At 32.1% G+C, this 72089-nt stretch overlaps 4 protein-coding genes across 4 annotated transcripts; all 4 read right to left on the bottom strand.

The window, feature by feature from the left end:
* Positions 1-3059: 3059 nt before the first annotated feature.
* LOC129220922 (protein GVQW3-like) lies at positions 3060-3689 on the bottom strand. The gene has a single exon (XM_054855357.1). It carries the CDS (start codon positions 3687-3689, stop codon positions 3060-3062), a length of 630 nt encoding a protein of 209 aa, XP_054711332.1.
* A 14526-nt stretch (positions 3690-18215) lies between these two features.
* On the bottom strand, positions 18216-24489 carry LOC129220921 (uncharacterized). The gene is made up of 2 exons (XM_054855356.1): positions 24460-24489; positions 18216-18875 (listed from the first exon to the last, which is right to left on the bottom strand). Exons 1-2 carry the CDS (start codon positions 24487-24489, stop codon positions 18216-18218), a joined length of 690 nt encoding a protein of 229 aa, XP_054711331.1.
* Positions 24490-39389: 14900 nt separating this feature from the next.
* Positions 39390-45818, bottom strand: LOC129221301 (shematrin-like protein 1). The gene is made up of 3 exons (XM_054855761.1): positions 45713-45818; positions 43064-43846; positions 39390-39673 (listed from the first exon to the last, which is right to left on the bottom strand). Exons 1-2 carry the CDS (start codon positions 45719-45721, stop codon positions 43091-43093), a joined length of 765 nt encoding a protein of 254 aa, XP_054711736.1. The 5' UTR covers positions 45722-45818; the 3' UTR covers positions 39390-39673; positions 43064-43090.
* A 19507-nt stretch (positions 45819-65325) lies between these two features.
* On the bottom strand, positions 65326-71565 carry LOC129220920 (glycine-rich protein-like). Its single transcript, XM_054855354.1, has 2 exons — positions 71554-71565; positions 65326-65646 (listed from the first exon to the last, which is right to left on the bottom strand). Exons 1-2 carry the CDS (start codon positions 71563-71565, stop codon positions 65326-65328), a joined length of 333 nt encoding a protein of 110 aa, XP_054711329.1.
* Between the last annotated feature and the right edge of the window lie 524 nt (positions 71566-72089).

The following is a 72089-nucleotide window of genomic DNA, read 5'->3' as shown; positions in this document are numbered from 1 at the left end:
GATCGCGATAATATCAATGATAGTTAACACTGAAAAAGTGTTTAATGAAAGAATAAATTAACAAAGATTAATAAATAAATGCATTTAAGTATTATAAAACTTATACATTATTAATCTAATTTATAACACTCAAAGGCATTTAGCAGTGGCAATTTTAAATGTTTCGCTTTTTTTTTTTTATTTGTTGGATAAAAAAAATTACAATCACTTTAGCCGTAATTCTTTTAACTTTCTCTTGATAGTTTGCTCATTTTCTGTTATTAAGCTGCACAAATTGCTCTTACTAAGCAAATTTAGACATTTTTTATCATTTTACCATGTCTGGTCAAAAACTTTCATTCTGCCATGGGATGGTAAAGGGAAGTATCCGCAAATTGTTTATTTTTCATATTTTTGCATTTTATCATAAATTGTACCTTAGCTTTATTGTAAAAACTTGTTCATTTGGTTTCCGCTGAAAATAAAGCACGAAAAAACGTCAAATTACAACAATTCTCTATAATTAGAATTGAATCCAAAACATTTTTGTTCAAATATCTCAAAAACTCATTTGTGCAGATACTGCTCTTTACCTTCCCTCGGCAACATAGTAAATGTGTCCAAAATTTAACGACAGTTCACTGTTTTTTATCAACTGGTCAAAATAAAAAGAGCCAGTTACATTTCTTGGGTATCTATAGGGTACATTGATGTGTGACACTTTCTTGAACTTATCACCTATCCCAATGTGGTAAAACTATGCGATCATTATCTAGAGTTTTTAGTTTGTTAAAAAATAATCAACCTAGTTAACTTAACTGCACCAAGATAAAACTTTGAATTATGCTCTTAACTGTTTAATTTTCTTTTGGAATTATTAGTTCGTTTAGATATTCTATCTTCCTGTGGTACGGATGCTTGACCTCTTCGGATGTTTCTAGTGCGACTTTTCTTCGGCTTTGGATCATCATCAAAATCGACTTTACCTACTTTATCCCTAGCAGGTTGCACATCCAAATATTCAGTTCTTTTAGCAGAATCGTCATAGCTTACGAGACTTGATCCATGCCTTGGGGCATAAACATCAGGCTCATCGGAATATATGCTGTCTGAAAATCCTCCTACCGGTATGTTCGACAATGGTGGAAGCAAACTGTAAGTTCCTTGAAATTCTGAAGGATCAGCTGCAAAACTTCCATATTCACCCGTGTTAGAATATGGAAGATTTAGGTTGGTTAATGTGGGAGAGTTCCCATCATAAATGCCACTACCAGTATTGTAACTGTCAAGAATTAAAGGTTGAGGATTAATATTATTGAGAGGTGGATATCCAGAATTTGAACTGCTTCCAGCTTTATAACTATCAAGAACTAAGGGCTGAGGATTTATATTATTTATAGGTGGATATCCAGAGTTTAAACTGCTTCCAGTTTTATAGCTGTCAAGAATTACAGGTTGAGGATTTATATTATTCAGAGGTGGATATCCAGAACTCAAAGTGCTTCCAGTTTTATAGCTGTCAAGCATTACTGGTTGCGGATTTATATTACTTAGAGGTGGATATCCTGAGCTTGAACTGCTTTGAATCGATGTGGGGACATTGTATATATTTTGGGGTGAAACAATTGGACTATATGCTGGTAGAGTGTTATATCGTAAGCCATATAAAGACTGTCCTGGATAGATGCTATTCTTTGTGTATGCGCCGAATGAGTTGATTCCGTTTTTTACTACAGGCACTGGCGGAGATTGAACAAAATAGGAAAAGTGATAACCTGGTGTAAGAGATATACTCTGGAATAATGCTGGGTGCTTTGCCGAAGTAGTATACAAAGATGATGGAAAGAAACTCGACGGCCCAGCATTCAGTGGATATAATGACTGTTGTACTCCTGAGGCTTTGTTTTCGGAGGAATATCCTTTGCCGTATGAATAACCATTACCATAAGAATATCCATTACTGTAATCAGAAAGCTGAGAATTGAATTTTCTGTAGCCACTAGGAAAGGCAAAATTAGTAAACCCTGTTCCTAATCCACCTGATGATAATGGTGACAGATAGTTAGGAAAATATGGGTATAGTCCTTTCGACGAAGAGAAATATGATTTTGGTGTAAATTTTGGAAAATATCTTCCGTAACTGAATCCGTATAAACCATATCCTATACCATTTAGAGAACTTCTCAATTTGGCAAGGTCAAAGGATTTTTTGGCGAAGTATCTTGCTCTGTCAAAATTCCTGTAAGCATCATACGAGAGATTATTATATCGAAGACCTCCGTACAAAAAGGGTAAGTAGTCAGTAGAATCCAAATATCCAGCGTGTGTGAATGTAGCACATAAGAGTAGAAATACCTGAAAGGACAGAAAGTTGAAATGAATATTTAAATTTATTAACAAAAAAGTGCGTTTTATACTTTTAACATAAATTTTCATACAATGAAAATTGAGATGGGATTCTGTGATTTAATACATATACACAGTGCGTCCAATAGAAAAGGTGACTGATTTTAAATAAGGTACAAGACATAAGTTTTTTCTAGTTTACAAGATGATTTATTCAAAATATACACCTTGGGAGTCAATACAATGCTGGAAGCGATCGTGAAATTTTTTGAAGCACTCTTCATACCCATCTTTTGGAATTGCCCCCAATTTCGCCGTCGTAGCTGCCTGAATATCTGAAACTGTGACAAAATGTTTGCCTTTCATTGCCAACTTCAATTTGGGGAACAACCAGAAATCCACTGGAGCCAAATCAGGGGAATGAGGAGGGTGATCAAGCACCACAATACTTTTTTGGGCCAAGAAGTTACGTACCATCAAGATTTTGTGTGCTGGCACATTGTCATGCAAAAAAGACCATGTCCCTTGGTTTTGGTATTCAGGTCTAACTCAATGAATTCTCGCCCATAAACGCTTCAAAACACTCAAGTAGTAAGCAATTCTCCTTCTGGCATGAATTTTTTATGGATGATACCCTTTGAATCAAAGAAAACTGTGAGGAGAGTCTTGATTCGGCTTTTTTCCATGCGCACTTTTTTTGGTTTGGCAACTTCTGGACTCTTCCACTCCGCGCTCTAACGTTTTGTGAGTGGTTCATACTTGAAACACCAGGTTTCATCACCAGTTACAATGTTTGCCATGAAGTTTGGATCCCTTGTGGCCGCTTGTTGCATGTCTCTGCAGTGTTCCACTCTGCAATGTTTTTGGTCGTCAGTCAATGTGTGCGGTACAAAGCGAGCACAGACTTTCCTTTTTCCTAAATTGTCAGTTAAAATGAGATGGACAGGGGATTTAGGTATGCAAGTAACCTCTTCGATGAGTCGAGTAGTGACACAACGATCATTTTGTAAGATTTCGGTCACTTTTTCAATGTACTCATCATTTCGAACTGTTACTGAATGACCTGGTCTTGGATCATCTTCTAAGCTGTCTCTACCATCACGAAATCTTGCATACCACTTAAAAACATTCTTACGACTCAGTACTTCACTACCATAAACAGTTTTCATCAATTCAAATGTTTCTGGGGCACTTTTACCCAATTTAAAACAGAATTTAATGTTAGCGTGCTGCTCCTTTTTTTTTTCTACCGAGGCCAAGCGACTTCTTCTAGACTTTGCGTTATCACGTTTCAAACGATGTTGCCAACGCTTTGAAATTAATCCAGATAATAATTGAAAAGTACGTGCATTTAATGCAATCATTCTTATATAGATAGCGCTAATAGTTCCGCAAATATTAAATCAGTCACCTTTTCTATTGGACGCACTGTGTATATATGAATGATTAGCGTAAACGAAATATCTTCATTATTAAAGGTTTTTTTTTTCTAAAATTTTAAATTCAGAGAAATATGAGAAAGTAAGTTACGACGTACTGTCGATCCGCGATAACTTGAAGTCCGATAGCTAAAATATATTCCTATAATTCGAATTTATTTTTATTTGGCCCTGATACTTTTGTCTTCAACTTTATGTTATATAATTTCCAAATCTCGACGCTTAATTCCTTAAACTCGAAGTTTTTTTTTTTTTAAGATGACTTGAATTTGACTGATAGCTGAAAGAAGAGAAGAAGTTTGAGAGTAAATACGTGAAGTTTCTGTCACCCTCTCTTGTAATTCCTGCACAGTTGAATCCAAAATCCAAAAGAACACTTGTTGAAGCAGTGTGGAATAAAGAAGTATAATATCCATTATTTCTCATGATATATTGTTTGCTCTTAGTGCGTATATGAAGCGTTAGGAAGGAGCTTTTTCCAAAAATATAACGTCTTCAATGAAACTTACAGAAAGACTGATCATTAAAGAGTTGGAAATGATTGTTAAAGAATTTGAAGAAGCAGAATGCGAGCAATTTGATTTTATAAAATTTGATTGAATTATCAAGGTTTGCCAGATAATTGATATCAACCAATTATCTTTTGCTGATTATTCGGTTATCCATGATCGGCTACTACTGTTAATAAATGCATCCCTAGTTTACAGAATTTAAATAAAATTTTTAAGCATAATTTTGGCGTAAAATTTTGAAAATGGAGAAAAATAAATCATCTCTAAATGTAACAAACAAACTATAAACTAATTCTGAAAATTCGAAATTTTGGTAGTAAAATCATTATCATTATAATTAATCATCCACCAATCAATCGGTATCAAACGATTATATTTTTCCGATTAATCGATAATCAGTAATAATCAGTCAATTTGCTTATTGGTGCTTTCCTAATATATATCTGCATATATTCTCCCATTCTGCGCAATCTTCTTCCCGATCTTTCTCCGATTAATCGATAATCGGTAATAATCAGCCAATTTGCTTATTGGTGCATCCCTAATATATATCTACATATATTCTCCCATTCTGCGCAACCTTCTTCCCGATCTTTTCCCGATTAATCGATAATCGGTAATAATCAACCAATTTGCTTATTAGTGCATCTCTAATATATATCTACATATATTCTCCCATTCTGCGCAATCTTCTTCCCGATCTTTCTCCGATTAATCGATAATCGGTAATAATCAGCCAATTTGCTTATTAGTGCATCCCTAATATATATCTACATATATTCTCCCATTCTGCGCAACCTTCTTCCCGATCTTTTCCCGATTAATCGATAATCGGTAATAATCAACCAATTTGCTTATTAGTGCATCTCTAATATATATCTACATATATTCTCGCATTCGCACGAAAAAACGTTTTCTGCGCAATCTTCTCCATAGTGACATAGAAATCATCCTCCTCATTTTGTTTTCAGAATCCCTTCCTTTTAGCTAAACGGGGCGGCATCAAATAATGCAATCGCTAAACGTTTCTATTAGATCCTTTCAATTCCAGGCTAATTTATCATCCCTGCCCATAAAACACAGTCCTCCTTTGTTTCTCCAAGTCTATGTTAATGAGCCCTCAGTACAATGCTCTTCCTTTTTTGACAGGTTGACCTCTTTCGGCGGAAGTGATTACACACAACCATTTTTGTTCACCTTTACGATAAACACGGCATATTAAGCAATTTCTTCTTGTGACACATTTACCGTAAACTATGAAAGGTATTTTGGACTTCCCAGGTCTGTTTAAAAAACCTTGAATTTTTCTTCATACGGTACTTAAATATCTTAACAATAAATTGTTGTAAAATAAGGAGGGAGAAGATGTGCTAAAGCATTACGCTTGCAAACGTCAAAGGAAAAGTTCTTTTTAAAAAATAAAATATAAAAGTGAATTAGATCGTTGAAGTAACGCAAGTCTGGTAATGATAATTCTTCTATCGTTTGGGTCGTAACAATTCTTACATACATACAAACTACCATATTAGGATTATCAACATCTGAAAAAACTAAAAGTTCTGGGGTTGCCCCTCTCCCTTGTTGCGTTACTTGTATGTTACGACAAGTTTTCAGTTTCCTGCTGTTTTGCTTACTTTTGTCCTTTAGTCATTTTGATTATTTGCTAAAAATGTAGCTTTTACATTTAAAAAAAACAATAAATTATTTACAAATGATATGCAACACATCGCCTCACTTTCTCGAGTAACACTTTTCAGCTGCATTTTAAGATTCTTTAAAAAAACACATTGTAATATTTATATACAACGCTTAACTATGATTCCACTTAAATGTAAAATGTAAAGAAAATATAATCAAATAATCTAAAGAATACTCACATACACTGACAAATAAAGAAAGGTTGTAACAAAAGAGTGAAAAATATAAATAACCAAAAACTAATTGAGAAAAGAAGAACTTTCGCACAAAATTATTTACTTTTTTTTAAAGAATTGCAAGTTAAGAAAACTTATATTTATGTAATTTAAAATTTAAAAGCAGCAAATAACAAAACGAAAGCATGGTAATTAAAATGATGGAGAAATAAAATGAATTTCAAAAAAAAAGAACGGAGGTGAAACATATACTGTAAAAATATCACTATGAGAAATAACATTCAATTAAAATAAATTAAATAATTAAACTTTGAAAATAAGATTTTGAGTTTGGAAACGTGATCGCCACTAACTTGTAAGGGAGAAAGAAAAGGTTTTTTTTTTAAAATCTGAAACATCAACAGCACTAAAAAAAAAAAAATGCTTAGCACCAAAACGATGGCAGAGATTTTAAGTAAATGGCACAGATTTTGAATTTGTTTTGTTTTCTGTTTCAGGAAAATTAAAAAAAATCAATGTGAGTAGAAATGCAGTTTTTTATATACTTAAGGTTCGTGAAACTTAAACTTGAACTCGTTGAATCATAATGAACTGAATTCAAAGTGCTAGAAAACTTTAACCATTTTCGACATAAATGAGTATTGATACGCAAAATCACGAAAATTTTTAATCTATTTTTTAAATTATTGTTATTAGTTTATACTTTCCACAAGATTAGGAAGTACGGGCAAGCAGTTTTTTTTTTTTGCCTCTTAATATTGTGTGTGTGTGTGTGTGTGTGTGTTTTTTTTTTTTTTTTTTTTTTTTTTCATCGAGAAATATTTTTATTTTCTGTTTCATTTAGTTAAAATGGAGTTCGTTATCAAAATGTGTGGAAAACGTTTTTACTTTATTTGATTTATATACTCATTCAAAGTCAAAATTTTGTTTTGTGAGTATTTTTGTAACAATTCAATTTGTATTAGGTATTTCGCTTTTTTATGCCGACTTACATATCGATAAAAAAAAAAAAAAAAACAATGAATTAAAAATATTCCTGTAAAAAATAGTACTCATAATTTATTAAATCATGATGTTTAACAGATTGAGAGAATGAATTTTTCGTATCGTTTTTATTTCAGTTTACTCGTTTTATTTTCACATAAATCGTGTTTTATTCTCAGAAAATGTTTCAGCATTTGATCAGATATATTTGAAACATTTCAGAGCCTTAGATAATGGCGAGAAATAGCAGTTCCATTTGACATACGGAATGTATTATTAATTAATAAAGTACGCTAATGTTTACATATTAAACATGAATTTTGGCAACAAAAAATTGAATTTGGACACTTTCGTGACGTACTGATGCATAACGAAATAGATTTGGAAAAAGGAGAATGTGCCCCCGTTTTTTAATTAAAATTTTGATTTTCAATATGAACTGCTTTTATGAAAAAAAAAAAAAAAAAAAAACAGACGTTTCAGTAAATGTTGATAAAAGATGAAGGTTACTTCTAATATATTTGAACACGCAAGAAGTCTAGTGTACTTTGAAATTTAAAAAAGAATTTATATGATAATGACTGAACATCAGCCAATTTTTAAAGTAAATTCTGATTTAGCTTTTTGGATCTTTCCTGAACTGAAAGTCCAAGATGAAATTTTGAGCATCAAGAATTAAGTGATACTGCATTCACCAACTAGACTGTTTATATTTAGTTTCGAATTACTAAGAATTTCAAGCTACTCCTTATTGTTAAATTTTAGCTTTATGCTAATATTTTATTTTATAGTCAAATAAAATTATTCAGTTTTTGCAATTGCTTAGTAATAAAATCCGGAAGGCTCCATTTTGAAAATTAAGCATTTAAACGTTATGGCCCAACCCCTTATGAAATATAAATGAATGAGAAATTTTGTGCTTTGACTAATTCCTTTTTAAAGTTTTTTAAAAAAGTTTCCTAAAATTGTGAGCATGCTTAGGGAAACTATTTAGGCTAATTGATTTAAATAAACATCGTAATAATAGGTTCATTTCCATGACAAATAAGGCTGCGTTTGTTTCGTTTTCAGTTTCTCTGTTTTGATTCAACTCCATTCGCCCAGAACCAAGATCCTTATTGCGATTTGATGCGTTTTCTATCGTTCGAGCCGAAAGCAAACACAATGCTTCTTTATTATAATTTCCAACATTTAATAAAACCTTATGGGAAAAAATAACTAAATTGAAATTTTTAAAGCTATTGATTTGGAAAACTTTGGGTCTCTTATTGAATATTTTATGATACGGAAGATGAGGGAAAATGATAAAAATTGTTGTAGTCACAAGAGGTTGAACTTTGCTAATTGCCGAAGACCCCTAGTCAAAACTAAAATCCATCGTGAAATAGGCAAATTTTAAAAAAATCTTTCAAATGTTCCTCACTTCGTATTAGTACAATTTGGTATTTTATTCGTTAATGCTAAGCCTAAAGACAAACTTTTTTTTTTTTTGGCTCATGAATTATTTTCTCTTTCTGCGAGACGAAAAAAAAAAATATCGGTAATAGTTTAGGTTTTCTATTTCGAAAATGTTAAACTAACACTATCAGATAAGAAGCTTTGAATTACGCCCTAAGACGAACGTAGGCCAAAAGTGTTTGAAGTGTTGAAAACCAAGTTCAAAATGAGCAAATCAACAACTCTTCTCTCGTCAGTTATAGGTTGAAAACCTCAATAATTTTATCAATAAGAATGTGTTTTTCAAACGGGATATTTAGTGAAGGTTCAGTGAGTAATAATCAAAACCTTTCTGAGCGAAAAAAAATTATTGGAATTCAATTTAAACGTTTTATTTATTTATTTATTTAACATTATTTTTTAGTTTTATTTTGAAAAACACCTAATCAATAAGTGTTCGGTACAAAGTAATTAAGTCTTGTTAATAAATCATTGAATTCTAATTATTCTTTTGAAGGAAGAGATGATGATGAAATAGCAGACGATTTTTTTTTTCGTATCGATCTTTTTACTTCTCGGTATTGAAGTTTTGATAACAAACATTGCTCAATGCTGCAAATTTGTAATTCAAATATCATTCTTATTTTTACAGTATGTACTAAAGTAACTTGTTCTCTGCACTTGCATGAATCATTCACATTATTTATTTAAGAAATCAAGCAGGTTGCTTAATGATCTCAATTTATTCTAAACCGGCGTAAGGAGTAAACTATTATCGTTGTAATTGGTCAAACCAGTCACATGACTAAAAACAAAATAATCTTTTACAAGCACATTTCTCTTTAAATTGAAGTTTTTATCAAAACAATGTACTTACTATAATCTTCATATCGATAGATGCTAGCTGATGGTGCTTGCTGATTTTCTTATCTACAACATCTTTCGAGAGGAGAAAAAAGTAAAATATTCGAAATCTTCTTTTGCATCAAAATGAACCAGAACAAGGGTTACAAGCGGTTTTTAATTAAAGCAATCTAAGCCGCTAATCAGAGCTTGCTGTCCACCAAACCGAAATCTGGATAATGAATTCTCTTGTCTCACGAAGTTTTGGATTTTAGGGGTGTTTACCTCACACACCGGGACCACTTGAGGAGAATTTGCGACACAAGCGTAGAAGCATCACGTGGAAAAAAATAAGAAAAAGCGGTGGACATTTTTTCAGGTCGACTGCTCTTAACATAAGTCGAATACTTCCGGTTGTAAAACATGAATGCATAAAGAGGGAGCAATATTTTTACTAATGCTCACTGACTTTTCAGTGCTTTGACTGGATTAAGGAAATATTTCGTAATAAAATAATTAAGTGGACGCTAATTTAACTGCTGTGTGTTCGCTGGAGCGAATTATGTTAACGCCTTATAATTATCTAAGAATTAGTAGGATTTAAATCCGATGGATTTTTGATGAGAAGTGTACTGCGACAATTCTCAGCTTATGTGTTTAGGGTTTACGGATAAATATTTAATTAATTGAATTCAATTTAAGTTATGATTATTCTTACTGGCAATTTTAAGTACCTAAAATTGAAACTTACCTTCAGTTGGAAATTGATTCCTAAATTTTTGACTGACTTCCACGAAATAAATTCACAAGGACTATACTCACATAAAATATTACCATTAAAATTAAAAAAAAATTGACAGAAATTGCACTAAAATTAGCAATGCATTAAAAAAATCACAGAGTTAAAAGATAAACACTACTTGTTGTTTCCAGAAAAAATAACTAAAAAATCTTCAGTTGATGAAATATAATAAATTGGACCAAATAAAAAACAGCTCACTAAATATTTCACACAAATTTTTAAGAAAAAGAGAGAAATTATAATAAATGATGATGATAAAACTAACAGAAAAAACAACAATGGGAATTAAAGTTAATGAAAGTAACCAATGCTATGTGAGAAAAGAAGATATAACTAAATGTAAATAAACTGGTGTTAAATCCGGACTGTCGTAAAATGTCCATGCACTTCACTGCAAATTTAGTCATTATTAGAATACTTGTGCTGTGTCTGACCTATTTTGAAGTTTGAATTGAGTACATGAAAATCGCAGTGTTATGTTAATTTTACGCACACTTTCACAATCCTTGGTAATTGATCAATTTAAAATTGTTTAATTTAAATTTCTGAGTTAAAAATATTCGTTAAAATATTTTTATACCATTTGACCTTGAACATTCTGACATGTTTCAAAAAATTTGTGTCTAGCCATTTTATTTGACTATCGTTTATCCGAAAAGTGACATTTCGAGTGTTAGTTTTGCTGTAAAGCACGTTTATGTCTCATGTTAAAACGTATTAAACGAATAAAAGAAAAAAAAATAATTTGAATTCTGACATTTTAAATTTAAATTGTGTTTTTCGCAATCACGATTTGCGACAGGACCCTACTCATTGGGATTATAACGACTCCTGTCTCCACAAGCCTGCTCCTCCTTTTAAGTGGGGACGTGTGTATATGTGTATGTGTGTAGGCATGCGGTGTAGATGCGTGTGCGTGTAGGCGTGTTTTGCAGATGCATGTGTTGTGTTTGTAGGCGAGTGGTGTAGATGCGTGTGTTTTGTATGTAGGTGAGTGATGGAGATGCATATGTTGCGTGTGTAGGCGAGTAGGGTAGATGCGCGTGTTGTGTGTGTAGACGTGTGGTGTAGAAGCGTGTGTTGTGTCTGTAGGCGTGTGGTGTAGATGCATGTGTTGTGTGTGTGTGTGTGTGCAGGTGTGTAGGACATGGACGCCACCGCACAGGAGGAACGGATTCCGGTAGACTGCTGCTAGGGGAGGCCCAGAATCAGATCAGCTGCATCTGCTGGGACTTTTGGGCTGTGGTGCTGCAGAGGCCCTGGTCCAATATAAAAAAGGAACCGGAACGTCAAGGACGGTCAAATGGAAACAATTCGCAATCGTGATTGCTCAAAAAGTGGTTTAAAATGCTTTAGTTCACTATTTTAAAATTTATTAGCAAAAGTTATTGTACATTTAACAAGTGAAAATTAAAGTTTGTTTTAATGGAAAAGCTTGTTCTGTATTCGAATCAAAATGTACCAAATTACTTATTAGCTTACTTGAGTAGAAAAAGAAATTCATCCTCAAACCTTTGAAAGCAATTGCGCAAAAAAGTATTCGCTTGAGTTTCAATCTAAATAATTAATTTCCGTGGATTATTTTCTTTATTTTTTTAAGAAATCAAGAAGCTTGCTTATTGATCTCAATTTAACCTTAGACGGCGGACGTAAGGAGTAAACTATTGTCTTTGTGATTGGTTTAATCAATCATATCACTAAGAATTAATTAATCTTTTAGTCACATGACTCTTTTTCATTGAATTTAATATCTAATGCACAAGTAATCCTGCAACTTTGTTGTTTGCGTTAAAACTCTTTGGAAATTTAACTCTCTGTTTTTAACATATGAGAAATTCTCTGAAGAATTTCACTGTCTTTCAAACTTTAACTTCAGAATAATTCTTCAGTATGTTTTTCACACTGCTATAGCAATGCAAACATTGGTCTATAAAATCTTTTCACCATTATGATATCCAAAAATACATGTTAAATGAAAACATTTGCAGAATTTCAACCTATTGGCACTTCCAAATCAAGAGAATTTCTCGATTTAATTTCTGTAGTTATTTTAAAATGAAATTGCACGTTTATAACAAAAGCACCATTTTATTCAAATATCATTTACAATAGTGTCTTTCTTTTTCTAAAAATATGTTTCATTTTCTAAAAATATGTTTCATGCGAGGAAAGAAGTTGGCGTCATAGTAATAGCAACTGCTGCAGAAAATATTCAAAGGCCCATGCCAATCCATGAAATAGTAAGTGTTTTAATCCGAGAATTAATAAATGAACTGAAAATAATTACTAAAATTTATGCATGATCATAACTTTAAGACAATTCTTAATTGCAAAAACTTCAATTTGTCAAAACGAATTTATGCTTTTATTTATTACTAGCTGCATTGCCTGGCGTTGCATGGTCTACCTCGAAAATAAAAGTTGTGTCAAGTGACGCATGCTCAACAATCATGCTTCAATAAAAGAAAAAAAATATAGCGAAAAATTTCCCTTCAACGTGTTTAAAAGAGAAATTTAACGGCACAAAATTTAGAAATCTTTGGATTTTTTAAAAATTCCAGAAATTAGTTATTGTTATTAATAGGCGTAAACGTTCCATTTAACGGATTTCAAGTGCCCGCCCGATCATCTACCTTCGGACTAACTTGCAAACACAAAAGAATTGTTGTTTCGATGAAAAAATTTAGGCATTGTCATAAATTTGCCTAAATGTTCAAACAATAGATTGCAATAATTAAGTTTAGCTGAAATGTGTTTACGCCAGCTAAACAACGCCTGCTGAAACAAAGAAGTTGTCACCGCGGAAACACAAAACGGCTCATTCTTCTAAAAGTTTTACGAATAATTAGAACTGGCACTGCCATTATTTGATATTTTTTTCAAGATTTTTTACTTCATGTTATCTTAATTACTTTCACATGTTCATTTCCCTTACGTAATAATTTTATTAAAAAAAGGCCATCTCCCTTTAAAAAAAATCTTTCTCAAATTCTTACCGGTAAGCGGGTCAAAAAAGGTTGAAATACGCTACTTCTCTCTTATCTTCTCTAATGTATAAAATTATGATTTTTCAGGAAGCAAAGCTTCCAAAAAAAATTTCCTTAAAATTTGAAAAACTTTGAAATATCGAAAAACAATCGTTTTTTGTTTTGCTGCAAAAAATATTTCTTCGAAACAAGATTGAACTCTTCAAATACAGACCAACACAGTGCGTGACAGAATTACTAATTTCACCCAGCTACTTAATTCCGCTAGTGAATAACCTTGCTTTCACTTTCACGTTAAGTGGACCATGACATTTGGACTTTTCCGAAACTAAAAATGAAATTAATTTTGTTTTGCCTTTCAGATATTAATTTAGAGTTAGGAAAGATGTTGATACCGTTTCTTTATTAGTAGCGTACTCGAAAAAGACTTTACTGCGTAATCATCAGATGATTTTTCTTTAAATATTCCAATGACAAGTTTTTGAATCCCATCGACAAGCTTTTAAATAACGGAATTAATCATCAGGTATTTTTTCTTTAAATATTCCGATGAGAAGTTTTTTGAAATCCATCGACAATTTTAAATAATGTAATTTACGCACAACAAAGATGTTTACTTTATTGTATAATCATCAGATGTTTTTTCTTTATATTTTCAAGTGACAAGTTTTTGAATTCCATCGACAAGTTTTTAAAAAACGTAATTTACACTCAACAAAAACAATTATTTTATTCCATAATCATCAGGTTTTTTTCTTTAAATTTTCCAATGACAAGTTTTTAAATCCCGTCGACAAGTTTTTACAATAAGTAATTTTTAACAAAAATCAGCACATTTTAGAAGATAAATTTTTCGATGTTGAATAGCTTAACTCAGAGCAGTTTTAAAGTTTCCACTTATAAAAGATTTCTTTACATTATATACTTTTCTGGATATAGTTCTCTGTAATTTTTACGTTTGTATGCAGGCGAATATATCTTTAAATAAAAATTAAAAAGATAATTAAAAAGCAAAATGCATGAAAATTAAGTTCGAGGTTTTTAAAATATCGTCAATTTTCGATTGAATTTGTAAGTTCCTTTATAAAAAAACTCTTCAACATTGATAGGAAGAAAAATATTGTTCATCAATACATGAATGCTCTGATGTGAAAGCACTTTATTTCAAAGATGAATTATTCTGGAGATAACGCATAGATTCACAATTTGAAAAATTACAAGAGTTTTTAATACGTTATTCATTCTTGTCGTATTGACCATTAAAAAGCTATTAGCTTAAACATGATAAATTTTTTCATAGATTTAATGTCTAGGCAAAATGCTAAACTAATTTCAAGATATATTACTATTTTTCTGCCGTTAAATTTCAGCACTTTACAGTTTTATTTTTCTGTATTGGCAATGATTACATTTGACGTTCTGATATTTTGAAAGTGGAAGTTAAGGATTGGACGCAGTAAGTTAGAGGTATGATGTGGAATACTTCACTAACGAATTTGGATTTGCATCTAACTATTAATTCAAAGTAAATTACAAATTTCACAGAAACTTTCTTAAACGTTTTTGTTCAAATATACATTAATTTTACACACTGTTTGAAAATCTTTGGTTTTTGATCGTCATGTAAGAACTTTAAGTGTAGTAATGTCCAAAAGTTCAAAGTTATTTAATAACGTATTAATGGTATGAAAGGAAATTGAAAGCAATGAAGAACTTTTACTATGTACATACTGTATCCAAATGTTCCTTACGTCAGGATATCCACACACATTTATTAAAAAATATATATACAGTTGGCCTACTATTTATCAACTTTCAAGAGACCACAAAAAATCGTCCTTAAATAGAATACTTCTAAACGTACAGTGGAGCATCCGGGACAGTGAAAAGTCGTCTTTAAATAGAAAAAGTCTTTAAATAGAGCGTCGTTAAGCAGAGAATCAACTATATTATAAACTGTTACATAGGCTAAAAATTCGTAAAAAAATATTATTTTGCTTAGAAATCATTTAAAACTAGATAATTCTATTTAAAACATTCTAACTTCATTACTGTCGTGTAAAAGTCATCATTGATTAGAGTTTTGAAACGTTATTCTCAAGTAAATAAAATAGCAGATGATAAGTTACTGAGAACTAATCCCTCTTGTGGTGTAAAATTTTAAGTTATTTTCTCCTCTACTTTAAACTTTTCACATTTAAGTGTTTTTAAGGTAAATCACAGACTTGAGATTAAGCTCAAAGTGTTAATGTACTAGTTTTGTCTTTGTTTAAATCAAAAACAAAGTACTTATTTTCCAATTTATGTTTATACTTTTAGAGTCACAAAATGACAACGTACAGAAAAGAAATAAAGTTTTTGAATAGTGGCTTTTTTTCCGGTCTGAATAGGATAAGCAAGGTGAATGATTACCTTTTTTTTTCATATGTTATTTTCGGCAAAATGTACTGCAAGATGATTTATCAGTCATAAAAATATATGAACTAGAATATAATATAATGAAACAAAAATATTTAGTGGAAATAATCTGTGTGGCAAGAGTTTTAAAAAAGAGATACTTAGTTTAGTAAAAACTTTTTTTTAATAAAATTGGTTTACATTTTTCATGCATATAAATACATTAAAATAAATATATGAATTTATTTTTACAAGCGTTTTCCACCATGCGTCTTCTCCTCTTCCTCATGATGTTGTCGATCTAAAAAGTAAAAAAAATTCTTATCGAAAAGTTTTATTTTGAGAAAAAAAAGAGAAAAATTCACTGAGGAAAACCTATGAGAATTAATGAATAACTTGGCGACAAAAATACTGGCGATCTATCGCCAAGTGTTCGAGAAGTTATAACACCACTTGAGTTTGCGTCGAAATTAACAATGATTTCCCTCCGAAAAGGTGTGAATCACCCCCTTTGCAACATCCGAATGCAACCAAAAAGGGAGGTGCACAACTAGACCCAACTAGGAGTCTACGTACCAAATTTCAACTTTCTAGAATTTACCGTTCATGAGTTAGACGACATACATCCACACATACGCACATACATACGTACATACAGACGTCACGAGAAAATTCGTTGTAATTAACTCGGGGATCGTCATTATGGATATTTCGCGTGTCTATACGTTCTTAGGCACTTATCCACGTGTAGTCGAGTCGGGAAAAAAAACTCAATATTCATTCGGGGGTGAGTAAAATGAAAATTAAGGTCGATTTTTGAGTGAAATTTTTTTCGCGAATACAGTACTTCCTTTTTTGTAAAAGGAAATCAAAAGGGCGAAAATTAATGTAAAGCATATTATGCGATAGAAAAGTATTTTCAAATATTCTGTTCCAACACTGTACGACAAATACTGGCGGTACAGTTAATAATGGCAAATATATGCTGCTTCTCATATGGGCATTATGCAATTGTATATTTTTGCTTCTTTGACGTCAACGCAAATAAATGCGTAAATACAGTTTTTTTTAAATAAATCATTCTGCTGAATTTTTCAGCAGTTTTCAGTTTAGATAATTTTGAGTTGCTATTTTAATGCCATTGTCCGGAATAATTATTCAAATTTTTTAACTTATAAATATGTTTAAAGCAGTGAAAGTGTACTAGAAAAGAGTTTTACTGCAGATTGTAGAAAAAGTTTGACTAAGATGGATAATGAAAAAAAAAAAAAACCTGCAGTGCTATACGAACTTGATTGTTTCAAATACGGCTCACTAACACAGGCAGAAATTGAAAGAGTATTTCCATCTTAATAAGTGATATTAGGTAATAAAAAATAATGTCTAAAAGGGGAAAACCTTAAAGAATATATTGTAGTTCATCGCAATAAAAATACTTAGTGTGCATACTATTTTTACTCGACATTTTATTTTAAATATATAAGTTTATGACCTCAACAATAATAATAAAAAAAGGCTAAAGTAGGAGGGTTGGATTTTTAACAGTGGCAACAATTTTTTTTACACATGATACAAAATGGTGAAGAATTGCTTCAAGTTTTACAGTCCTTCAATATAGTCACTTAGCATTGTGCATACGCCGTTTCCAGCGTCTATCTTTTTTTATTCAGAGGTGACAACTGCTTTCTAGGTGATGAAAATATTAGTGCATACTTATTAGTGCATATTGTTTAATACTTAGTGCTTACGTTGGGTATTTTAGTGCGTATTTTAGTGATTTCTCAGTGAAAGTAATTTGGGCTTTAGCTATATGCATAACTTATCCCCCCCCCCCATCTCCTCTCTTAAATAGACCGAGATCAAGAGTTTTCTTTTAATTAAGGTCATTGAAGGGTGTGTTTTTTAAGTTTAATGTTGGTAACACCACCAAACGAGTATGTGATGTGTATAATAAAATTTTCACGTCTATTCCTTCAAAATCAAGTGATGCAAAAATGTGATAAATCAATGGTAACTATTTCATAATACTTAAATACAAAGGTTCCTCTTTTATACAAGTAATGCCTAGATATTTCAACAAGAAGAAATAGAATAGACATAACTCTTAATAAGCGTAATTTGCAATGCGTCGAGCCAAGCTTCATCTTAAATATTGTCTTTAACCAAATGAGTGCTGTTAAAATATTTTAAACATAAAATATCTCGTGTTTAAACGCCGATGAAAATAGTTTAAAAACATATAATTCACAAACTGGCAAATATTACACTTAGCTATAGTAATTATGCGTGTAATTTTATTTTCAACAGCAGAAGGACCGAATTTTAAACATAAATAAAAAAACATTAAACCATTTGAGCGCATATGAGTATATTCATATGTATGGAATACATAGCATGATAAAAAGTTTAATTAATCAGAAAAACACTTAAAGCTGCTAAGGCTCTTACTTATTATCAATGAAAAAAAAATTTTTTGAAATTATCTCTCGATATCGACAGTCATAGATTTTCTCTAAATTTATTGAAGTTCTAAAATGAATATTGCTTAAAATGAATAATGTCATAAGTGCACTTACATGTATGAAGCAAAAGATGACTTAGACCTAGTTAATCAATCAGAATGGCTTGAAAAAACCAAAGACTTTATCGAATTCAGTTTTCTTCTCCACTTCCACACCAATGGCTTTTAAAGATGCCTCAAATATCTTCTCCAGTCCAATTCCTTTAAACAATCCAAGAGAAATGCCTTCCTGGAAAGCAACTTCTCTCCCAATAAGACCAAGCTCCTTGGCGATTTTGAATCTCCTTTCCAATTCTCTAGCGATCCACAGTCCATAATACCCATACTTCTTGTACAACTCAAACGCAAGAGCTTGTTCAAAAGTCAGCTTCTTTTCGACACCAAAGTACTTCTCATGAAGAAGCCACCAGGGGAAGGTTTTCTCGACCCAGGCTTTCTCGATGCCAATTCCAAGTCCGACACCTTTTTCGACACCAAGTCCGACCCCTTTTTCGAATTCGAACTCTCGGCCGAGTCCAATGCCGACGTCTACGCCTTTGTCAAAAGCGAATTCTTTCTCCAACCATGGCCAAGATTTGTCGAATGAAAGCTTCTTTGCTATTTCTAGTCCCTTTTCGAGATCAGTTTCTTTGGCTATCGCTTCCGGTAAAGGTGGAACGCCAATTCCAAATGGTGGAATAGATTTTTCTAACTCGAACTCAAAAGGAATGGCTAAGGTATAGCCAGCTGTGGCTAAGAGTAGCAGTAAAGATACCTGAAACCAAAGAAAACATTTTTTGAATGCCGTTCATATCAATTTTCACACTAAATATTTTAAAACTTTAATAGCTTAAACTACACAAAAATCCTACTAAATGCCAAAAAATGATGAAATTTTTGAATTTCGTTTTCTATTTTCTTGAATTATTCATAATCCCAGGTAAAGAATTTATTGAAATGACATCAATATACATTTTACATTTATAATTTTAATCTTTACATAATACAGTATTTATTGAAAATTTTTTTTTATTTTTTTTAACAAGAGTTAAGTTATTGATAATCATTCTCGAATTCGTCTTTGACTTTATATTCCAGAATTATATTTATTTACTATTCTAATTGATGCTTCTGTCTTGTCTATAAAGTGCAATATTGATATGACTACAAGCGTAGATAAATATTCTATTATCTGTTCACAAGTGTTATTTTTATGTTTTGATGAAATATTTTAATGAATAATTAATTAATTAATCAAAATTAGTTTATTCTCCACTTAGAGTTAAAAATAATCCAATGTTTCAATCATTTTCAATGAAAAACAAATTTTTTCTTGATGGGTCAAACATTGATTTTTATTCAGACAGTGTAGTTAAAATGTCTTCAATCACTAAGCTATCATTATTTTTAAATAATTGAATTTCTCTGCACATCAATCAATACGTTATATATGTTTAGGAAATGGTTTTTAAAATCGACCGCAATCCTGTAATAAAGCAAGTAAGTACGATTAAACATACATTTTAGTTTCAATATTTATTTATTTTATTTTGACTACCATTTAAATTCTAAAGGGGGAAAATCAACAATGATAATATTTTCTCAGAACTGATCATAATGAATTTTCTTAGCTTTTTCTAACACCAAAAAACTTTTAATTTTAGAACTAAAAATGGAATGAGCCCCATAAGTATAAAATGGTAAAGCAAACTAATAAATTAATGCAAAAACAATGGATTTAATTCTAAAATTCATTCGCATTTTTAGAGAAAATCCATATTTTACTGAAGTTTTTGTTGTCTAGATAAGGTGTCTTATTGAGCGTAATAGAGAAATTTTCAAACTCTAGTTGAAAACGAGAAAAAGCGAAATGATTCCCCATATAGAAAAGTGTTTGAAACTCAGGAGGAAGTTTCGGATATAGATAACGATTATGTTCAAGAAATATTTTTTAACAAACGGTCGGGTATAATCCTTCCTTAAAACAAACTTTTTTTCGAGTTGGTTTTGAAGCATTTTTCATTTTTTAACCTGATAAAGCAATAATGCCAGCTTTAATGTTTTATCTTCTTCACTGTTCCAGATTTTTGACTTTAAATTTAATTCATGATTGTTTTAAGTAAGTTCTTTCGAAGAGAAAGAACTGAAACAAACTCCACCCCCTCCCTTTCTCTCAAAAAAATTTAATATTGATTTTTTAAAATCCTTTAGTTAACAAAAAAGACAAAAAAAAAAAAAACTTTTTTCTTATTTATTATGCTATTTTGAAATTCTGTTTATAACTTACATTTTCAAATTGAACAAAAAAATATCTTAAAAATACGCTTTCACTAATTCAATGTGTTACTGTTAACTTTTCATAAATTTCAACTCAACTAAATTATTCGTAACTTCACAAATTACCGGTTCTAATTCGAATGGAGTTACTAAAATTAAAGCATGCTACTTTCCACTATAAAAGCAATATTTATATTAGGGCAATGCCTTAGTAAAAACCAATTTCAATACTATGTGTCAATACAATTAGTAACTAAGAAAAAAACAATTAAGCGTTTAAAACGAAAGTTTTATTCAAATTTTCGTATTAGGAATTCATCCAATCATTATAAAAAAAACAAACAAGTCATTCCGTAAGACAATTAGCTAGACATTTTTCAAAATATTTAATACCATATTTTATGTAGCAGAAAATAATTGAAAGATATAAAAACTACCAAAACCAACATTGAGAGGAACTTACCATGTTTTTTCTTCTTGGGACAATCCAAGTATGATTCCATATTTCGCGTAGCCACTATATATATACAGGATTAATCACCACGTGACGTTTAAAAGTCTTTTTTTAAAAATAACTAAAAAAGAGCGAAAAACAACTTCGGACACCAAAATATCATACAAATTCCACTTAGGGATGGCGAAATAATGTGCAATTTTGGTTTTTCTGTATTCACAACATTGTTTACCATTACTTTTACGGTTGAATGCTTCCCTCCTGACTCAAAGTATCGAGTCCTTTAAAGGTCGTTTTAAGGGCAATTCTACTAAATTAAACATAGTAGGTCAGAGAACTGGACCTGCAATATTTAGTCATGTCTTTCATTTTTTGAGTCAATGTCACCCAATCAACCACCTCATTAAAAAGTATTTTCGATGCCAAAGTTTTCTGGAGCTGAACGAACTTTAGGAACGTGTAACGGATTTTGATCGATGTCAACGGCGCGAAAAACCTGGAAAGTTCTAAAATAGTACTTGTGATATTCAGGTATCCCTTCTACTTCTAAGTTAAAGATATTTTTTAAACTATTTTTTTTTTACTTTTCATCACCGCACCTTACTTCTTAGCGTGTAGCTTTAAGTTAAAAAAAAAAAAAAAAACATATCCGTTTTAATGCCGTTTCCGTTTGTGTTTTTATACCTGGGTAATTTCTATGGGTAACTAACTGACATTTTCGAATCAAAACCATAAACATTTTGCCACATTCCACGCAAAATAACATTATTTTCAAAATCTTTTCTACTTGTTTATTGCTTTTTAAAGCTGAATTTGAAGTTGTGATTGAATTCTTAAAATAACTTTTGGTTGATTTAAAAAAAATAATAATAATTGAAATAATGGTAACTGATTGAAATTGCCCATCTATGAACAACATTAAACTTTCAAGGAAGTAATAAGTTTAAATAAATTCAATCAGTATTCTTCAAAGTTTCAAAATACTAGTGAAAAACTCATAAATTTTCCTTAAACCAGTAAGGACCTTTACAGGACAAATATATACCCTAAGAAAGTGTAGTCCCTAAAAGATGACACACTTTTTCATGTCACAGTTTTATGATACATCCTACTCCCCACTGAAAGTGAGGTATAACTTGTGGATGATCCCTAAAATCAAAATTAGTTTTAAATTATCGAAAACAAATGAATATTTTTTTCACGCTATTGAGATATCAGAATTTTAATATTATATATATATATATATATATATATATATATATATATATATATATATATATATATATATATATATATATATATATATATATATATATATTCTACCACAAGGATCCTCCTCAGTCCTCTTAGTCTCAGAATGTTTAAAAAAAAAGAAAAACTTTAAGTGTAAACCTGAACTCCAAAGGTAAAGTGTCGTCACTAGCAAAGACTGAAGTTTCAGTATTTCGATGAAAACGATGTTTTGGCATGATTTTACTTTCATAAACATGATTTTGCAAAAGCTTTGAGTTCAAAAGAATTATGCATTTCTCAGAAGTAGCTTTTATATTTTTATTTAGTTAGTTAATTTGTTTTTAGTAGCAAGTTATAATAGTGTGTCACTGGAAGAGCGGATTGCTATTAGTGGGTAGTTTTTTCTGAAGTAGAAATAATGTTATCCTTCGAACCAAAATGCATAGGGATATAGAAATTTACATTCCAGGCATCCAGGCTATTAAAAATAATTATTGATTAATTTTAAGAAAAGCAATACTTTTTTAATTACTAAACGAAATCGTATAAATCTAATTAGTAAAATTATAATTATAGTGTAATTTTAATTTTCAGAAATTTTTGAATTGAGGCGCAAAAGGATGTAAGTGGACATTTTTCAAGTTTTGAGTAAAACGCGTTTAAAGATAACATCCTAGGTAGGCTTTCATTGAAATTGTTTTCTAAATCATGCTGTGCAGCAGCTACTACCCAGGGCTACTAGTACCATCTCTTGCCCCAAGACAGAGGAGAGGTTCACCTACCATGTGCCCTGGTTGTCTCCAAATTTTTAATTTTTCCACTTACATCCCTTTGCTTCTCACTGCCTCAATTGAGATTTAAATATTCTATTAGTGTTCATACTAATTTTTAAAATACTTTCTAAAAGTATTTTATTTATTCGTGTCAAAATACCGCTCTTGACAAGGGTTAGGTTCGTCCGGTCTAAGAGCATCATGCAGGGCGTGCTGCGCAATGGTTAATACATACGTTGCGTAATAGTCCGATTGTTAAAATTGAAAATTTAAGTTTTAACTATCTATTTAACTACTCATCTTAAGTTGTAACTGTTTTAGTTGTCCACGTCACACCTATCTTGCTATACGTGGTCTTCATGTGAGGCTTGTTACATCTCAGTTAACAGGTCAGGTGCATCAAGTATAATTGGTCGGCATCTTTTCTGTTAGACTGCATTGCACCAGCTCCATATCGTAGTATGACTCTAAAGCTGCACCCCTCCCCCTTTTCGACCTAAAAAGTGAGCTACTACTTCTCGTCGTCATGGTAATCTGAAAAAATCAAACGAATATCACCTACGGTCAAGTCAGGATAATAAAAAGTGTGTAGTTATTCAAAAAAATTTTTTAATGAATTTTAACCTCTTGAATTTTAATCATGTTTTTATTAATCACAAGTTGCGATAGGACCCTACTTGTTGGGTTTCTTGTTTCTACAAATGGCCCCTGTCCTCCGGAGTCGATTTTACTTATACCCGACCTTCTCAACTTTACACAATCTTCTTTAGACAAAAACAGCATCCAACACTCAACAAAACTTCGGGAGCATGTCCCTCCTCCTGGACGGTGTTTTTTTATTATTATTATTATTAGTAGTACACTAAAGGAAGGCATTTAAATTTGAGGTAAAAAGTATTGGCATATATGTTGCATTTACTGTTTACAAAATCATATTTCCCAGTAATATTTATGTACCCCAGAGCCAGACTACACTCTAAAAAAATTCCGAATTTCCAGGTTTACACCTATTTCCTGTGAAAATTAAGTGTATTTGTCAAAAAGTTTCCTGAATTACTTCAAGTTGCATGAATGCAGATTATAAAGAGCGATTACGGCGATCCATATTGACAAAGCTCCCGATGAATGCAAATAAGTTTTGGAACTTGTAAATGTGCCTTAACGCCAGCCCTAGTTGCAATAATGCTTTTGGAGCTCTCTTGGCAAATCAGAAAGGCGCCAAGCTACTACTTAAGTTTTCCCTGAAGGTTCCATAAAAATGGCGGGCTTTAACCGGAGATATATCTTTATTATTCAGAAGGTTACTGACTTTTAACGGAAAACCTTCCTGGTTTTTGCTAGTTATGTTACTGGCAGAAATTGGGCACATCAGCTGCTCATTATTTTCCAGGAACGTTTCTGAATCGTTTTTACAGTATAGCGTAAGTTCGAAAATTGCGATTTTCCGTTTATTAGTGCATTGTGTGAAGAATCCTATTCCGCATCGAGCCATGTGAACGTAATTCTAAAAAAGAAAATCCTTTGTGCTTATTATCAGTGTTAAAAGAGGCACGTCTCATCCTTTGCATGCGCCAGACAAATAGTTTTCCTCTCTCCTGTAAAGTAGTGATTATGTGACTTACTTTGTTCTGGCTCTGAGGTGCAGATTTCATGGTTAAAAAGACTAAACCAGCGACCAATTGGAGTTCGATTGTTTACTTTTCCGGAAAAGTTTACTGCAGAACTTTCTCTGCACTGTAACCAATTCAAATGACAGTATTAGTAACCTTAAAATTAGAAAAAATATATCAGTATGTATTTGGCATACATGTTGTGTGTATTTCCATAAACATTGTTTTCTTCCTCTTTTGAACTTAACTCACATTAATTGTGTTTTTCCATATACCCCAAGAAAAACAATGAATCGACGTTCTGTTATACGAAAAAAAATTCCAGTATGCTGTGGAAAAACACATCATACAGTCGCATACTGTAGAAGTCATCATTTAAGAATGCTTCACGTCAGCACGTTGTAAATAAATTAAATATACGTTGATGATTTCGATCCTTTTCTTTTTTTTGTTCAAAAACTAAGAAATTAATATTTTTATGAAGATACTACTATGTTCAGTAAGTTACCGCCCTATAGCCAGGGCACACACTACTTCACATACTACTATGTGTTCAAACAGTGCATATCAGCTAACGCTGAAGGTCGAAGGCTGAATTTCACAAACAACACATTTGTGAAGCATTTTTATTTTTATCGCAAAAATCTGTGACGAACTTCAAGTAAATATTTGTTTTGATATTTATACATAAAGGGCTACTTCTGTCCGGATGTCCGATGTAAACTTCAAAACTACTGGACGGATTTTAACCATTTTTTCACCATAGATAGCTACATTATCAGGAAACAACTTAGGCTATAATTTATTGCTAAAAAACTTAGTTTAAAAACGTCGTGATCGAAAACAGTAAATGTCATGTAATTTCCACATTAAATGATTAAAGATTAAACCCATTCTTTTGAAAATTCGTTGCCTGACAACAGCAATATTAAAAGTAATCATTATGTAAATTTTGAATCAAAGCTTCTCCGCAGCAAACATGAGTCTAAAGTCATTTAAACATTTGGAAACTCTACTTTTTGCACACTTAGGGATACATAGTAGAGAGCATTTTTTTCTTTGTGTGTGTGTGTGTGTACTATTTAACTAAATAAAGCGCACAGTCTTTTTAGTGATCTTTGTTTTTGTTAGATATATTTTGGAAATTCTTCAAATTTTTATATGCTTTCGTTTCTAAATGAATACTCGTTCGTTCTTTATACTTATTGCTGTTTTTCTTTTATGGGTAAGGAAGAAGCTCAATTTTTAATCACGTCAGAGCGATGTGCTTTGAGTTCTTTCAGTTAAAACAGAAAACCAAAGAAAGTAGCGATTGTTTCTCACAATTATTACTGACCCAGGCAATGCCGGGTATTTTTGCTAGTAGTCTCATATAGCCAAAAATAAATCAAGAAAATTTAATGAATGTGCAAAACTTAAAGCATGGTTTATCTGCATATTACTCAACTGCTTAACGCTTCTCCATGGTTATGCAATATAACTTCAAAAAGAAATCATTATTAAATTCAGTGATTTAAACCTTTAACGACGCTGTAAAAAGTTCAGCAGTTTTCACTTAAATTTCAGCATTAAACAACAGGTAACTTTAAGTGAATATAAATAAATTCGAAAATAGAAACACACCACTCTAATGTTGCTAACACTGTTAGATAATATTACATCATAATGACTTTAAACACGTATGATTACTAGTTTCACTATTCCATTTCCAATTACACTCTGCAGTGACTCCGAACATTGAATTGCTAAGTTCAACATTGAGTAAGCTAAGCGAAATCTGCAAGAACTCGCAAATTTTCTCGTTTATTATCGTAATTTCTTTAATGTATACACGGCGCACGCATAAAATGCTCGATTTCATTTCTTGTTCAGTTTCTACAATGGTTTTCTGCCTCGAAATATCAAGCGTAGATGACGCAAGATCATAAACGATGTGTAGAAAACAGTTCTGCGCCGGATAAAAAAAGAAAAGAAAAAAAGTAGACCAAAGTAGGACTTCAAATAGCCTATTCCAGTAAGATAGAAATCTTGATTACTTTGCCCTTATTTTGCTCGCGTCTGATTTCACGGTCAATATACTTGTTACTTTCGCTTTTTGAGTTTCAACATGCATTTTCGGACATGATGATCTCACGCAAAAAATTAATGCTCGGAAGTAACCAATCTTTTTTTATTTGTAAAATTACTGATTTTTTTTAAAGATACTATTTCGGAATTATCTTTATTAAATTCCATTAAAAGTTCTCTTTACTACTTAAATATACCTTTTTAAAAAAATTATTGCGTTCTTTTTACTTTTATTTTTATTTATTTGTTTACAAAACTACTAATTTTTAAAATGATGCTGTTTTAGAACTATCGTTATTAAAATCAATTAAAAATAACTTTTTGTAACTATAGGTAGATGAAAAAAGAAAAAAAGAAGATATTTAAAACAAAAGTAAAATAAAACAGCATGTACCTTCTTCACTACTTAATCATTACTTTAAAAAAAAGGATTTTCTTTTGCTTTATTTTTTATTTGTAAAACCAATTGATTTTAAAATGATGCTGTTTCAGAACTATCATTATTAAAATATATTAAGAATAATTCCGCTTAATTATAGGTGGGGGGAAAAATAAAGAGAAGACATAAAAAGAGAAAGATAATTATACATGTACATTCCCTTTCACTATTAATTTATTTTTTAAATATATAGCTTTTTTTCTCTTCTTTCTTTATTTGTAAAATTATTGATTATTAAAATGATTCTATTTTGGAATTATCTACATTAAAATCTACCAGGAATACTTTCTCGTAATTATAGGTCACTGAAAAGAGAAAAGCGAAGAGATTAAAAAAAAAAAAGAAGAAATTTAAACAATATGCGCTGTATGTTTCACTACTCTGTTATAACTTCTTGAAAAAGTTTTTTTTTTTTTCAATTATTTTATTATTTTTGATATATATTCAAATGAAGGTGAAAACTATTGAAAACTTAATCTTATGATCTCGTAACTTAAACAATTTTTATCGCAAGGTTTTGTTAAGTTGAAAAAAAAAAACATGTACTATAGTTGAGTAAAAACTAACAATTCAGCCCATTGAAACTTACCGCTAATTTTATGAAATACAGATTTTAAAATGATTTCTAAGTGCAAACAAGGCTATTAGTCAAGATTTTAAATATATTATTTCTCTGGAACAAAATATCGCATGCGTGTATTTTCTTGGAAATTGGTTTGAATTTAGTTTTTTTCACAACTAAAAACATTTTCCTATAATTAATGAAACTATAGGACATATGTTCCATGGTAACTGTGATAGTAATGTAGCATTCATATTGGGAAAAATTACTTTATGTCACCATTGTTTTCGTTTTTGTATTAATAATATCGATGTTTCCATTTCGAAAAACTTCGTTTTGTTCTAAAGCAGTCAAGCGACTACTTATCACACATTTAAAATAAGTTGCCATACATTGAATCACACTGATAACCCCTTAAAATTACATTAGAAGGAAATTATAAAAAATTAAATGACACACTAAAGATTCAATTACAGTAGCGCAACATTTGCTTTCTACGGACTTATACGCAAATAGTTTGATATATTTTGCAATAAAAAAAATCATTTTAATTCTATCTTTCCAAAGACGTGTACGAACTATGTAAAATCAAACATTATGATACATAAAATATAATGCAACTTAATAATGATATCAGAGCATATTTTAAATTTATAAAATTAATAATAATTTTAAATTTATATTTATATCACTAAAATAAAGATTAAAGTACCATATGTATAAATAGAATACTATTAGAAAATTCACCAATTGTGAAGTTTCTTTGCGTCACGGTAAAAATAAACAACATAAAAAATGGGAAAGTCACAAAATGTAAGTTTAACCTGTTTTAATACTTCAATATAGTTAAGAATAAATTTTTGATATCCACATAAGAATTGCAATAATGTTTCTTATAACTTAACATCCTTTCACAGCACTTAACTTTCCTTTGAGATCAGGGTTCACTCCAACATCAACACAATCATCGCTAGCTTGCACGGTCTGGACAATACCACTGCAACCGTAATGTTCATACAGATGAACACAATGGTTGTAACAGACAGTAACAGCTTCTGTTTTATCGTTAAACTGTTCAGGAACATCTGCGCACATGCCGCCATCAACAAGTCCACTCATCAAAAGACCATCAGTTTCACCATCTTCGAATTCTTCCCAGAGGATGTATTTATTGTGACCTTTGAAAAGAGCTCGGATTTTGGTACCATCGTTGCCTTTTGCCGGATCTACGTAGATACCATCATGGTTGACAGTATACTGATGTACTTCATTTATTTCCCTTGGACACATGTGTGGTAGTTGTTCATTGTAGACGTCAAATCTGGCAATTTGGTGCTTGTATTCTAATGTGCACCAGAATTTGGATTCGCCGCTTTTTCTTGGACGGAAAGTGAATGTGAAGGCTTTGCCTACTTGGATGGCAACCATCTTAGGAGCATCATGGAGAGATCGGCACCATAATCGAATCTCGTCTTGGGCATGGTTCCTGACGACCACCATTTTTTCGCAACCGTACGCTGTGAAGTCTTCGATTTCTTCACTGATACGCTGTTCGTCTACATTCGATTGAATCAATCGAAATCGATCGCGAAGAGGTCTCGGAGCCTCCTGTGTAGCATTCCAAGCATCATCAGCTATGACGGTGCCAACGAAGAATAAAACCAGCAGTGATCGAACAGCTTCCATCTCAGCTCTAAAGACCCTTAATGTTGCTAAAGGAAATAAAATGAACACTATAACTGTTATATTGATTTTTTATCTTCTGTTATGGTAAAAGAACAGGTGGCTAACGTGTATTTGTGAAAGGTAACCAGATGACGTTTCTTCGGGTACTTTGAATAGATAACATTCCCAACGCAAAGCATTAACTCTTCATTTCTACTCTTGCTAGTTTGATAAGAAATACATGATATCAGCAGCGACTGTGTAAAAACCTGATAAACTAGTCTGATCTTCTGATATTTTATTTTTTACCTTCGTTTTTTTTTTTTTTTTTTTTTTTTTTTTTTTGTAAATAATGACATTAAATGTTAAGCTATAAACATGGCTTCCAAATATAGTAATCATTTTCGATTGCTACACTTTAATGTCTCTACTTCCGATCTAATAATCGTACTTTCTTCAGAGGAAATTTATCACGAAGAAGTTTTAAAGAAAAATATTTACAAAAGAGATGAATATGAATAATTTTTTTAAGAATTCTATTTGAAACTTCAACTATAGCATAAGGTTCCCAACCTTTTTTACTTTGCGAACCCCTTTCAAAATTCGTACGAGTTTGGCGAACCCCTTATGCACTAAGTAATAAGTTACAACCCCGCTCCCTTTCCCCATACACCCACAATAGTTGAAAAATATAGAAGTACAAACATTGCTACAAGCTAAAATGATAGCTGAAAGAAAACTTCAGAACAAATTCAACAGACCAAATTCAGTAATAAATTTTTAAGTTTCTGCCCACTTTGAACTAATTTGTAATGGGATGGTTGTGGATCAAAGAATTTCAAAGTTTGGCTCAAATGTCTTCGTCTTACATTAGAATGGCATTTAATTTACTTCTGCATTTATCTCTACATGCTGAAATTCTATTTTCCCATGGAAATTTTGTCCATAAAGTGCAATAAAATTTGAAATGTCTTTTTCTGTCACAACAATGCATTTACTCGTAACGCTAAATCAATCATTTAAAAAGGAACTTTTAAATGAAAAATTAAAAAGGAACTTTTAGAATAGCTTTTAGAGAAAATGTCTCAGATTAACAAAATGATATTTTTTCTTCCACTAAAATTAGAAAGTTCTCAAAATTTACATCTTCGTGGAAATGACTGCAAGTCTAGTTGTTTGATAAGGATATACTGTGCACAGTAATCACTTGAGTGCTGAAGAATTTTCTTTTTCTTCTGCTAAAATTGCGGAATAAAATGCTTAGTTATTTGTCATTTTAGTTTATTTTTGAAAAATTATAGAAACGTCTGCAATTAACACTAATCTATATACATAAATGGCTACTTCTGTATGTAAGAATGTCCGGGGTAAACTTCAAAACTACTGCACCGATTTTTACCATTTTTTCACCACAGATAGCTATATTATCAGAAAGCAATATAGGCTATAATTTATTTCTAAAAAACTTAATTTAAAAAAGTTGTGATGGAAAACAGTGAATTTCATGTAATTTTCCCATTGAATGAATAAATATAAAACCCATTGTGTTACAAAAATTCGTTGCCTTACAACAGCAATATTAATAGTAGTCATAATGAAAATTTTGAATCAAGGCTTCTCCGGAGCAAACATGAATTTAAAGTAAATATTTAGAAACTCTGCTTTTTGCACACTTAGGTAAACATAGTAGAGAGCTTTGTTTGTGTGTGTTTGTGTATATGTGCGTGTACTATTTAATTAAATAAATAAAGAGAACGGTTTTTTTGGTGATTTTTGTTTTTGTTACTTCATATTTTAGAAATTCTTCAAATTTTTATATGTATAAAATGTCGTGCTTTCGTTTCTAACCGAAAACTATTTCGTTCTTTATACTTATTGCTATTTGACTTTTATGGGTAAGGAAGAAGCTTGATTTTCAATCACGTCAAAGCGATGTGTTTTGTGTTCTTTCAGTTAAAACAGAAAACGAATGAAATTAGCGATTGTTTCTCACAATTATTGCTGACCAAGGCAATGCCGGGTATTTTTGGTAGTTATTACATAAACGGTAAATTTTACCCACAAAAACATATTTATGCTCATTTTTCTGCCCAAATTTCAGGAGTTCCTTTTTTTTTTACATAGAGCGCAAATTTTCACTTTTTAAATCCGTAAATTTTTTTTTTACTATGTACTTCACTATGGCAACAAATAGCATTAACTGTGTCACTCGCATTTTCAGCGAAGCTCAAGAGAAGTGCAATTGCTCTTCGTCACACTCAAATGGTAAACAAATTAAACAGAAAATTAAGTCCAAGATGTTTGAAGCTCTGTCATATGCTCCATATAATGTTTCGATCAAGTTCAACCGAATTTTCGATTGTACAAGAGACAAATAAATAAAACGCTTGAACTTGAGACTTCATCTCAAACAAACATGTTAAATTTCCGCCATTACAGTATTACTTTCGCGAACCCCCTTGGTATCTCATGAGCCCCCGGGGGCTCGTCAACCCCCTGTTGGGAAACGATGAGCTATAATCTTCAGCGACTTTTGCAAAATTCATACCTTTTCATTCTAAATAAAGAAAGAAAGAAACAAGATAAATAGAAAACATAAAACATTGAATGATTTAACCGCGTGGATTTTTTTTTAAATAAATAAGTTACTAAGATAATGCTGCCGTAGTAAACTATTTTCTTTACTACGGCATAAGAAAGAGAAAAAAAAATATGGGTAACCTTATGAGAAATTTCGTTCAACAAGAATATGTTTTTTGTGTTATTAACGGTGAATCATTTGATCGCAACACGACTCATAATCCAGCAGTAACGCGATCTGGTTCGGAACCAGGCAATGCCATATTATAATCACACCACTGCTTTGAGAGACAGAGAGTTCTAGTTGTGAAAAGAAATTTTCCGGTTTTCTCCTATTCGATACACAAGTGCCAGACAGCCAACTAAAACATATCCAAGCATCTTTTCCTCTTAAGATTCTCTAAACCAAAAAATGCTTCAAATAATTCATCATTTGCAAAATAGCTCACTGAAGCTTCTGACTCATTCGAACAAATGTCGAAACGATTAGTTGATTATTTAGATTCTCCTGAAGATTTGTAGAACGTTTTGTTTGCCGTGCACGAGAAACTATCTTCAACGTTTGAAGCAAGTAATTTTTAAGAAGTAAATTTTTATTTTCTTCTGAGTCTGATATGACAATTATTTTTTGTAACGATTAGAAAGTAAACCAATATCTCGTAGTATAAATAATAAGATTACAATGCATTACGCTTACATATGTTGAAAATATTGCACAAAAATGTTCTTTATAGTATTATTTTTCATATATTCAGTTGAAAATTTTATGTTTGAAGCACTTTTGTCGTAATTCAATATTTCACAATGTTCATTCAAGGTTTTTTTTCATACGATATTTTGACTATTGTGCGTTAACATGTTAAAACGCAGTGCTTGAATATTGCAACTTTTCTTCATAAAAACCCTTGAAATTTGAAAATATTTAAAGCATAATGTCTTAACGTTATAATTCCAGATAAAATATTTGACAATTAAATAATTAGTTCTCTTATTAAGTGAAAACTATATGTGTTGTGATCAATTATCGGTGTTTTAACTGGTGTAAAGAGTTATTTGAAATAATTTATAGCCGAAGGTTAGTGGTAACAAAAATTACACGAACAATGTCGGAACGAGGAAAAGTAAGCTAGTTTAGTTTTCCGTGACTTTCCTATTTATATTATATTTCAAAACTATTTCATACTTTCACACCATTCAACTATAACTTTTAACACCGTCAGTCATCAAAAGTTGCTGCTTTTGAACAGAATGGAGTAGAATAAATTTTACATAGGCAAAACCGTTGTCAACGTGATACGAATATTGATACAATTACCCTTTCTTATATATAAAACAAAAACACATTTAACTAAAACGATAAAGGTTAATTGGAAGAAAAAATTTAGTGGAAATAATAAAAATAATTTGTGAGACAAAAATTATCAGGAAAATTACCTTGTAAAACTGTCTAGAAATCAATCTATCTCTAAACTGGGAGACACGTTTTAAATTTTTCTAACCATTCAGGACTTGAATGCATAGCACTTTACTTATTTTTTTGAAAATTCTTTTCTTTGGTATTTTTATTACTATTATTCCAGGAATGTGCTCTTGACGTAAAATATGTGCAAAAAAGTTTTGTTTTTTATTTCGTTATTTCAATGCTGCGATTTTTTTTTTTTTTTTTTTTTTTAACATTAAAAAAAGAGCAAAAAAATATTAACGACCACGTGTGAAATTCAAATCTTTTTAAGACAAGGAAAAGAAAAACGAAAAGTGGGAAGAAACTGGGTAGTTTTCATACTATTACTAACTATAAAGTTAATTATAACCGCGTTTTATTTGTCTGATCCATTAACTTATTTCAAACGTTGAGATCTTAAAATTATAAAACAGTGAGACAGACAAAACTATTAAAAACAATGATTTTTTAACAATAGTATTAATGAAAATCACTTCAATCAAATGTAATCACTTCAATTAAATAAAGAAAATCCCAAGCTACGAATTAGTATGAACCCCAAACCCAACATAATATACCATACTTAAAATACAATACTTACTTATAGAATCAAAACAATAAACAAGAAATTTTTAGGAGTTTTACTGATTCCGTGGGAATTTCTCACTTCAACACAAATGTTGTTGAAGTAAAGGAATCGTGGAATGAGCACGAAAATGTGACAATGCCTGTGTGATGCAAATGATAAGAAAAGATAAAGAACATGTGTTACTCTTTATTAAATATCGTTCAAAAAAGGTGGAAAAAAAACCCCGTTATTATGTTCAGTCCAGTTCCGTAACAACTACGTTAAAATTTTACTATACACACAGATACGTAAGTAAGCAGTAAGTTCTTCCCAAACAAAACGAGCCTACTTTTTGCGCACCAACTTCCGTTTTCTAACATCAGCATTCTGTTTTCACAAGTAGAACAATTTTATGAAAGCATCTTTTACATAAAATAAAAGCAATTAGTCAGTATAAAATTCATTTTTTCATATTTTTAGTCGTTTTATTTCAATACTAGTGGTAACCGCACGGCTTTGCCCGTAATACAAAAATTAAAAGGTCTTTTGGTTCGCCTGTGTATTTACAAATAATGTATGGTGAATTTTCTCGCCAATTGGCTTGTAACCATGTTACGGTTCCACGTTATGATAATTTCGAATCTCGCCAATTCGCTTGTGCCCATGTTACGGTTCCACGTTATGATAATTTCGTAATTTACTCGTCCATCTTATGATATTTTTGTTCTTAAAATTGGAATAGAAAAAGAACCACATCGAATTTTTGAAAAATCGCTTCGAGGTGCACACCCCCATGCTACAAACTAACTTTGTGCCAAATTTCATGAAAATCGGCCGAACGGTCTAGGCGCTATGCGAGTCACAGACATCCAGACATCCTCTGGACAGGGAGACTTTCAGCTTTATTATTAGTAAAAAAAAACCTACTGTTACGAGCTTTAAGATTGTTTGTGATGTGCTATTAAGTTAAAACAAATAAAAAGATCAATTTACTTGCAGAACGTTTCTTACAAATCTCGAATTCAACATGGAAGCATCCTCGTACTTTTTAAGTGTACCGAGAAAAACGGCTAATTATCCAAGTATAAAAATTACAAAGCAATTTGGAAATCTCTCTTGAAAGAAACTTCAAAAAACATTCTTGACTGTAAGTGCACTCTGACACAAATCTACGCAAACGGCTCATCCATCTAGTAATATTTTAACTATGTATCTAGTCAAGAAAAAATTACCTCTGAAAATTAAATCATATCATAATACAAGCAATATTCAAAGATCGATACTCATATTGTAATATTTTGTTGTAAGTCGAAAATTATTTTTGGCAATATTAAATGATAAAGTTCTTGTAATTATCATTTGAAATATTAATTCTGGCCTTCTAATATTCGGTGCAGTATTTATTTAGTTAATATTAAGCTTATTTGTATTTTAAATTTTTTATACAATTAGACAAGTATATGTGGAGCAAAGTGGATGGGACAAAGTGAAATGGTTTTGTTTAATCATTCAATCATTTATTAAATCCTTTACGTATTTTTTATTAATGACTTTATCAACATACCTTAATTTAATAACTCACTTATATTCTTATTCTTTCACCCTTTTACTCACTGATTTATATGTTCTCATATATTAAGGAATTTATTTAATTACTCCTTTAGTCTTTCATTATCTTTTCATTTAATTATTCAATATTTTTTTACTGATTCATTCGATAAAAAATTTTTGTAATCAAATAGAAAATATTTTATTAGAAATGTATTTCATTTTACGCTTTGCCCCATGAAATAAAGTGACAATTTTCCACTTTTTTTGAAATCAAAAATTTACAGTCGAAAATAAAAAAAATACTTCAATATATGCAAGTTTTATTTCAAAAACAACGTTCTTTGTTCATGTACTGTAATTTTCAAAACAAATTTTCAATTTAAGATAAATAAATACCTTTGTGCTGAACAGTAAAATAACGTAAAGTAACAACGGCTAAAAAGCGCAAATTCGCAGATTACTGCAGAGATATGTTTCGGCGTTTCAGGGAACGCCTCCTTCAATACAAAACGTTCATCCATAAGCTTTATACGTTTTTGCATTGAAAAAGGCGTTCCCTGAAACGCCGAAACATATGTCTGCAGCAATCTGCGAATTTTTGCTTTTTAGACGTTGCTACTTTACGTTACTTTAAATTTCGAATGTTTATTTCGAAAAAGCGCAGTCATCTTAGCTATTTCGCTTTGCTCCACATTCCCCTAATATTTGCAGTAAAAGCTATTTATTTGTGCAGGAGTTATTTTTTTTAATCAAAATCTGAATGCTAAATTTGCAAGTTCAATAAAACAGTAATTATGTGAAAACTGAGAAAATAATCTAATGATAATGTAGATTTGTTTCAAAAATAAAATTTCTCTCGAAAAGGTTTTTTATAAAATCCATCCTCACATAAGGATGCACCGGTAAGCAAATTGACCGACTACCAATTAATTGGCTGACGATGATAATGATAACGATTTTTTAGTACTACAAATTATCCATCAGAGTTGTGTGTGCATATTTTGATTTTTCAGGTTTATTAATAGCCTAATTTACTCTGCCGTAAGCAAGTAAACGGCAATATCTGCATAAATAAGTTTTCGAGATATTTGAAAAATTGCGTTTTAAGTTTAATACTAACAATAGAGAAATATTGGAATTTCGCGCTTTTATGTATTTATGTTTTTTTTTCTTTTCAACGGAAACCAAATAAGTAAACTTGTACAGTAAATATAACGTACAACAGATGACAAAAATGTAAAATAATTGAAAATGAAAATTTGCGATTATTGCTTTTTACCTGCTCACTGCAGTATTTTTCTCTATTTTCAATGAACTTTAAAAAAATAATATTTTAAAAATTCTATGAGTCAATTTTTCCATTATTTTTGAGAAAATCACATTCTGTTAGATATACATGAATAGTACAATAACACTGGGGAACAATTTGTAAAACAATTTCTGTTGAGTTAGGTTTTTGAGCTGTTTTATAGTTAATTAGGCATGCTGGTTTCAAAACTGTAGTTAGTTTTATTCTACCACGTCAAGTTTTTTCTCTACACCTTATGAGAATGTGACTACTCCCCGCGGAATCGAGCATGAATCATTGGCTGGCTGGCACTAACCTTCTCCGATTGGCGCCGGGTAAATGACGCATGGGAGCACAGCGACAGGTTTATACTGGTCTGGGGTTGTTCAATTACGCCTGAGATACTGTAGTGAGAGGTTGTATGTTACTCTGAAATAGTGGATCACATTCCAACGTGGAGTTTGAGTTCTTGTTTATATACTGTTCTTGTTCTTGTTTTTGAGCGTTTAGTTTTCATTTATACATCAACTGAAACTTTTCCTTATGGCTAGTTCACGTCGTAAGTGCTTAAACAGCCCCGATTCGTTTTGTTATATATGTGGCAGTTTTACCATTCCCAGTCAAAGGACAAACATCAGTACATTTGTCAGGCAAGTCTATTATGCCTATTTTAAAGTGAAAATTGGAGATCAAGACAAATCATGGGCTCCACACAAAGTGTGTAAGCAGTGTGTTGAGAGTTTACGGATGTGGACAAAGGGAACACGTGGTAAATTTCCATTTGGTATCCCTATGATTTGGCGAGAGCCCAGAGATCATTCAAGTGATTGTTACTTTTGTATAGTGAAAACGTCAGGATATAATAAGAAAAACAAATGTAAAATAGAGTATCCTAGTTTACCATCAGCTATACGCCCAGTGCCTCATTCAGCTGAAATCCCAGTGCCAGTTTTCAATGAATTACCCTGTTTGGAAATACAGGAATACGAGTCTGATGAAGATCGAAGTGACCCCAACGATAAAGATTCTGAAATTGAATGTGATTCCGTTCGTAAGGGATTTGAGCAACATGAGTTGAATGATTTGGTACGAGATTTGGGATTATCCAAAAAAGCTGCAGAGCTCTTAGCATCAAGACTGCAGGAGAAAAACTTGCTTGAAAAGGGAGCTAAGGTATCATATTTTCGATCAAGAGAAAGCGCGTTTCTGCAGTACTTTCGAAGTGATGATGGATTTGTGTATTGCGATAACGTACATGGTTTAATGGAAGAGTTGGGAATTTCAGCCTATAACGCAACTGAATGGCGACTGTTTATCGATAGCTCAAAGCGGAGCTTGAAGTGTGTTCTTCTTCACAATGGAAATTTATTTGGTTCAGTCCCGATAGGCCATTCAGTTCATTTGAGGGAAGAATACGAAGACATAAAGAGAGTCATTGATTTGTTGCAATATCAAATGCACCAATGGATCATTTGCGTTGACCTTAAAATGGTCTGCTTTCTTCTTGGCCAGCAACGCGGATATACTAAGTATCCCTGCTTTTTGTGTATGTGGGACAGCAGAGCTCGTGAGAAACATTGGATGCAGACGAACTGGCCGCCAAGATCTGACCTGAAACCTGGTGATCCAAACATTCTACATCATCCACTTGTCGACAGAAAGAAAATTATATTTCCACCTCTGCATATAAAATTGGGTCTCATGAAGCAATTCGTAAAAGCTTTACCAATTGAAGGAGACTGTTTCAAATATCTCATTTCAGCATTTCCTAGCCTGTCATTTGAAAAGATAAAGGCCGGTGTTTTTGATGGTCCACAGATTCGGCAGCTTGTGAAAGATGAAACGTTCATAGGAACAATGTCAGAAATTCAAAAGAATGCTTGGTTGGCATTCAAAAACATTGTTAAAGATTTTCTTGGAAATACACGAGCCCAGAATTACGCCGAAATTGTCCAGCAACTCTTGGAGAGCTTCAAAATGCTTGGTTGCCACATGAGCATCAAATTGCATTTTTTACATAGCCATCTTGCTAACTTCCCGAAAAATCTTGGTGCAGTCAGTGATGAACAGAGCGAGCGATTCCACCAAGATTTGAAGGTCATGGAGACACGATATCAAGGTAGATGGGATGTACATATGATGGCTGACTATTGTTGGAGCATCAAGCGAGAATGTCCACAGATTAAACACTCCAGAAAAAGCTATAAGCGAAAATTTTTACCTTAATATGTATAAATACACAATTTTACTTGCGGTAACTATTATAGCCTTTGTATGAATAAAATTGTTGATTGTAAACAGTGCATTTGACAAGTTTTTACTTTTATTTTCCTTTATATGCACAATTTGTATGACTTTTGAAGGTATCCTGTAGGTTGAAAACATGACGTGATAGACAAAAACTGCGAATATTTTTGGACCCAGAGGCCAAAAGTTAGTTGATATCAAGTCACAGATTTAAGACAACGAAATTGCTGTTCCCCAGTGTAATTAATTCGCAACCCGTGATCAGTGGACACTTTTGATTTAATAGCTATTTCTCGGTACTAGTAGTCTAATATTACTTTAAAAATATTAAAATTTATGAGTATTATTTCTGTATGTAATATTAAGTATGAATGAAAAATCTTGGAAAGAAAACATAAAGAATGTTTCAAAAAGTATATAAAATCATTCTTTTAAAACCTGGTTGTAGTCCTTAATACAAAAAGCTTTAATTTGTCAGAAACAAATTCAATTTTAGAATGATGATTTCGTTTTGTTGAGTAAAAACAAGTGAAGTGTCAGCAAAAAAGCTTTTATTTTTTGCATTTTATTATAAAAAGGATTCTTCAAAATCAGAAAGTATAAAAACCAAAATATGAGCGCAAAATTTCAAATTTGCTTCAGAAGCGTAACATATTCTCCAATCACATAATATCTTTGATACTCTAACCAACATTTGCCTTAAAATACCTCGGTATTTAAGCAAAGCTATTCAAAGATACAAATACTTTAATTTTCATGCAGTTTCTCTTTCTAGTTCGTCCTTAACTTTACAGGACAAAACATGATTTCTTCTGCACCTATAAAAAAAGAAATTTCTATAATAGTGAGGAAAATAAGATTTTGTGAAAATCTACAGTACATCTAAAGCAATGTACGTTGTTAATTATTATTAAGATTTGTTGTTTCTTAGTTGATTTTTTTTTCTCGGATAGATAATGCTTTCGTTAACGCTGTACTGCCCACCGTGACTCTGAGATCATATGGCTGAGCAATATGGCTGCTTTACATTTAGGTTGTTGGTGCCGGGACAAGTTAATATTTCAGTCACACAGTAACAAATCTATTTTGAAAATATTAAAAAAAAAATTAAAAATAAAAATACCTTATACATGTTAAATAAATTGCTCTTTGACATTCTGTGCGTAGAAATATTTTATTTCAACAGAAAATAGAAATTTGGCTTAGTAGAGGGCTAGGTATAAATTTGTGACATATTATCCTAAATTGCAATAAGCATGCGAAAACTATATTATCTTCATATGAGGCAGTGAGGAGTAAAGGGATGTAAGTGGTAAAATTAAAAATTTGGAGATAACCAGTACAAATGGTAGGGGAACCTCTTCTCTGTCTAGGGGCCAGAGATAGTACTAGTAGCCCTGGTAAGTGCTGCTGTACAGCATGATTTAGAAAAAAAATCAATGAAAGTCTATCTAGGATGTTATCTTTAAACGCGTTTTACTCAAAACTTGAAAATGTCCACTTGCATCCCTTTGCTTTTCACTACCTCATATGTAATCTGCTGTTATCTTTATGTTATTTTATTTGCCATTTTATAACGTGACGCTATGTAAACCAAAGAGAGAAATTCAGCAAATGAAGGATGGGTACAGCAATATTTGTACAGCAATATTTCATACATAAAGAAAAAAATGGATTTGTGTTCAACATTTTCTCGAACTTTACTCTTTTATGTTTTTTTATTGAAATAACTAAAACCAGATACATTGCCAATATTCAAGCTCAATAAAGTTTTTTTGATATTGAGGGGTACATGAAAGCAATTTTGGCAGATTGCTTAGTTAAGTAAGAAGTTCGTCATACAATCGATCTGCAATCATACATAAAATTACCTTCAAAGACCGAAGGGACAAATTGGTAGAAACTTTCAAAGAACAACAAGGAAAACAAAAGAAAAAACTGGTATATCAAAAAAAAAAAAAAGTTTTAAAGCCTGCTACTTCTCCTCGATTCAAGCTTTGTCCGGTTGTTTTGACAATCGAGGGGTTAAAACAAGAAATTGATTTTGACAGATGTTTTAGTGAAGTAAGAAGTTCGTCATACGATCGAATTACAATCACACATAAATGTATCTTCAAAGACCGTAAAGGCAAATTGACTTCTTCGAAGAACAATAAAGAAAACAAAAGAAAAAAACAACGATATATTAAAAAAGCATTAAAACATAAAGAAAACTCCATTAAAAGTGATGCATTGACGTTTTACTGCAGGATACTTAAAACTTTTAATGCTAAGTCATTTAAGAAGTTTTATACAATTATAAATTAAAAGGACATAACTCATAAGTGAATGAATGATACCGAAAGGCATTTTGAAATTATTTTACTGAATTAGCATATAAGTCTGAATAGTTCTGCCAGATAGTTTTGTTGAGCTAAGTGTTCTCTCTCTCTCTCTTTGCACCCTCTAAGTTTATGAATTGCAAATTCATCACTTCTTTTTAAATTCAGCTTTATTAAAACTAGATATCAATGGCAAAAATAGTTCACTTTTTGGATGAATTTAATAGATTATTTTAACTTGCTTTGAAGCTCGTTGTTGCAGCTGGGTTAACCACTGTAATAAAAGTACTTGTGTAGGATCAGCTCACGCCATGCACCAAGAAAATGATGCTCATCGATTTGCTTGCATAAAATTTATAAAGTATAATTTTTAAATCTTTTGGAGAAATTATGAAAAAAAATTTCTTTTGAAACCACCACCTTGTTTATGACACACTAAAAGTTATTTTAAATAGTTATAGTTCTGATTGACTAGCAGACAAATTAAGAGCATTTTTTAGAAAAGCTGTTTTGATTTTACGCGCCGAGTGATATATTGTTAATTTAAGGTACTGTAAGGTATTGTCAATTAAGGCGTTAGTCGTAAATAATTAATTAATTTATAAAATAAATTCATTCCTTTTGGCGTTCCGTATCAAATCCAGTTCGATCCATGATTTTAATTCCCCCCCCCCTCCTAACCTTATAGATATTGGTCGGTACTATTCAGATTCAAAATAATTTGGAGGGAATTGAACTTATTCCGGTTGAATACAGATGCCAAAAACCAAAAGCTGGTTTGGTGTAAAGTTGTTTGTATCAAAACCAACTCAACTCATGCTTTTATTGAAGGACACTGTAAAGACGTAAGGTATTGGATCACTGTACCTTAATTTAATAGCATTTGAAACAAAAATGAGAAAGCGAATATCAATTTACTTAAAATCCAGCTCAATTCATATTTGGTTTATCCATTAATTATTAAATAATACTGATAATTTGAAAACAAAAATAAATGAAGTCGTGCACAGAATATTTTTAAAGGGAAAAATTATTTTTTGGAAATATTGAGCAGGGGAAAGCGTGAAACATTTTTTTTTTGTCTCCTGAAAAAATAATTTACAAAACGGAATTGAGCTTATATTAATACTAAACGTTTCATTCAACGAATTACATTTCTGCTTTTAATGATTGGTTTTTATTTTTTGAAAGTACCAACAGTTATCTGTATGACTCTAACTGGGTAAAATAAATTTAAAGTTAAAACAGGCTTTTTGAGAATAGCTGTCGATTTTTCTTTTCAAATTTAAAAAGTTGTAACAATTTTTTAAATAACATCACATATGTATTTTCGGCTTAGCGTGTACCACACGTTTGAGTGATTAAGAATGAGACCGAAAAGTAAGAAAAGGATCCTTTGAAACTAACACAGCTAAGTCACAAGGTTTAATGTATAATTTTTTTTTAGAAACAAAACATCTTTTGCACCATATGTAAGTAATTTGTTTCAAACAATTTTTCTTTCAATTAATGTTCAGAAATTTATAAGAAATAGTTTCTTAATAATTTTTAGGTTAACTTAGCAGACTACTTCTTTATTGAGTAAAAACGACACCAACGTGTATAAAGTACAAATAACGTAATAATATAGAGTTAAAATAGAGTTATAAAATAGAGTTTTTAACTCTATTTTATTATTTTATTACTTTATATGTACTTTATACACGTTGTTGTCGTTTTTACTCATTCCATAGTACAAAGTTTTCGACTGCTTTTTTTACAATTTACTTCTTTATTGCTATGATTTTCATTTTATGATTGTTTAAGAAAGTTAAGTTATATTACTTCCTAACACAAAATGTGTTTTGAACAAGTAAAAATACATATATTAATGTATTGAAAACATACCTTTTTTTAAAGCTGTCCTCATTATGCTTAATAAAGGGGCATTCGTGGGGAAACATATTTCAGTGTACCATCTTTAGCTTGTGTGGTTGCTGGAGTTTTGTAGGGATAGGGTCCCGTCAGGGGTACTGGTGCAGCAGCAAATGGAGCAACCGCTGGGTATGGAGCTGGAACGCCAGTGAGTGCTCCTGGTACTGCTCCTGGTAAGGCTAGTGGTGGCACAGATCCTGGTAAAGCATATGGTCCTGCTGCTGGTACTGGTCCTGGTAGAGCACCTGGATTTCTCAAATTTGCTGGTGCAGGATACCCAAGACCTCCATAACGGTACCCACCGTATGCAGGAAGACCGTATCCAAGTCCGGAGTACATAGCGGGTGCTTTGTTGTACAAAGAATTACCGTATCCCCAATTACCAGCATATGGAGCTCCATAGCCTAAGCCTGCGTACGCTGCAGAACCACCGTAGCCATAAGCATTGTACGGGCTGGCTCCATATCGACCAAAAGCATAACCGAAAGGATTTGCAAGACCGATTCCACTTAGGTAAGCCGCATAGTTAGCATTTATTGGTGAAAAGAGTGGCTGTTCTGGCAGTCCGTAGGCAGGAACTCCTTTTGGAGGTATTCCACCAGATTTAGTAGGTTCATTAGGTCCATATACCGGGGCTCCAAAGCTCTCAAAAGCTACCACCTCCTCTTCAGCTTGTCTCTCGTTATCCAGCTCTGAATTTCCATTTTCATTAGCTTTAGCAACTGCAGCTAACAGTAGAATGCTTAAAAATAATTCCTGAAACAAAGACAATCAATTTTTAAGCACGATTCTTAAAGGTGAAAGAGTCAGCTTTATAAACAGGAAAGGAGATTAAAAAATAAAGAGCGAGTGGGAAAAAAAGAGGAACTCAAACTCACTGCAAGATTAAAATTTTAATATCATTGCGAGAGTAAAATGACTCTTAAAGAATTAGTAAAAAGTTGAAAAAAGATATTATAAAAGTAAAATAGAATACACCTTGATGAGTAATACTATTAAGCAAAAAGATTCTCCAATGACGCTATATTTGAAACGAAACGGAAAAGTTGATATAAGGTAAAGTAGTGACATTTAAAGAAAAGGAGCATAATTCCAAAAAGGATTGTAAATTCAAGTATAGTAAGTATTATTATCAGAAGCTGTCCGAAGAATAAAAGCTTTTTCTTCTGCAATTTCGCATTTACTTTTGCTTCATTAGTAAATAGTCTCACAGAATCATGAAAATGTTATTTGTAATGTAACTTTTTAAAGGGCGCTGTAGTAAGAAAGGAAGTAAGAATATGTAAAAAATGAAATTCTTCAAAAAAGAAAAAAAACCGAGATTGTTATTTTTTTACTAATTTAAGTTGCAAAAAGGTTACGAAGGAGAAGGGATAAAGAGCGTTTAGTCATAGAAATGCGGACAGTCACAATTCTTTCAAATAGGATCGTCAAGTTACAGCACAGTTTAGCTCTGCATATCTAAATCAGTCTTAAAGTGAGGCTTTGAACCAGAAAGAAATGTTTTTTCTTTCTGATTAAAAAAAAATCTATTAGTATTGATATTATTTGCTTATGTTATTAAAACACGCTGAAATTTCCATTGATAATCGAAATTTAGTTTTTAATGAAAACATCTTACTTATCGGACACCCCGGAAACACGAATCTGCATTTCCCAGCAAATTTGTTGTTGCAATTTTATCTTTAACTTTTTGTACAAAGGTACTTCTTTATTCCCTGATATTATCTATGCTTATTCGGAATTTGAGCCCAGACCTTTGGCGTGAAAGCTTTCGGATTTACCAACTATACCATTAGGATACACTTACATATGTGTAGGTAAATATCATTAAAAAAAAACCGCTAAGTTGGAAAAATAAGATAGAAAAATATAGGAAGCTAGAAGACTTAGATTAAATTGAAATTTTTAACAGCTTAACTTCAAGTTGCCTCCAGTTGTTTCAATAACGAGGCAGCTTTTGGCATTTTTAGTGAAAAAATATTTTTTTCTTTTTGACCGATTATTTACACCAATTTGAATGTCCGTCGCAAGGCAGATACACTTTTAAAACATTTTCCCTGATCAATGGGAAATTTCTTATTGTTTTTTTTTTTTTTTTTTTTTTTTTTTTTTTTGCACTTGCTTCAAAGTTATAATCCATTTGCTTTAAAAAATAATAATTCCTAGTTTAATCAATGTTAAATAAAACTAACTTTTCAAAAATCTCCTTTAAATTTATTATTCGGTCGCTTCTAACATAAAAAAAGAGAGTGAGAGAATAAATTTAAAATACGCACCAATCTTTTCGAATAACCTCCAAAAGAGCGTATTAGGTGCCCTCCTTCCTGATAAAACCCCAGAGAGTGAATGTATCAAGATTTTTTTTAAAGTCTCACACTTATATGATTTAAACATACCTGGAACTAGCAGAAATTCATATGAAAGGTATTCTCAGAGATTTTATCTTCTTCACACAAATCACGGGAATGTCTATTTTTAAGAACAATAGGTGGAAATTTTTGCAAACTGGTTCAACTCTCGGCATTTTAAAAATCATATTAAAGTTAAACCCAATTTATAGTACTTGGAATTGCATTAAAACATTTAACAATTTAGAAATTACTTCAAATATTCACTTACCCAAGACATTGTTTTTCCAATAAAGATGCACTAAGAAAGCAAGAATCCACACTAAGCAAAAATTGTGAACAGGAAAGATAGTGCCAAGAAAGTGAACAAGATTCCCTTTATATATCCTACAGGAAATTTAACACCGTGAAAGGAATAAAATTCACATATTCTTCTGTAATTCATGCAGTCATTTAAGGTGCTTTCGATGACAAAAAATAAAAAATTACAGAAAAAAGGAGATTTTTATTCCATGCAATTATATACGCATCTCCAAGTGGGTGATGTGTCCTTCATAAAATAACTACATCGAATGTTTTACGTCCTAACGGATTTATGTTTTGCTAGCTGTCACACTCGGGGTCATTGATAAGTTGGCAAAAGTTAACAATGGAAGCTTAAGGCGGGAATTGATAAGAATCCTCATTGGCTCGTAGTCTTAGTTTTATGGTCTTATACTTCAAGATTTCAGTCATACCAACTTTTAACATTTTGTAGATATTTGTGATGGGATATCCTGTCTTTTATTATCATTATCCCCTTTTACTATCAATATCTCAAAAATATCAATGAAAATGTGCCATGCAGTGAGATTTTTTCGTCTTTTGGTTTTATTGGCATTTTCTCCCCTTGCTACAAGTTCTTTTGCTATTTCGTTTAGTGTTTCAGAATTTTTTATCTTATTTTAAGAGCTTGGTATCTGTTTTCGATGTTCTTCTGATGAAGCATCTGTGTCACTATCGGTAACACAGGTGTAACTTCACCTTTGCTGTGGATTTATTAGGTTTTGATCTACGATACGAAATAAATTTTCTTCTATAGAGCTTTGGAAATTATGAGGCTTCAGTAAGTTCAGATGTTCCCCCAATAATTGCCAAATAGCTTGAAATGATCTGAACTAAATATGAGTAGGTTGTCTACGATTGTCAGCCATTCATCGGTAATCTGGCAATTTTTTTTAACTTTAGAAGAATTTACATAAAAATGAATATACTCATGAAGAAGTAGGCTTACCATAATTTGTTTTGAAGCACTGTTTGTGATAGTATTTGTGATATGATTTGTACTGTAATAACTTTATTTTATGTATGCTATAGGTACTTCCTGTGTTGTCCAGCGTGCATATAGTCTACCTAGAAAATAAAAGTTGTATCCCGGATTAAATTAAGGGGGTCCGGAACACAAAAATCGTCAAATTTTGCTTTTTTTTTCATTGAAAAAAACTTTTTTTTTCTGCTCAAAAGGACGTTTGAATCACGTTTCTATCTTAATTAGAACGAAAGATGTAATAATTTTTGTTACATGCATTTAACTAATATACTTAACTTTAAAACTTAAATGCGTTTTTCTCCATGATGCAATTTTTCCCGATTTTTTGCATTCAAACTCTTGTAAGTCAAGAACTGATAAAGCTAAAGTAATGAAATTTGGAGCATATCTTTTTCAAACAGTTTTCTTTAATATTTATTCGGCAAATTTGAAAAAATAGTTTTCTGCAAGAAGTATAATTTTTTTGAAAAATATCTTAGAATTTTTCAAAATTTTTTTTCAAATATTTTCTATTTTTTATTGAATTAATATTCTTTAAAATACAGAATAAAAATTAAAGCTCAGATATTTGTGCATAATTTTTTTTTAAAAGTTTGAAAATTGACCAAGAATATTTTGAGTTTTAGCGATTTAAAGCAACCCCATTAAAACCATTTTTTAGATAACTTAAATTTAAATAAAATTTAAAAAAAAACTAATATTTTTGTCATGATTTTGCTTGTTAATTAGATGGTGAATCGTTGCAAAAAATTTCAAAACTCTAAACTGTTTAATAAAATTTGTTTTCAAAATGTGTCCCGGACCCTCTTAAAGCACCAAAAATAGTGTACAATGTCCCATCAAGGTGCAGAAAAGAACAATTTCATGATTAAAAATTTAAATTTAGTCCTATTTGGATTTCTCCAAAAATGCAGCCATTGTTACTAATTGGCGTAAGTATTCCGTTTCATACGGGCAGTTTTCGCCCTCCATCGAAAGGAGAGTAACCTCAATGTGAATTCCCAAACATGAAAAGATTTCTGTGGCGAATTTGGGAAAGCTCTGACGTAAACTCGGATCTAGGGTTTAAAATTCCCTAATCCCGATCCTGAACCCCGCGGGATCCCGCGTGATATTTAGCGGGATTAATCTCACGGGATTGAGAGCCAAATCCGGCGGGAATTTTAATCCCGCAATCTTTTTCCCATGTAAACGTTTTCAACTTTGTCGCTCATAAAATGACTATGTTTACAAGCATCATCTGAAGTTTGAAGAACTTTCCTCTTATATCTGCAAGAAGAGCAAGAGAAACTTTGTGTCTCATATGATGAACGGTGGATTTACCATTTAAGAACATAATAAAAATTTAATTTATTTTTCTGAGATTGAATTGGTATTCTCATTCGGGAGGATTTAGTTTTTATACGTTCAGCAATTGAGAAAATGAATATAATTTAAAAACATTTTCGAAACCATCACTAAAATTTAAATTCCAGAAAATTACGCTTTAGAAAAAATGGAGACATTATAAAACCCGCTGGTGTAGCCTCAATGAAATATTGGAAAACTTTTGTAAGCTTAAGGAATGCACTCAAAACCTTTAACGTAAATTGGATAATATTTTCCTACAAAGAAGAAAGCAATGTAAAACTTGCCATTATTTATATATATTCGGCACGACTCTAAAAGAGGCGACAGAACTTTGAATGAAACATAGGATGACTCGCATGACAGTGCAGTAAGTTAAGCTGCTCAAATTTTTGAATGTTTCTTTAAAGTGAGAGGTAAGCGAAATTATCCAAAATCTTTTACTGAGCCTAGGACTTGGTGAAACCAAGTAGCACTCACCCCTAGCAGTAATGAACCAAATTCACTGATTCAATGACCAACGTTTACGAAACAACAATGATATTCTTAATGTAAGATAAACTAGACACAGAAAAACATACATAGACATCGTTTTTATCCGACATTTTCTTGGGGAAAAAAACAAGCGTAAGAGCAGAAAAATCTATTTCAGAAGATGATGAAGATAGGGATCTTTTATAAAAGTGGAGCCACAGTGGAGTCAGAGAACGTTTTCTCGTCAAGCGCATTATTTTTTGAGCAAAAATACTTTCTCATCCTGGACTAGCGATATTTTGTTAAGGTGCATTGAACCTATTTAGGGCACACTTTTGCGTACCAAACAATAATTATTAATTAAAATTTGATTTTGTAGTGCTCTTCAATTGGTGTATGGAATTCAAAAAAACTAATTATTCAATTAACAAAAGCAGTCTTCCTAAACAGCACAACTTTTTCTATTTTTAGAAGAATAAAGACAATCCGGCGGATCCCGGGATCCCACGAGACTAGCTCCTTACAATCCCGAAATCCCGCGGGATTGAAATCGGCGCGGGATTGGGAACCCTACTCGTGACTAGTGTAAGAAATATACACACAAGCATACAGCCTTTTTTATATGTGTAGAAACCGAATTTCAGTCATGGCTGAAAGCACACTTACACTTTCAACCGCACACTCTTGTTTTCAAAATTCCAAATTACAATCACAAAAAAAAATGGGACTGTAAAACTGCACTAGAGTTAAAACTTACTGCCGTTACAAAATATGAAGGTAATAAGGATTAGAAGTTATTTTCCAAAATTAGCATCAAGATACCTCACGTTCCCTTACATGCTCAATTAGGTAATAAATACAACTTACAAGTAACCCTACAGAAGTGTAAATCAAAGATTGGAATAAAACTTTGCACATCGATAGAACACTTAAAAATATTGAACACGTATTTCTTTTTATCGGCAACAAACACTTTTAACGAGGTGAAATTTACCCCTAAATATTGAATAGTTGGGATATAGAGGGAGCAATATATTCTTTTGTTTTAAATTTTAATTACAAAAATTCAAATAGCGATTAAAAATTTGAAAAAAACTAAACAAACTAAAGTTGACATGTTTCAGGATTTTTTTGGAAAGTACTACTTATGAGGGTAAACCATCCCTCGCAATCAGGGGCATGCACAAGAATTTCGGGGCCGTTACAAATGACTTTTACGGGTCCCTCTCCGTATTATTTACCCCTACGTGCCTACATATATTTCACCTCTCGTTTTAAAAGTCAAGTACCCCCTTCAGGCTCGGGCCCGGACCAACAGGTGTCTCTTTTGCCCCTCCCCCATGCACGCCCCTGCTCGCAATCTTACCTCATCTCGGGGCTAGTAGCCTATGAGCAATTTCATGTGAGATAAATCACCTTCATCACCACACCATTTCCGATTTCAGTAAAATTTGGTATGAAGTTCAAATATGACGATAAGTAATCTTGATAATTTTAAGATTTCTCTTTTGAAAATAATTCAAAATATAGACCTGTAAAAAAACTTAAAATGTGCGAAAAAAAATGGAAAGTGTTCTTACAAATTACTATAACTTCTCTCTTAATTTTGGTAAAATGAAAATTCAAAACCTATTGTAAAGTTAAAATAGAGATTAGTATTGATAGATTGCATGACTTTCTTGCGATAGATTTAAGCTTCAAGGTCTTTCACCATGACGGGATAAAATTGTAATTACCAGTATTAATAGTATTTTCAGAAAAATCCTGAAACTCGTCAACTTTAGTTTGTTTAGTTTTTTTCAAATTTTCAATCATTGTATGAATTTTTGTAGTTAAAATTTAAAACGAAAGAATATATTGTACCATCTAATATCATAATTATCCAATGTCAATGTCTGGGGATAAATTTCACCCCGTTGAAAATGTCTGTTGCTGATTTAAAATGAAAAAAATTAGTGTTTAATATTTTTAAGTGTTCTATTGATGTGATCGTTGATTCACATTTGGGTAGGGTTACTTGTTAGAGCAATCAATACACACAAGGGGGAAGCAAAAATAAAAATTTAAAAGATTAATTTTCTGTCGGTGACAATTTTAGAGGGGGAAAGAATGCTCTTTTTTTTTTTTTTTTTTTTTTTGTATGTTTGTTTTTTAATTCTTTCATTGCCCTTTTCATTTAATTTCATTGTATTTAATTTTGCAATGATGACACCAATAACATATATTGATACTATTCGAAAATAATTACGTCGCCCCTTTGTTCTTTTTTAGTTTTGTGTTTAAATAAATAAGAAATTCCCTTAAAGAACCTTCTTGACCGGGTGGGTTATAAAAGCCGGGACTCGTGGTGGGTGTAGTATGCTAATCTAATAAAATAGAATTACATCACCATCGAAAAAACCCTGTACAGTACTGAAAAAACTGGACTATAGAGGAAGTTCTGCAGCGTGCCAAAAAAAAAAGCCTAAAAAAGAGTCGAATTTTGATAACTTTCACGAAATTTTACGTTTGATGCGCGATTTAAAAACTTAATAAGAGTGTAACTAATTTTAAAGATACATGAAAAACGTCTTTTGAAGAAAGCACTTGAATGGAATTAGAACAAAAAATTAAAACAATTATATTTTAATGAAACGTTTTGAAACTTGACTTTTTTTCATCCTTTTTTCAAATTTTGACCCTCGTGTGCGATCTAAGGACATAAATGTTAAATTTTTTAATTATTATTTTTCCTACATTTAGGATGCTAAGACTTTTTTTTTTTTTTTTTTGCTGTTTTAAGTAACTTATAGAAAATATTCATTTTTTTTTTTTTTTTTTTTTTTTTTTTTTTTTTTTTTTTTTTTTGAAAGTTTCCACTGTATACTGCCCTCAAGAAAAGTAACTTTGAAGAAAAACAGTGTTAGCCGAAAAAAAAAATAGAAGACAGAAAACAGAAAATATGTTTGCGTTCTCAATCTCCCTCGTATACGCCTGATTTATCACCGTATGACTATTTTCTGTTCCCGGAACTAAAAGTTGCAGAGGAAGAAGCTTTTTGCAACAATGTTGTAGCCATTCAATCAGCAAAGTACATGCTCTAATGACCATAACCAAAACCTGTTTTAAAAAGTCTATGAATAATGGTTAAAAGTGGTATTGAGTTAAAAATAGATCACCATTCTGATCCAAAATTTGGAAGAAACAAAAACTTGAACGAAAGAAAAAATAATTTTGAATAAAAATAAGTTGTCGAAAATAAAACTCTTACTAGACTCACTTCGCAAAACTAGTTTTCATGTATCCTGTAATGAACTATAGGGACATATTTGTGTATCCCCCCCCCCTCTCCTCTTAATACAGGGTGTTTATAAAGTCTGCTCTGATAAATAAAATTTAGTTTAAAAAAAAAAACTGTTTAACTTTTTCACGTAATTCTTTTTTTGCCCTTGTCCTCATCATATCACGTCTCTCTGTTGATAATAATTACCGTCGCCCCATTGTTCTTTTTTAGTTTTGTGTTTAAATGAATAAAAATTCCCTTAAAGAACCTTCTTGACCAGATGGGTTAAAAAGTCCGGGACTCGTGGTGGGTGTAGTATGTTAATCTAATAAAATAGAATTACATCAGCAAAAGGCGTGTAGGTGACACTGAAATTGAAAATGAAAAATGTCTTCCATGAAAGAACAGTCTCACGGGCGACGAGAGGAGGGGTTTGAGTGTAAAATCCTAAAATTATTACTCGATTTTAGCACATTATGTCCAACACTATTTTCGCAGTTTATATCCATGTAAGGACTGTTATGACCAAAACCTCAGTCCTTAGAAAGTAACTTCTTGCTGCGCTATTGTCTGGCGCGAAGTTGAAGATCGTCTAAATCAAGGTTCCAAACCGGTGGTTTGCGAGCCCCTGAGGGTTCACAAGAGGTACAAAAGGGATTCGCGAGGATAACATTGTAATGGCGGAATTTTAACAAGCTTGTTTGAGACGGAGTCTTAGGTTAAGCGGTTTTTGTTCATTATTTATTCATTTTTCTGTCGCATTCGATACTCTTTGCATGAAATTTTTAGAATTTTTGTTGAAACATTTTACATTAAAAAATTAAGCGTGTCATTACAAAGCGCGGGTTTTTTTACTTTCATTGAGAATGATAGAATAGAAGCCATGCCATAAAAGTTCCACTTTTGAATACAATGTATTCAGATGAAAAAAAATGAATACTTTGGTTTTCCAAGTAGCTTTTAATAGAAAATTCACTTAAATTTGATTGAAACATTACATGGAGCAGATTTGACCGTCTAAAACATTTTTAGTGAATATTCTTTGTGCACTTCAATTACAGAGTGCTGAAAGCACGTAGAAATGCGATTGCGCAGCTGGTTGTTACTGCGATCTTTGTACTGCATAATAAAAACGAATTATGTTTTAATATCAATTTTTTTTAAATTTATTTAAGTGAATTTTCTTTGCCACTTTGTAACAAGCTGTATATTACGGAAAAATAAATTTTGTAAGATATTAAGTAAGTTTTTATTATTTTAATCAGAGTTGGTAGGTGCTAAAAAAAAATATCGAATTCAAAAAAGTCGTAGTTGATTTTTTTCTTTCAGTTACCGGGTTTCGTTGGTCAGTTCAAATGTTTTCAAAAATAAATTTGCGATTTATTTCCAAACAGATTTTAATTTTTTCGTCAACACTGAGATTTTGATGCATAAGAAACATAAGAAAAAAAAACTTAGTTTTTACTACCTTCTAATTCGTTGATTCAAAAGCAATGTTTGAAGTTATGGGCTATATACATATATTCTATGGTCCTCAAGGGATAAGTTGTTTCCAAATAAAGTTGAAATTGTTGAAACAATCAATCACAAAATAATTTTGAGATGAACACTTGTTTTCTCTTTAAGTGGAAATTGCCGTGTAAAACTTTAATCAACTATAGTTTAATGCAAAAAGCATGTTTAGCAAAAGAAAATCCCAGTCACATTGAACTCGTATATGCCTTACTATATCTTCAAAAGACTAATGTATTTGATAACTTTCGCCAATATCCATGTACCGATTCAAAACTTCAATTTGAAGCCGGTGTTTTATATAAAAAAATATTTTTGATCTACAATATAGTTATCTTATTTCTAACTATTTTTTAGATAATTGTGCTGAAAATTCATTGTATTCAAGGAATCTTTATTGGCTTGAAGACAACTTTACAGCTGAAGAATATCTTGAATTGTTGCTCGAAGTTTCCATTCCTTTATTCAGCTCCGAAGATGTTCATAAGAAAAAAAAAATGGTGATACAATTATGTTGTACTCAGCCCCCACACAAACTCCACTAAAAATATTATTCAAAAACCAAAAGCATGACATTGAGAATAAGAAATGACTCGTAATTTTTGCCGCAAAGTGCAAATTATTGTATAAGTTCATCATCAGTGGAGGACATCAAGTGGCGCTTCCAAAATTCCCACAAAACAAAAAGAATTAAGAACGATTTACTGCTCCCCGTAAATATAAATCCAAGTTCCTAAAAATGAAATGGGAATATATTTGACATGGTCTCCGCGTAGACAATGCGAAATTTTCATTTCTTGTTTCGGGAAGTTTTTGATCTTCATATTAGTCCTGGAGTTCTCCGCTAGTGCTTTAGACCCCATTGTTCAAGATTTTACTGTTCGTTTAAACTTATTTCTTTTTTGTGAATGGATTTACACTTAGGCGTAAGATTTCACGTATGAATACAATGTAACGGTGTATTCATGGGGAAGTGAAAACAATGTTTTCTTCGCCGTGTTAGAACCATAACATTGCACTTCAAGCCTTCTACTTACGAAAATGACGGAATCAGTAACTTTTTTTGTTTGAGTTTTAAACAGGGCTGCGGAGTCGGAGGCAAAATGATCGATTCTGGCTCCAAATACGACACCGGAAATTTTAGAACCTACAACTCCGACTAAGACTCAGATTTCTTTACCCAAGAATCAGTCCGACTCCGACTCCACAAGAACTGGAAGAGTTGTGGACTTTGAGGGAAAATGACCAACTGCGACTCCTCTTCCCCAATACCAGTCCGGCTCCGATTCTTCAACACCGACTCCGACTCCCCAGTTCTGAACTTTAAATATTGCCGCAAGGGTTAATAAGGTTTATAGCAAACGTAGAGTGCAATTTTAATTCACTGCTTGATTATCATAACGTGGAAACGTAGTGGAAAGATGCGGCAAAGTGCATCATTTTTGACGTCATAAAGACCACGCCTTGTTTGAAAAATCGGACATTTTAAAAAATTAATTAAAAAAAATACTTTTGGGAATATAAAAGTATTTTCTGGGCCTATGTTTTTTTTTTTTTTTTTTTTGCTCATTCTATCCATTTCAATGACTAAAAGTAGTACTTTTGACTGAAGGAAACCACCCCATTATGAAATAGTTTATTATTTTTAAACTAGAAAACAACCCGTTACGGTATGACGGGAGAAAATTGCCTTTTCATCAGAGAGATTGGCCTTCAAATTTTACGTGTTCCAGTAAATATCTGTACCTCAAAGTCAGACTGACGTAAGTCACTACTTTTCACTACTTTTCAGGTGAGCGCAAAAACATTTGTTTACTTCATAAAAAGATTGGGACTTGAGCTCTTATAAAACTAATCAATAAATACAAAGTTTTTCTTTTCTTTTTTTTTTTTTAACAAAATTACGCTGTTATAGAAAAATGCGGAATCGGAATCTTTTCCTACAGTCTAACCACCGATGAGATGAAACGGCTAACATCCGGTTTACATACGAAAATATCTATTAGTTTTCACTGACACTACCTTTTAAAAATGAAATTACTGAATTTTAAGTGATCCAACAATGAAATAATACCCTCGCATTAATTTTAATCATTTTATGGTTTCGTACCCTCGAGGAGAGAGGTTTTTTCGTCAGGATTGGAAAATAGCGACGGAGATCAGCAGTGGACAGAATTTAAGGATAAACTTGCTAAAACGGTTGGGGACTATGTTCCATTTAGGAGAAAAGGTGTGAGTACCAAAATTTGGCCCATGTGGTTCTCCAGGGAGACTAAAGAAGCTCTTAATTATAAGCAAGCCACTTTTCGTCAGTTTAAAGAAACTGGTCAGAGTGTGGAGAGGCTCCAGTATGGTAAGGCAAGGCGAAAGTTTAAGTATTTGGTACGGATTCAGAAAAGGGAATTGGAGCAAAGGCTGGCAGATGACATTGATGGGAACCCTAAGAGGTTTTTTGCTTACGCTAATTTTGGGAAAGCTCGAAACAGTCAAATTGGGCCTTTGGTTGATGAGTATGGAAATTTAATCCAAAACGATAGGGATATTGCAAATGTTCTAAATAACTTTTTTTCCAGTGTGTTTAACGATAACTGTATCTCAACAGTTGACACTAACAAGACACAAGCTATTATACAGCTTGAGGATTTTGTATTTTCCAGGGAGGAGGTTTTATTTCTTTTGAAAAAGATTAAAGCAACTAAAGCTCCGGGACCAGATAATATTTATCCAAAAATTTTAGTTGAATGTGCAGAGGAATTAGTGGATGTTATTTTGAATATTTTCAATGCTTCTTATAACTCGGGGACGGTGTCAGAGGACTGGAAGCTGGCTAACATAACGCCACTCTTCAAGAAAGGGTCTAAAGGTATTGCTGGGAATTATAGACCTGTAAGTTTGACTTCGGTGATTTGTAAGATTTTCGAAACTTTGATCAAAATTAAGATCATGAAGTTCTTAGAGACTAATAGTCTGTTGACTAGTTTGCAGTATGGTTTCAGGAAAGGTAAATCCTGTACTACTAATTTATTGCATTTCTACGACAAGGTTACCTCAGCTTTAGATAACAAAAAAAAATTTTGAAAAAAAAAATAGAACCGACTTCAAAATTGCTCTAAAAAGTGAAAAATAATTTTATTCTTTAAACACCATCGATAATACTTTTAAACATAATTTTTGAAGTTGGCGCAAAAACGATCGATAAAATCATTCACAGCCATAACTCAACTACAAGTATAAATTTAACCACGTCCAGTTTCTTCACTACCACATGCATTACGCATTGATGACAGCATATTTGAGTAACGATATAAATGTTTCGTTCCTAACTTTGGATGGTTTTTTGACAAAAATATGAACGAAGCATGGTTACAATGGATTTTACTTTTTGTTTTTGCGCCAACTTCAAAAATTATGTTTAAAAGTATTATCGATGGTGTTTAAAGAATAAAATTATTTTTCACTTTTTAGAGCAATTTTGAAGTCGGTTCTATTTTTTTTTTTTCAAAATTTTTTTATTTCATTCTTTTTAGTGTAAATGTAGATATATTTCAGTAAAAGTAAAGAAGTTACCTAGTAAGAAGTGCGGCTCTATATCACTGTATTACTTTAGAAAAGCCTTTATTCAAAATTATCATTACAATTACTATTAATGTTACAGTTATATGGCACCAAACTTGTATAACAATGAGTTTCATATTGTCGCGTAGATGAAGATAGCGAAGACAATGTGAAAGCCAAATGAAGCGAATACTCGTTAGTCTCAACTCGAGATCTTTATTCAGAACCACGAATGAACGTTACATCTCCTTATATACAACTTGAAAAAGTGCTGGAACTTTCCAGATTTGAAAAGATACAGAAAATAATAGAACATTCGAGAAAATTCGGGAAACGGTAGAAACGAAATTTTAGTAAAATTCAATTTGTCCTAGTCGGGATTTGAACCCGGGTTGCTCGTGTGGGAGACGAGAATTCTACCACTGAGCCACCGTTATCCACGGATGAAACGTGCGAACTTCGCTACAATATCATTTTAATCATTTAATAGGGAAATTTACTGTTTTTTGCCCATAACTTTTTTTCTAAAGAACAAATATGGTCAAACAAAGTAATGGGACCTAAGTTGAGCCATCCTCTATCCATTAAAAAAAGAATCATCAAAATCGGTTCACTAGGTGAGACGCTATGAGTGGACAAACAAAAAAAAAACATACATACGGTATGAACTGATAACCGCCTCCTTTTTGAAGTCGGTTAAAAAGTGCTGGAACTTTCCAGATTTGAAAAGATACAGAAAATAATAGAACATTCGAGAAAATTCGGGAAACGGTAGAAACGAAATTTTAGTAAAATTCAATTTGTCCTAGTCGGGATTTGAACCCGGGTTGCTCGTGTGGGAGACGAGACTTCTACCACTGAGCCACCGTTATCCACGGATGAAACGTGCGAACTTCGCTACAATATCATTTTAATCATTTAATAGGGAAATTTACTGTTTTTTGCCCATAACTTTTTTTCTAAAGAACAAATATGGTCAAACAAAGTAATGGGACCTAAGTTGAGCCATCCTCTATCCATTAAAAAAAGAATCATCAAAATCGGTTCACTAGGTGAGACGCTATGAGTGGACAAACAAAAAAAAAACATACATACGGTATGAACTGATAACCGCCTCCTTTTTGAAGTCGGTTAAAAAATGTGTGGATGTTGTTTGTATTGATTTTCAAAAAGCTTTTGACAAGGTACCGCATGTTGCTCTTCTCAGCAAGTTAGCTGACATAGGAATAGGAGGAAAAACTTTACTTTTGGTTAGAAATTGGCTTACTGGTAGGAAGCAAAGAGTAGTTGTGAGAGGAAATCAGTCTAATTGGAGTGATGTTTTAAATGGGGTTCCTCAGGGATCAGTTTTAGGGCCTCTTTTGTTTATTATATTTGTGAATGACATCAATGAAAATATTTCTGGAAGCATGAATTGTTTTGCTGACGATGTAAAAGTTATGGGGATTGTCGAAAATGAAGAACAAGTAAAACAGCTGCAAGAGGATTTAGATCATATTACTAAGTGGGCAGATAAATGGGGTATGGCAGTTAATGTAGGGAAATGTCAAGTGCTACACTTTGGTCATGGAAATAAGCGTATGAGATATCGTTTACAGGGTTCAGTCATAAATCAGGCAGAAAATGTTATGGATCTGGGTATTTTTATAAATCAGGACTTCAAGTTTAGTCAACAGTGCAGTATTGCTAGTAACAAAGCCAACAAAATGCTTGGGTTTATCAATAGATCTATTTCAAACAAATCTAAGAAAGTTCTTCTGCCTTTATATAGGAGTTTAGTAAGACCTCACTTGGAGTATGCTATTCAGTTTTGGTCGCCTTATCTGAAGAAAGATATTTTTGTATTGGAAAGGGTTCAAAGAAGGGTAACTAAATTAGTAAGGGGACTCTCAGAGTTAGATTATGATACCAGACTTAATAGGCTTAACATGTATAGCCTGGAGCAAAGGAGAGTCAGAGGGGACATGATTCAGTTATTTAAATTTATCAAAATGAAAGATGTAAATGGGTTAAATTTTTGCGGGGAAGGCAGGACAAGGGGTCATTGTTTTAAGCTATTTAAATCTCAGGCTAACTTGGAAATCAGGAAAAACTACTACTTTAGCAGGGTCGTGGGCACTTGGAATAGCTTACCGGAAGAGGCGGTAATGAGCAAGGGAGTGGATAGCTTTAAGAGGGCCATTGATCTTCATTGGGGACTAATTAATTGACTAGGACCAGCCTAGCTGGGCCCAGAGCCTGTTGCTGGTCGTCACATTTGTATTTGTATTGTATTTGTATTTGTACTAAGGTGGGTATTGACGGACATAAGTTTTCCATTTTATCGCTAGTTGCATTGTTGGTGACGTCAGAGCAGTACTCGATCAGTGATTTTGGCGATTATATCCGGATGCGCTAAGATTGTCAAATTCCTGCACTGGTAAATAAATGAAGAATACTCAAAACATGTTTTAAATTACAAAATAGGGTATTATTTTTAAATTATTTAATAAAAAGATGCAACAAATTTTCATGTGATGTCTCTCTCTTTTCGTCAATTTTACAACAATAAATTTTCTTTTTTAAAAAAAAGTTCCATTAACGAATGAATAAATAAATGAATAAAACAGTTGAGCTGAGAGTGAAGGGTAGATTAGGTTTAAAACGGAATCCCTTATTTTGTTGAAATTATAAAACTACTAACATTTAAAAAATTACGTACTCACTAAAATTCAGGTATTTTATATATACTTACATATTGAAGGGATTTCTGGCTCTCTTGCCGAGCTTTAGAAAAAAAATTGTTTGGTGTTATCTATAATACCTGTACCCTCCAGAGCCAGAAGGACGTAAGTCACATAATGATAATTTTACAGGAGAGACGAAAAACTTTTTCTGGCCTATGCAAAGGATGGGACACGCGCTCTTTTAACTCTGGTAAAAAATTTAAAAGATTTTTTTTTATAATTACGTTTACATGGCTTGATACAGAATAGGCTTCTAGATGCAATGCACTAATAAACGGAAAATCGCAATTTTTGGACTTACTTGGGTCTGGCTGTGAGATACAGACATTACAATAGTTGTTTCCCCAAACTTCTCAAATGTACTTCGATTTTTTAATACCTCTTACATTTATTAAGTTGCAACATCGAAATCACCTCAAAATGTTTTACTGCCATTGTCAAAAACAACCAAACTTGAGCTACATAGATGTACAGTCAGACCCCGATTTAACGAGCCTCTGTTTAACGAATTTCGCGATTTAGCGAATTTTTCTTCTTCCCCCACCAAAATGAAGACAAAAACCCCTATTTACCTAATAATAAACGTCGAATTAACTAATTATTTTAACAGCCTTTTTTTTTTTTTTTGTTAATTTGAGTTAGGAATTATTGGATTGCTTTGCAAATGCTATATCCATATTGTCCGAAGCAGAAAAAGACTTTTCTTGGAATCAACAATTTTTGACGGGAGAGGGGGCAGCCAACTAATATTGATTCTGATGCAGAAAGCGATAATGAAGCTCTTATTAAAACTGTTACTTTTTCAAATGCTTTACATGGCCTGGAAACTAAAAACATATCTCATGCAGCAGGCTGCATATGACACAGTATTCTCTTCTCTTCATAAAGTCGGAAGAGAACTATTTCAAGTGAAGTATAAAGGAAATTGACAAACATCTGTTACTCTGTAGTTTGAAATTTCAAATTAACTAGTGTGTAACAAGTCGTGGAATGCTGAATAAAATGTGTACAATTTTTAATTATGGATATTTTTGCGCAGTTGCATTTTAGGGGTTTTAGATAAGGTAAGTGCAGTTTTTACTTCTTTTTACACAAAAGGAAGTATTGTATTCGCGAAAAAATTTTCACTCAAAAATCGGCCTTAATTTCCATTTTTCTCACCCCCGAATGAATGTTGAGTTTTTTTTTTTAGACCCGACCACACGTGGATATATGCCTAAGAACCTACAGACACCCGTAACATTCATTTTGACGAACCCCGAATTAGTTACAGCGAATTTTCTCGTGACGTCTGTATGTACGTATGTATGTGTGTATGTATCTCGCATAACTCAGAAACGGTATGTCCTAGAAAGTTGAAATTTGGTACGAAGACTCCTAGTGGGACCTAGTTGTGCACCTTCCCTTTTGGTTGCATTCAGATGTTCCTGAGGAGGTCTTTTGCCCCTTTTTGGGTGGAAATCATTGTTAATTTCGATTTAAACTCAAGAAGTGTTATAATTTGTTAATTTCGATTTAAACTCAAGTGGTGTTATAATTTGTATATAATTAAATTAAATAATTTGTGTATAATTAAGTAATTTGTGTATAATTGTGTATAATTCGCCAACTTGTCGACAAATTTGGCGATAATTTTTTTTTCAATTTTTTTTTTTAATTTTAAATTTAGTTTCAATTTAGCTACTGTTGGTGATATTTAGAGAGTGAACAATAGAATCACATTAAAATTGGTTATAATGGGGAAATGACATTGAATTGGAGTAAAAGGAAGTCATGTGATGCACACATCAGCTCGTTTAAATTTGTTTTCACACCCCGATATTACGAAGAACCCCGATTTTACGCATACAAGTTTCGATCCCAATGAATTCGTAAAATCGGGGTACGTCTGTATCTCACTTTAGAGAATGATGCGAATGGAATATTCATGTCTTTGATAACAGCTTACTACGATCGTCCTTGCAACAAAACCTCAGGACATAAAATACGACCTCTTAAAGGGATTTCTATTCCAAATGGAGTCTGCGTTCTTTTCCTGGTATAACTGATGAAATTCGGAAGTTGGGAGCAATTTCACGACCGAGTTGCTTTTCACCAGAATCCAGGCTTCTTGTGGCCATTTTCTGCTTTCTCGCTCCGGTGGCTCTCAGACAAGGGTTGTACCTTCGGAAGAAACCTTAAGAAACAATAGCTCATTTTAATATTATTTTATTTTATTTGGATACCTTTCTTAAATGAATAGGCAGTAAACGGTCTTTTCAAAGCTTAAGCTATTCGAAAAGAGCTTCATTTCCCGTTATTGGTAATTAGTACAGTTTACACTTGTAAGACACTTTCCACTCTTGTACCATAAACTGATGAAATTAGCTGTTTAAGATGATATAGAAGAGTATAGAGATGGTATAGAAGAGATATAGTCTAATGGGGATGTTTCCGTCAGTCAAAAAGTACTACTTTTAGTCACTGAAATTGATAGAATAAGCAAAAAAAAAAATAATAATAGAGCCAAAAAAAAAGATGTTTTTTAAAACAGTTATTTTTTTTTTAAATGTCCGATTTCGGAAATAAGCCGCAGTCTTTATGACGTCACAAGTGATGTACTTTGGAGTGCTACTCCATTGGTGACCTGAATGTTTACGCATTGTCAAAAAAAAAATGGTTGCCGTTAAATAGTAATATTAATCGCAATCGTTTCGAAGGGTTTTGAATGAAAGATTTCTGAAGCAAACATGAAATTCATTATTGCTCTATAATATTTTTATCTTTATCTAAAGCCAAAATATTGCACTCTGCACTAATGGCATCAGTGAATGGCGTTTTATCATTTGTTTTGTTATGCGCAGAAGCGTAAAAAATAAAATTAAATCTGCGCACTGATTAAAATATATTTTTTAATTTTAAACTTTGTTAAATAATTTTAAAAATGGTTATACCCTATGTTTTTAAGCGTGTTCTTTCAGAAAAAAAAGTATTTTTAAAATTTTGGAAACGCCCCAATTCTATTCCAAAAGTAACAATTAACAATCCAAAACACTTACTTGTGTTCTCATGTTCGCATTATACACTTAGTCATGTCTATGAAATTGCAATTTGCTGAGGAACTTGAGAACTTACTGGAAACTTAAAGGAGAAGACGACACTATGCTTGGTTATTTTGTCTGGATGTGTGATGATATTTTTGCTTGTTATTTCTTACAACTAGCTATCTTTTTCAATTAAAATGTTACTGCGAAAATCTTATTTTCTGTTGCTGTAGTTGTCATTGACGTTGTGTAATTAGTCTTGCATATTTATAGCAAATGTACTCAAATCGAACACGTTCTAAACTGCCAGGCAGTACATAAAAATGTCTGTCTCTGCGGCTGATTCTGCACTGTTCTTTTGGGGTAATTCTGCGCGGTAACAACTAACAAAAATATTTAAATAACAACACCAATCTTTTAATGTTGTGTTTTATGTGTTTTTATTGAATTATTAGTTAGTTCACAGCATATATTTTCAAAAATCGTTAACGACGGGCATTCAAATCACAATCTGGTTCTACAACAGTTCCTTTTTCCTAAGTTATAATTCTGCGCTTGAAAATGTCTCCTCAACTTAAATATGGAGATCCAATCGGAGCAGTTAACAGCTTTTCTAAGGTTGAATGGATGACTGGGGTTTATTTTTCGATTGGTTTCAGCATTTCGGTAAAATGACGAAACGAAGAAATATTTTATTGATCTTGAACAGTTGGACGTCTACTCCAGCCAACTTTCGTGAAAACCCATGAGTACTTATTGTAAATGGAATATCCCACTTTGTAAGATAGCTGCGGTAGCGAACTATGTTTCTGCGGTAAGGTACTGGCCGATGAGGGGACGTCTATATCCATGCAGAATAATTTATTAAACAAGAAAAACTGACCGTAAGTTATGTTTTTTCCATCGTTTTTTTGCCCATTTAATAAACAGAACAGAATGAAATATGCTTGGCATAAAAATTATCTGCGCGTCTTTATTCATTTCAATTCAAGGCTAAACTCGAGCAGCTGAACTTCAATTAACGTACACCCAAAACACTATCTTTGCCACCTCGAACAGGACTCAAAACACTAGATTTTAATTTTTTAGTCCCCTGAAGGTAGCATTCTTTCCTGGAATGTTACTCTTATCAACGAAGTGCGTTCTTCAAATAAAGCCAATAAAACCCCTCAATACGAAGTAGCCTATCAATTTGTAATATGCTAAAAGGCGTTTTCTGTGCATGAAAAATTTCTGATATTTTTTAGTCACTAATTCCATTTACATTTTAATTTCATATCGTTTCTTAAGAAACAGATGAGGTGCGCAAAAATGGCCGATTTGAGTAAGAGTAATTCTGCGCACACCAGGTTTTTTTTTTTTTTAATTTAACAACGAACGAAATAACCCAGATGCTTTGGGTAGCAATTTTTCAATGTCCATTGTTTCATTTATTTAAGCAGGTTGTGGTTATATTTAAGGTAGAACAGCCCTGTGAAGTCAATGGCGCAAATTTCGACCACCTTCCCCTACGCATTGTGGGTCCATAATACCGATTGTTTTTCTTCTCTGAACTTAATTTCATATCCTTAAAACTTGTTTGACCATAACAAGAAAGATTCTCCGATCATTTGTATAATTTGTCGTGCCAAGAAAGACAAATGCATTCCATTCGAAAAACTTTTATTTTGTTGAAGATGTCACAAATATAATAATACAATTACAAACTAAACAACTTATGAAATACAACACATAAATACTATTTCAGCAAATCGTTTGCAATTTTTTTTATTTACGTTTACAACTAAATTATCCAACTTTAAATGACAGAACAAGAACAACAATGAAATTCTACGGTACATTAACAAGCAACTCGAAAATCGTCTATAAAGTCATAATAATTGCATAGATTTCAAAATTGACTGATTTTTTAAAAATGTGTATCATAACATATGAACAATTTCATTATATCACCACATTTTCACCACTTAAAGTGCACGTGATTCAAATTCAATTCTGCTACTCTTGCCGTGATCTTACTTTGAAATTGATTTTAAACTAAATTTCTTAGCTAAACATGAAATTCAAATACTGCAACTTGTAAATGCTGCAACTTTGTAATATAATAAGTCCGTAAATCAGATTTGAAAACTGCTTAGAAAATTGAATAAAATGTGTCAAGTAAAACTTATTCATACATTACTTATACACTGAACTCTAAACGTTTACTATATTAAAAGAACCAAACTGAAATTTTCAGCTTACTTTGCGTTTGAAAAATGATTTCCTTACTCAAAGTTTTTTTTTTTTTTCAGATCCTAAATTATTAATTTAATGACTTTTTTTCCTTTTCATAACCATGTTTTTTTGTTTGTTTTCTTGTGAACGTAAGTATGCCTCATATAATGCGTGTACTCCTAACCCTAAGTTTATAAAACTGAATTTAAACATGATTCATAAATCAAATGAAACCATTACATTCGGCAACACAGAAAGCTTTATATTACGCATAGATTAATGAAATAAAATACGTAAATAAAGAGTTATTTTAATAGAACAGAACACGTGCATAATAATGCATTCTATAAGTAACAAAGGAAGCATATGAACACTGAGCAATGACCACTGAAAGCAATTAGTAGTCTCAAAAGAATATACGTAGTCAAGGTTAATTGTGAATTTGTATCTTGTTGCTCGTCATCCAACTACACCAGGTCCATAACCAAGTCCTCGTCCCACACCATATCCACCCAACAGTGGGTAGCCACCGTATGCAAGCGCAGGAGATTTACCTAATCCGTAACCTAAGCCGGCGCCTAAGCCTAGGCCACCAATCCCTGGAAATCCGATCAATCCCGGAAACAAGCCGAAGCCTAGGCCCGCTGCGGGACCCAGGCCTCCGATTCCCCCGTAGCCGAGGCCCTTTACAGCTCCATAGGCAGGTCCGACGCTGCCGTAGTAACCACCACCCGCTTTGGTTAGGTGCGGGGAAGACAAAACTGTTAGAGCTAGGATGATCTAGAGAAATAAAATGAGAATAAAATGAAAACAAAATAATTTTACTATCTTTAAATAGGTAAAGTCATACTTTGTTAAATTAGAAATTCATGTTTGCGACAATTATTCAATACGATAGATTGCAGTGACTGAAGTAATTTATACTTCAAACAATTTCGTTTGGAATCTTTTAAAAATAATTACGTATTGAACTCTTGGTAAAAATAATTTATACCAAGCGTTCAAGTTATCACACATAGTTCAAACAAACATCACCTGGAGCAGATTTTTACGGCCTTTTCTGTATGGTACCAAATAGGAAACGATACAGTATTTCCTTCTTATGGAGAGATTAACTTTTATTCTATTTTAGGGCTTTAATATTAAATTTCGGACACTTTAGAGCATTTTAGACTCATTTTCTTGCATTATTATCCGATTCTGAACTGTATCCAACATTTCAAATCGGGAACTTAGCTTCAAAAAAAAAATATCTAGATTCCACAAGTACAGACACACAACAAAGAACAAAGCAAATATTCATGGAGATAGTAAAAATTACTTGAAATACTTGTGCAGTAGCGAGAGCTGTCAGTTCATTAAAGGCCTAAAACAGTAAATTTACTGATTTAGGATAACACAAACCTACACAAAAAGTACACACAAAAAGTATTGCCTTGCATCCCACAGAAACTATTGGATCTTTAAGCAATCTAGTGTAGTCCACCTCACGACTGTTGGCATTCACCTTTGAAGGAATTTACTTCAATACCAATTAATACAAGGCAGATCAGGGTTCCTAACATCAAAAATTGTCTAAACAAATTTTCTTGTTGTGGTATTATTATTTGCTTACTAGTTTGCAGGCGGGGTGTATAATCAGGTTCTGGTGAAAATATCAATTTTCATTCTATTTAGTCAACCGGGAAGTAAGAAAATCCTAAAGAAATGGTTTTAATTTTTCTTTAATTACTAATTTATGTCTCAATACGAAACACAGTTATCTATATACATGTAAACGATCAGGTTGCTCATAATAAAATATTTAAGCAAAATATTGAAAAGATGTTTTCATTATTGATAAACTTAAACCGCAGCGACATAATTTTTACCGTTATTGCTTCTTCCTAGATAACAGCATAGGTCTGACACGGGAATTCTCAAATGCGGTTCTTGGGTTGTAATTTTTCGGAAACAGTTGAAATAGGAAATGCTTATTTTTCGCGCATAATATCTTTAAAATGAGTTCATACTTATGAAGTTTGATAAAGTATTAACAAAGTTATAGTTTATCCACAAAAAAAAAAAAAGAAGAAGAAGAAGAAGAAGAGAACTAATATATAAAGCAACAATTTTAATGAACAGTAAAATTTTGCTAAAAATTGCTATGTATCTTGGTTTTGTGCATTTCTATTACCTGCATGCAAGGATAAACAATAGATGATAATCTCAGTTAAAACTATCAGCCTTAAAAGTGCTAATTTCTTCATGAATGTTGTATAGAGAAATTTCTCCGGTAGCAAAGTTATTTTTTCAATGAGATATAACGTTTCACGTCTGTGTTCTTCATCAGCGCAAACTTGATACTACTATAAGAAAAAAAACTTTCGTCAATGATTCTTCAATAATTTTAAGTGTAGAAAATACATTTGTTCTCGGAGGAATATGTGAACTAATGAACACGCGTAAAAAATTATAATATTTAAATTCCTTTTTTTTAATATTATATTTCCATTACTTTTATTTGTACTTACAGCTATTTTGATAACGGAAAAGTGCAGTATGACGCATTTACATCGAAAGAAAAACGGAACAATTTATATTCAAGGAACACTACAATGATAATAACAAAATTTCAACCACATTGTAAACTGTAATTTAATCATGTATTTAGTAAATTTATTAACGTATTAGTTATGTACTAAACTGGGAAGAAATAACTTTTCTGAAAACCGAAATACGTTTGTTTTGTGGCGCTACGAATGAATGCGGACAAGAGTTTTACGATGAGGTTGTCGATAGAAATCTCTACAGTAACACGACACGCTGAAAATTTCTCGGGTTGATTAGATTTTCGCCAAATATTAGTAATATCGCCAAACTGACTGAGTTATGGATCTCATTTTTTGGCATTAAATATAGTAACATCGCCATATTGATTTATGACATCATTCATTTTACATTCCGTTGTATTACTTCCACTTTGTGTCAATATTTTACCTTTATTGCACCAAAACAACAACTTTAATTAAAAGAAAATAAGATAAAAGCCCTCCACGAACTACAATGAAAATATTCCATATACATTTGAACTTCCCATAAAGACCATCATGGGACATTTCTGCGCTCCGTAATGAACTTAACTAATCAATGCTATTTGATAAATTATCGAATACAAATTAATAATATAAATTACATTTATTTCATTTTATGGAAACAGCAGAATGTTAATATCAGTGTTAATTATATCAAAGATATAAGTTATTGTGCCAAATAAATGTACTTCACTAAAAAAATGATAATAATAAAATAAAAAAATACTGCTAACTCCAATGCTCGAAAGTCCCCAAAGAGTTAAACAAGCCAACTACTTTAATAACAAAATAATATATTTAATGCCATAGTTTAGAATTAACATTTTTACTTCCAAAATTCCTTTCTTTCTTTCCTTTTTTTTTTTGCATTATTTTTTTCATTTTTTTCTCTTTAAAGACATTTTTGGTTCAAAATCATTCTCTCCAAAATGTGAGAAAGTGAATGTATTTTTTTCTTCCTTAAATCCTAGCATATTTTGTAAAGCTACTTATGTATATGCATTTATGAGCAGCCTTTATTTACTTATTTGAAAGAATTGGGATACAGTAAACTCTCGACTATCTGCGGAATAGGTAACCACGGATGAGCGAATCCGTGGATAATCCGAAAAATTAGTTTTTACATAACGATAATAGTGTATGCAAAACCGAAAAGCCATTAGATATTTACATACATTCAGACCCTTAGCTAAAGTGGTAACAGTGTGTTGTAAAAGCTAAAAAAGGATCGCTCATTATTCCAAACGGATTACGCACATATGAGAGCTAATCCTGCACACAGATTTACTGAAGCATATGAAGCGAAGTTACACTAAAAACGTGTGGGGAAGGGGAATATTTTCGAGACTGGTCCGGTGACTCGTTTTGCTCGTGAGTAGTGTTGATCTAAAAATCAGTTGGTAGAGTAGACTTGAAAATCATTCAGTAGTGTATATCTAAAAGTTATTAAGTAGTGTAGATCTAAGAAAAATTAAGTAATGTCGATCACAAAATCATCAATTCAGTGACAAAAAGTTGTACTTTTTGTCACTGAAATTGATAGAATAAGCAAAAAAAAAAAAAAAAAAAATAACATGGACCCAGAAAATACTTTCATTTTCCTAACAGTTATTTTTTAATTAATTTTTTATAATGTCCTATTTTTCAAACAAGGCGTGGTTTTGATGACGGCACAAATGATGCATTTTGGCCCATCTTTCTACCTTGTTTCCACGTTATGATAATCAAGAAGCGAATTAAATATTGCGCTCTACGCTTGCTATCAACCATATCGTTGCCAATACACGTGAGTAAAGATGTGAATTAAATATTTTGCTCTGTGAATGGCAACACTGAATGGCATTTCATCATTTGTAATGTCATCGGCAGAAGCTTAAACAATGAAAGCGCACCGATTTAAGTTATTTTTTTAAATATTAAACTTAAACAAATTATTTAAAAAATGGTCAGATCTTATGTCATCCCTATAATCATGCTCTTTCAAAAAAAAAAAAAAAATACTTTTAAAATTTTGGAAACGACCCCATTGGTCCCATTTTCCTTTTACCACCTCACACCGAAATAACTATCACACAGCATTGCAGGTTGCGAACTGTCTAGTTACTACACTGAAAACTTCGCTTTATTGTTACGAAGCATTTTGCTCCTTGTCTGAGAAGAGAAGTAGAAATCAATCAACATTTCTAATGTATTTCCAGTGTTGGATTCTTGACTAATAGATGTGTGTGACTTTTAAATAATCAATTGTGTAACAGTAACATAGAAATAGCGTGAGTTGAGCAACGTCACCACTAAGAAATACTTGACTCGGTCTTCCACGATATTTCTTATTCTTTAAGCCAGAAACACATCATTATGCTCATAAACGATGTTTCCCATCGAAAAATAACAATCATACTCCACGTCATTTTATAGTTTTGTAGTTTTATATCATACTAGTGGTACCCGCACGGCATTGTCCGTAGTAGAAAATTAAAAGGTCATTTGGTTCACCTGCATATTTACGAATAATGGATGCTAAATTTCTCGCCAATTTGCTATGTTCATTTGCTCGCTCATGTTACGGTTTCACATTATGATAATTTGGTAATTTACTCGTCCATGTTATGATAATTTTGCTCAATAAAATATTCTTAAAATTGAAATAGAAAAGGAACAAAATCGAATTTTTGAAAAATCGCTTCGAGATGCACACCCCCATGCTACAAACTAATTCTGTGCCAAATTTTGTGAAAATCGACTGAACGGTTTAGGCGCTATGTGCGACACAGAGAGACATCACGACAGAGATCCAGACAAACTTTGAGCTTTATTATTAGTGAAGAGTTTTTGTTTCACTTAAATTCAAGCACATTTTGTAAAGCTATTAATGTCGTGCCTTTATAAACAGCCTTTATTTTACTTCCTGGCTCAAAAACGTATAACACGGTCAGTGATACGCATCGACCAGCAGAATTTTCATGAAGAATTCAATAAAAAAAAATGTTGGGAACCAATGATCTACTACAGCAGTCTTCCCAAAGCCGTTCACATGGTCTCCAAGGGATTATGAAGGGTTGCAAGAAGTCCATGTCAAATGTAGAAAAAAAATAGGGTGGACCGGGGCACGTTTACGCATGGGGCATGTTTACGCAGTGCACTTTTACAAAACGAATAATAACTGGAGAACCAACAGTCATATCAGATTGATGCTGCTCTCTATCTCATATTCTTACAAGTTTTTGAGCATCAGTCGAGCTTCGGTCTAGCACGCAGAAGTAATTGTTTTCTACCAAGTTGAGTAAGTTTTGTGTCGAACGTTTTGAAGCTTATTCTGAATAAATAATACTTAGTGAAAAAAGAACAAATATGTAAAAATTAGCAGAATTTATCCTCTTTTGAGAATTGTACTTGTATGAACTGAAATGTTATTAAAAAAATTTTCACGTCGAAAATGAATCCAAACTTGCGACGGGGCAAGTTTACGCGTTGACGTCGGAGCACCTTTACGCACGTTCATACGGTGTCTTACTTCTAAACGTGCCCCGACGCTTTTTTCGCTCCAAACTGTCTCAATCGTTTTTAGTATTTTCAGGCTATTTAGTTTTGAAAATTTCCATTTGATTTTTAATTAAGTTACATATTCGTATCTTATAGCTTACAATCATATAGTGCTGTCTTCATGCCTCTTCAACTTTAAGTTTATATACACCATTCAGTCTGAAATAAATTTGCTTTATTTTAACGATGCTGATACATTATGTTCAAAACACTAACAGAACCACGTTAGGTGTCAAAATAAATATGCGTAAACCGACGTGGGACTCAAAAATATATTTTTTTCAACTGTTAAAAGCTCAAACTGAGCAACGAATGAATATACTAATTTTGACTCCATTAACTGCTTCATAAAATAGTCATGTCTAAAATTTCCTAAGTTGAAACATAAAAATTAGAAAATTTATTGAAAAAATCCGCGTAAACGTGCCCCGGTTAATACAAGATTTAGCTAGGGTTGTTGAAAATATATACAAAATTTTAAAATGGGAAAGTAAATATTTGTATGAAATAATCATTGCCCAAAACTTAGAAAATTATTCAGTTTAAAATTCAAAGTGAGTGGAATATGACTTACCAAATGAATCATGTTTTGATAAACTAAAAGAAAAAGTTATAAGATCGTAACCAGGTTTATGCAAAGGAAGCATGACGTTACTTAGTTTATATAGCACTACGAGCTTTTGGGGAAAAAAAATCTTTACTTCCGATACCATTAAAGAACTTGAAAATCCTCCGTCAATTAGGAAATAAATGTGTGTTTCAAACCATGAAATTAAGCTTAAATAGTTCTAAGACCCTAAACCTAGTGTTTCTTTACCTGAATCATTAGACTAGAAAATGTGCAAAAAAAAACGTTTTTTCAGCTTTAATTAGATAATGCAGGGTCTCATTAAGCTGCTGCTGCTTGTACAGCTTTTCTATACAAATAAAAGTCATTTATTGTCACAAAATAGGAAGTATGATATAGACCAGACATTAAAAGATTTTAAAGTACTTGCTATTTTTTGCGAATTGAGATTCCATATTCCGCTTTACGCCGCAATTGATTTTACAAGAGTTTTAGCGGTCTAATCAGTTTAATATGGTTTAAGAAATGAAGATGGTCAGATT

Source organism: Uloborus diversus, chromosome 4 (genome assembly GCF_026930045.1).
Source record: "Uloborus diversus isolate 005 chromosome 4, Udiv.v.3.1, whole genome shotgun sequence".
NCBI classification, from domain to species: Eukaryota; Metazoa; Arthropoda; class Arachnida; order Araneae; family Uloboridae; genus Uloborus; species Uloborus diversus.
Note: the sequence above shows the minus strand (reverse complement) of the source record. Positions and strands in the feature narration are given on the sequence as shown.

What these genes read in the sequence shown, in the direction of transcription:
- LOC129220922 (XM_054855357.1), bottom strand. Translation starts at nt 3,689, where the DNA reads ATGATTGCATTAAATGCACGTACTTTTCAATTATTATCTGGATTAATT.
- LOC129220921 (XM_054855356.1), bottom strand. Translation starts at nt 24,489, where the DNA reads ATGAAATCTGCACCTCAGAGCCAGAACAAA. An exon ending in CACCTCAGAGCCAGAACAAA is followed by an intron (nt 18,876 to 24,459) that starts GTAAGTCACATA and finishes CTTTGGTTTCAG; the next exon opens with GTATCTTTACTGCTACTCTT.